Genomic DNA, 69,550 nt, shown 5'->3' with positions numbered 1-69,550 from the left:
GAGTTCTCATGAGGCATCGACAGTGACCTTGAGATGAACACTGACACATAAATGGTTTTAGTGCCTTAATGCTAGAACTTAACTGCTAACAGCCCAGCCAGCACTGTTTGCAGAGCTGTAGAACAGTGCTCAAGAAGCATCCTTTGCTCCCAAATGCCCAAATGTTGAGGACCACAGCTGGCAAAGTTGGAGCGTGCAGAAGCATTATTTTTCTCATCAGAGGTTTCTGTCTTGATTTGAACTCAGTGTATTTGGGTCTGCTGCCCTTCTGCCTGCAGAAAACAAGACTTAGGGATAGATCCCTGGACTCAACATGGATTTATGATTTTGCTAGTGCCAGTTCCTTAAGATGATACTGAATTTCCAGGTTCATTGGCTAACTACATCTTTAGCACTGGACTTTAAAATGGAGCATGAAGCTGTTTATTTTGAGAGACAACATTGCCAGTATCCTCTAAGCCCTGTCTCATCACACCCTGCTTCACAGGTAAATAAAGCCCTGTTTTTGATAGAACTAAGGCTTTCTAATTTTCCTCCCAAAAGGGGGGGGGGGGGGAGCTAGCAATATTTGTAAAGAACTCAGAATAACAACAGCAGAAAAGCAATCATCAAAGTAACAGTTTAGCATTTAAAAAGACACTGGGTATATTCAGACTTACCTGTTCACCTGGGTGAATAAGGCCAGAGAAGTGGATGGAAAAGTCTTGTCTTGTATAGGCTTTTATACCATGTTCCAGACTGCCAGCAGACCAGAAACATACATTATGCATGAAATTATTTCCTGATTTTGCATGCAAAATCCACCAAACTCATCAACCTTTTTTTTCCCTGACTCAAAATCTCTTTCACTATTGCTCTATTTTTTTCCCTTCCCCTTATTACATTCACATTCCAGTACAGACAAAGCTTTCATCTTCATCAATGGGCACCCACTGAATTGCTTGGAAGACTCTGGTGATTCGTTTGAATTACAGCAGTAATTATGTCACCTCCTAAGGCCAATGTAAATTTTATGCTTCATTTTAGTCATCAAGACACTGCTTAAGGGAGTATATGAAATGCATAGCCTTTACTCAAGACTTCACTCCTTTAGGTGAATAACCATTTAGGACTGAGGTGGGGACTTGGGCTGCAGCATTTCCATTTCAACGACTTAGCTTTACCACAAGACAAGACGTAGAATAGGTATTCCCAAATTTTGCACTTCTGCACTGTTTCAATCCCACACATAGAGTTGAGGTTAAAGAAAATTCAGGCCGGTGAGAACTGCTGATCAGAGACAACAAAACACATTCTAGAGTTGCTTGGACTAACCCACAGTTCTCCATACAGACCCATTGTATGCATACAGCTAATACACACACATAAGACTGCATTTCTCTATCCAATCATAAATTTAACTTCATTTTCCATGCTAAACTCAACCACACTTTCAATGAAAGAGCTTGATTATTTGATCTTATTACTTTGTGACATTTATTAACTGCCTCTAATTCTCAACATGATTTCTGTACAGTCTCTCATCTGAGGAATCACCATTATTCCTACCTGAAATCACACTAAGTCGCTGGGATATGCAGCATTTTTCACATCAAACTGAAGACAAATGTGGATGTTAAAGATTGCTTTCAAGTATTGGTTCTTAGAACCAGGGTTATGCCTGAGCCAAAGAATGGAATCAGGAGAAGTTATACCCAGCAGTTCTCCATTACATTAATCACTACATAATTCTTTTACCTCTGCAGCCTGCAGTGGCCTGCCCTGGCTGTGCTCCAACCTGCTGGAAACACTGGCAGAGATGGAAAGGACACAAAAAGCAGGGATAAAATCTCTCCTCTTAGCACCACTGTCCCTCAGCAGGAGATATGAATTAACTCTAAATGAGGAGTGTCTTTGTATATGGGTTGGTCTTGGTCTTCAGAAGAACAAAGGACTTAAAAGTTCAGAAGAGCTTTTCACTAATGGCTCAAACATGCAAAGTTTCATGTTACCTGATGTTCAAGGTACATGACAAGATCTTAGCACTCACATCACCTGGCTAATAACCCAATTTTGAAGTCAAGATCACTCAAAGAACTTCACAAAGTAATTCAAGGGAAACATCTTCAGAAACTTTAATGATTTTATTAAAAATTACCCTAATTGATTAAAAAAAAAAAAAAAAAAAAGCAGGCAAGTCTTCATCTTCTTTAAATATTATACAAGGATTAAAAAAAAAAAAAAATTGAAGAAGAAAGTCTACATATTTTAATGATTCTCCACAAGAAATTTCTCCTGTCATAGAGTCATAGAATAGAATCATAGAATACTTAGAGTTGGCAAGGACCTTAAAATCATCTAGTTCCAACCCCCCTGCCATGGGGAGGGACACCTCACAATAAACCATGTCCCCCAAGGCTCTGTCCAACCTGGCTTTGAGCACTGCCAGGGATGGAGCATTCACAACATCCTTGGGCAGCCCATTCCAGGGCCTCAGCACCCTTACAGTAAAAAACTTCCTCTTTTTATCCAATCTAAACTTTCCCTGTTTCAGTTTTAACTCATTACCCCTTGTCCTATCACTACAGTCCCTAATGAAGAGTCCCTCCCCAGCATTCTTATAGGCCCCCATCAGACACTGGAAGGCTGCTATGAACTTTTCTATTTAAGGAGAGTCTTTTTCTTCCCTTTCCTCAAAATCTCTACTATTCAATGCTACCTGGAGTCTTCTTAAAAAATTACTTCCTCGTAGCTCCTCATCCTATATAAAGGTGAAAAGTATCACTTACCTGGAGAATTCATTCCCCTTTTATCTGTAAAATGCCAACTTTTCCTCCTTCTCACCTCTAGGGACATAAGCAGTGTTTCTTGGGGGGCATATAATGTTTTAGAAACATTAACAGCCTGCGAGTGTTTTCACTGATATTCTGCTAGCTCGTTTAGATTTCACCCAAAAGATCCAGGGCCTTTGGATCTTGCTTTTTGGGATTAAGGCTGTTGAACAAGGATACTTCTCACTTACAGATCAGTGATGGAATTTCATATTCCACACACCCAATTACAACCCTTTGTGTAGCAACAGAGAGCCCCCTGTCAGTCTGGTGAGCTACCAAATTGCCAAAGAGCTGCCAAATTACTTACATGAACTGCGATTTGTAGAATCTTTATGTTGACTTCAGAGGCCTGAGTGTAATAGAACAAGGCATTCAAATGATCATCAGATCTCTGAGATGAAAGAAGCTTTGAGGAAGGCTTTTCATTAAAAGCCAGGATGAGGCTAGACTGGTACATAAACCATAAGCAATTTAACTCTTGGGGACAATTTAACTACTGGTGACAATGTACTAGCTGCAACAGATTTTATGACTGGACTTATTTCAGTGCCTACATGAGGATCTCTTCCATTTCCCCCCCTCAAACCTATTGGTTTAGTAACTTCAGTAGCTGTTGCAAGTTTCGTTTAAATCTGAGCTCTGTCCTTTAGCAAAAACAATTTACTTGTGAGGATTTCTAAAGGTTTTAATGCCTGCATGTGCTATGTTTATTTTGTGTTGGCATGCTTCATTCTTTGAGCTCATGTTGGAATTCTGTAGGGCTGCAGTCAGGACAGTAAAAACAACTTAGCTCTTATCAGAAGCCCTAAAAGACACAGTACTTATGCAGTAAATAGCAAGTAAATACATCAAATATTGTTGAAGATGCTAGGTGTTTTCATGTTTTAATTCACAAATCCAAGCATTCAAGCAGTGATTTGCTGGTAAAAGAATGTAAATCTTTCTTTGTACCCTGCAGCTCCACATCAGAGTAATTGAAAGTGTGAATCACAAGATTCCTTAAAACAAACATCATTAGATCCTGGCTTAGATACCCTGGCATTGTGCTAGATCATAAAACACTTCCAGGCTTGAGAATAATTTCTTGGCAGAGATGCAGAAAGCCAAGTAATATGATGAGTCAGTGTGGAATCAATATGCAATTCAGCTGCTACATTAAACATTTGCTTGATCTGGAGCTCTAAACATATGTTCTTCTCTTATTAGTGGCACCAGTATTATTCATATCATGTCTCTGGGCAGTGATGATCTAAGCAGTGAAGAATTTCACCCAGAAAAGTCTCAAAAGAAGGTAGGTGAGGAAGCAAAATAAAACAGAAGATCAGAGATGTGAAGAAAGCATAACTTTAATAATATTAAAGAGTAAATTGAAATACCACAAAGCAATAGATTTCAGCATGGGAAGAATGGCACATCTCATGATGATTTATTCCATGGACAGAGCTCTTAGCATAGCATTACACCTTGACAATTAAGTCCCATCTCCTGTCTAAATTGTAAGTTTTACACCAGGCAGTATCCATTACAGAGCTGTGCAGCAGAACTGCATACTTGACTAGAAATACAAAATAGTACAACAAGAGGAAGGCCCTCCTTTTAGGGAATTACTAGCTCCCACAGCTCCATAAACTTCAGGTTGTGGGAGTCTAATACTGCATCTGAAAACCATGGCCATGAGCTCAGTCCTGTGTCGTGCTTCAGTGTTCCTGCTCATTTCTTCCTGCTTGCTCCTCACACTTTAGCACGGCCCATAGAAGCCACCGCGGTAGGTGTTGTAGCGACGGTAGGGCCGGCTGTACCCACTGCCCAGGCCTGGATAGCCAAAGCTCCCTAATCCTGAGGAGCTGCCAGAGGAGATGGGCACTCCTTCAGCATTGAGAGCACTCCCGATGGCTGCAGATGCTGAGGATCCCACTGTGGTTTTCTGGGGGAAGGAGCTGAGGATGGGTCCAGGCAGGGTCACCACCACAGGAGAGGGCTGGATCACCACGGTTGAGTCCTGGCACTGCCTGACACAGGGCTCATTGCAGCTATTTGCCAGTGGGGTTGGGCCGCAGGAGGTGGGGGGGCACCGTTCATAGCAGGACATGTCTGTGGGATGGAAGCAAGTCTGAAATACAGGATCAGAAGTGAATGCAATGTAGGAATCATATTACATTTACATTTACTCAGCTTGGGACAATAGGAGCTTTCAAAGGATCATTTTTTGGGGAACTGAGTGGGGTGTGAGTTGAGAAAGAAAGAAAGATGATTCTTAAATATGCTACATGAAGATGGAGGTTGAAGTAATTCACTCTCACTTGGTGATCCAGTGGAATTGCTGAAAGCAGAACAAAAGGACACATACCTCTATCATTACTTTTAGTATTTTGATTGGCTGTATGTCTGGAAAGACACTACTAATATCCAGCTCCAGGTATTCAGAGGGTTGTAGTAGTAGTAATTATGAGTAATACCTAGCTACAAATGTACTTACGGATAGAGTTCAGCAGACAGCTGGAAAATGAAATTAATGATTTTCCAGGTTCCAACTTTGCCTACAAAGAGGTATGATTTTCAGTATTGTTAAGGATGCTTGAAGCTGATGTCTTAGGAAATCTCTCCCAGACAGTTTGTCCACAGTGAACAAGATCTCAATCCTATGAGAAAGCTAGGATTTAGAATCATAGAATGGTGATGGTTGGAAAGGACCTTAATATCATCTAATCCCAAACCCCTGCCATGGGCAGGGATGCCTCACACTGGACAGAGCCTTGGGTGACAACAACCTGGCCTTGAACAAAATATTCTCTGAACAAAATATTCTCTGAATACCCACTGTGTCTGGTTCCAGCATACCAATAAGAACAAAGTTTGCTGTTTCCTATGTTTATGCCAGTTTGTTGGGTGCTGAGGTCTCCTCCATTTTTGCTATTTTTTTCCTTTGTTCTCACAGTCCCTGAAACCAGTTCTCTAAACTTGCAGTAGATGTCATTGCTTCCTATAACAGAATTTCAAACCTTGAGTACTAAAAGACACCAAGCAGAGCTTTCTGATATGATTATCAGGTTGAAGTCCATGTTGATTACTATAGTAGAAGGTTGAGGGTATGTGATTAGAGTCAATATCCTTGCTGAACTCACTATGGCTATTCCTTCTAATATCAGTATGCAGCTCTGTTTTATCTTCACTTAGAAAGTGGAATTTAGGGTTCAAAAACCTGTGGTTTGATCTAATTGAATTTATAACCCACAGATGTCTGCTTTAAACCTTCCTAGTTTCTCTGCTCACTAGCTCTTTCTTTTAGTGTATGTATCATCTTACCCACTTGTTTCCCACTGTGCCCAGTAATAAGTTCATCACAATAAAAATGGGCAACAGTGAAAAGCTTCTATGGAATAAACAGCAAAGAAAAGAATTTTTTTGGATGACATTTCTGAAGATAAATGAACCCACATGCTTCACAAACGCTGTTGTTTACATATCAACCCAGCTGAAAATTCAGGCATTACAGATGATGGATAAGACCCTTAAAGATACAAAAAGCATATTGCTACTTGAAAGAAGATTGAGCACAGAGATCTCTGTAATCATATAATGGTTTGAGTTGGAAGGGACCTTTAAAGATCACCCTGTTTCAACCCCCCTTGCACTGGTATACTACCCATTCAGTTTGTTCATCTTTATTAATATTACTATTATTAGAATTCAGTAAACCACTTAGCACATCTGAAAGCCCATATTTGAATAAACTTATATCACCTTTTCAAGGATTTATATGGCCAAGTTGGGAGTCCAGAAATACCTGCATTTCCAACAGCAAAACCCAATGTTTTAAAAAGTCTTCCCCCCGACCAAACCAGCAGCTAGCAGAATACTGTGGTGAAAAAAGAACAGCAAACAAATTGTTATGAAGGTAAGAATACAGCAAATAGAAAGAAGTAGATTTGAACTAACCTTGTTCACAAAAGAGGGAAATGTAAGAGAAGTGGGAGGAAGGACCTTGAGTTGAGTTTGCTTTTATACTGCATATCGAATGGCCTCAGGAGCACAGACATGCTTTGTGCATGAAATTATTTACCAACGAGTGTGTCCTGAATGCAAAGTGCTTCCAACTGATTAAATGTCTTTTCCTTACTATTTATTACTTTGTTTTTATTTCCTTATCTTCTGACATAGATATTCCATCACGCAAGTATCTCTCATCTTCTGGTATTATGGAACAGATTTATTCCAGTGCCACCTTTCAGGCACAACAAACTCTAAGCTTCAGTATACGTTTCACCTTAGTCATAAGCAAAAATATTAATAAGAATTTATACCATGCATAATTCATCATTCAAAGCTGCTCTTTTATTAAGAATATGAGTGTGTATCCTTAAGAAATCCTTGTCGCCACCAGTGTTTACAAAGCTCCAACTCTAGCCAAGCATAAGAACAGTCCAGACTGAACTTTGGTGTTTTGTGAAGGCACAAAAAAGCACAGACATATGCACACCTGAAATCTCACTGAATGCAGTGAGAAAGAATCAAAGCCCTGTATGAAATACTATTCTACTATATCAAATTTAGATAGTATCACCCTGTTAGATTTCAATAACAGTCTGAGACACAGCTGATAATACATGGCGACATGTAGACCTGATTTATCTGTTCTTTTAAGAAAAGAACCTATATCTCCATTCTGTATCATCTCAGACCGCATATATGAATAGCACTGCACAAGTCACCTTGAGGACAAATACAAATTTTAATATACTTTGAGGTATCATCTCCCACATAGGGAAAAAAACCCCAACACAACACATAAGGACTTGTTTGCCACTGAACTTTTCCCCTTGCTACAGTCTGAAGTACAACAGTAATTACACTGCAAACTGCTGGAATTCTGTTACATAAGTGGAATATATATATACACTGAAAGTTTTTTAACTTTACTTTTCAATTTCTCTGGCCAAGCTGCAGGGTTTGAACCTCCTTGTTGAGCAACCTTCACGGTAATTCCATGACATCATGCTGTCTGAAGATGGCCAATTCCAGGACGTTGGTTTCTCTCTTCTTTTAAATCAGCAAACATAGACCAAGGGGCTTATGGCAGAGACTAGTTCTCCAAGCTTTTTCATTCATCAGCAGCACAAATGTACCTTTCAGGACATGCTGTTCTTGGGTAAAGGCCACTTAACAACTGGACACTTTATTCTTTTGAAATTAATTTCTGTACTTTCTATGCTACAGGTCCATTTGCATCATAGAAAGACGTCTTTCTGTCACCAAGAATGAAGCCATTCTTTGATGTACATCAGAGTGCAACCAGTGATTACTTGGAGATTTGTGTGAATAATTACTTCAGTCACACCAGTTCTGTCAACAGGGCACCAAATACTTGTGGATGCATTCCAGTCCCTTCAATTAATTGTATAGAAAACACAGTCATAGAAACCAATTTTTAAGCAGAGACTCCACTCAGTCTAAGACCTACTGATTTCCCATCTTCCATAGCTTGCTTTTGCTGCCTCAAGCCACAGCTTAAAAGTAAACACATCCCATATTATCTCTAAACCATTCTTTCCCCCTCCAGGCCCCTCTAATTTAGTAACTTTGCAAGTAAGTAATTCTTAAGCAAAGAAAGCTTATAAGCTTAAAACATTTGGAAAAACATAAACCTATCTTTTTTCCCCTGGGATGTGAACATTTGGGCTGGTTCTAGCAGTGAACCTGAATGCCAATTATCTTCCCTCTGGTTCCTTCACTATATCAGCGCTACAACATTTCAATTTTGAAATAGGTATTAGTGGGCTTTCAAGGAGAAATCCCTGAATGAAGTGGACAGTCATCAAAATTACACAACTCTCACTCATGTTGCTTTCCTGTTCTATGTTCTGTTAGACCCTGCACAGCACCAGCAGTAGAACAAAGGCATTGATACAATTAAAACTTGGATAAAATTCTCAGAAGCTTATGTGCCTACAGACAAGCTATTCTTCATTTGTCTTTGATGTCTCTTAGCTGCACACAATGTTGTGAGCTTTAACATCTTTGAGAAAAGCCCTAGATGGTAACAGGAGCAATTTGGTTTTAATCTTACAGGAAATACCTATGGCCACTTATCTAATTCTTCACTCATTTTTCCTCTAAATTATGAGAGGTTTTGTGTGGATTAGCTAAGCAACAAGATATAGTGGATTGTGCTTAATGTTTGAAAGAGAAGATATCAAAGCCCATCATCAACGTAATTTTATGATTCTGCTGAGATTTGAACACTCGTTTCCTCTTTGAAGCCCTGATTCAAAATCACTTGAAGAATGTCATGGTTAAAGCTTCAGAGGCTGGTAGTATTCAATCTAATCCAAATCAGAAACCCAAATACTGCTTCTGAATTATGGAGTCTCATATTCTGAGTGTTTTACAGATGCCAAATAAGTGATAAGATCAGAAGGTTCCCAAACTAAAAGAGGACAATTGTACTCTTAAGCGCAGAGGTGGAAAAAAAATTGGGGAAAAAAATAGAAAGAGAAATATATAGGTAAAAATGTTCCGTGTTTCACAGGAGTCTAAACAATGAAACTCTTTTTATCATATTGATTGTGGTGACTATTCAATTCACATTTTCCACTAAGAAGGTACTCTGCAGAGATTTGCCACAGGACATATTCCTCCCCAGGAAGATGAAAAAAGGAGAAGAAAACCATAATGAAACATATTCAGATGCAAAATGAGTTTAATCATGTAAAGTCAAGCAACATTCAGCAAACAAAAGATATATATATATTTATAAAAGAGAAAAAAACCAAATGTTTAACCCATTGCAAATGAAAGACAGCAAGAGAGATTCCACTTTGCCTCAAGTCCTGAACAAAAACCTTCCATTGATCATTTTAAAGTACAGAGTTATAACAAGACAACATGAAATTCAAAATCACAGAGAAATGGAAAGTCATCAAAAGCAGGAATTTCAAGAAGAAGACATATTGGCCAAGTGCCCAGAAAGCACCTTGCTTCTCTCTCTCTTTTTCAGGGAGGGAGAGGAGCACTGAACTCATCTGGCAACCCTGGCCAGCAGCTCCACGACAGTCTGACACCTGGCTTTGGGCTTCCTGGTTGATGAACTTCCAGCCTGGCTTTAGCAGGGCAGGCACCTTCTGCCGCAGTAGCGACCACCAAGACCAGAGAGGCTGAAGCCCCCAGAGTTGATGGGCACTCCCTCCTCACTCAGGATGCTGCCAACAGCAGCAGATGCTGAGGATCCCACGGCGGTGTTCTGGGGGAAGGAGCTGAGGATGGGTCCAGGCAGGGTCACCACCACGGGAGAGGGCTGGATCACCACACGGGAGTCCTGGCACTGCCTGACACAGGCCTCGTTGCAGCTGTTGGCCAGTGGGGTTGGCCCACAGGGACGGCACAGATCATAGCAGGACATGGCTGTGGGATGGAGGTGGACCTGGGAGAGAGGGCAAGGACAGCACAAGCAGTGTTAGAGTGATAGCCTGCTTGGCAAGAGCAAAGACACAGGCTGGGAAGCTGGGACACCTTCTGTAGGGTGGCAAAGATCCTCAGTAGGGAGGAAGATTTCTTCTGGAGCTGAAGTTCCCAAGGAGGCACAGAAAAAGTGTAAGACCTTCTTCCACCTCTCCCAAGTGGAGAACAAGAGGAAGAAACACAAATAACCGAATCAAAGAGAAAGGCTGCCAGGAAAAGCTACCAAAAAGCTATGGCAAAGTTGAGGCCAAAAGAGGAGAGCAAGATAGAAAGCAAAGACGCTTGCAGCTCACCTTGCTCACCAAGGAAGAGAAGGCAAGAGAAGTGGATGAAGGAACCTGCTCTTGGGCTGACTTTTATACTGGTCCAGACTGCCCCAGGCTCAGAGACACCCTTTGCTCATGTAAAGTGTTTACCAACAAGCTCATCTTGCATGCAAAGCACCACAATTAAAGAAATGAGGACAGTGCTTACATTCCCTGCAATGCTGCCTTTTCATTTCCCTGTTTGCGACGTAGCCATTCAGCAACAAACCTCCTTTCAAGTGACAATATCAGAGGACAAAATTATTACATGAAACATGACACAGAAGTATGATTCTATTGCACAGTACCTGAGCAAGGAAAATGCACAGACAGTAGACAGGTGCAGCCCAGAGTCCAGGTCAACCGCCAAGCTCCTGGTGGTGAAGCAGGACTGATATAAGGCAACACAGTCACTCCACGCATTAGAAGTAGATCCCTGGATGGTAACCCAGGCCACAAAGCTTATCAATTGCTGACAAGGGCCGTAAGAACCAGACAGGACCAAGCACAAACTGGGCATTCCATTCACAATTGAGGATCTGGATCAAGGGGGTCAAGCATACACAAATGTACTAAAGAACAAGAAGCTCACATTCCTACTGCTAAGCTGAAGAAAATGGCTCAGTACAGAGCTTAAATAGAGAAGTGGGTTAAAGGGAGGTGGGGGGACTGAGAGACCCCAGGTGAGGCTCATCACAGCCGTTGGCCTGGGAGTTCCTGCACTCAGGCCATTGATGTGCAAGAAGACGAAATCTCTTCTGCACCTGGAACACAGCACACCAGCTCCATCTATGACCACAGTGTGGGTGGAGGGACTTTTCCATCAAGAAAGCAAGTTTGCATTCATTGTATGTGTGCAAAATCTGTCCTTTCTTCTAAGCATCCTTTCAATCCTACCCCTGCCCCAGAAAATCCATGGGTAGGGTCTCCTGCCAGACCTTCATATTCCCACATATAATGCCCAGCAGCTTTCATTCAGAGAAGACAGAGCTTTAGTTATGGGGAAAGACACTGTAGGTGTTGCCACTACACAGGGCACAGCACAAAATGTGCCCATAACTGCCTGAAGCAATACTGGGGACCAAAGGGCAAAACATCAACTGTGCAAGACTAGAGGATGAGGCAGGAACGGACAGGCAGCTCATCATCCCCTAGATCACCTGTTGTAGTAGCAACTATTATATCTCAGAGGAGTAGGCCACACCACCTACGTGCCAAATCCATGCATGGGCAAGGAGATTTCCCTCCCTGATCTCAGTGGATTTGCAGTTCAGGGCAGAATAGGAAAAAGACATAATGGATGCACCCTGGAGGATTTCTTCATTTTGTCTTCTAGTGTACAAGAGACTGAGAAGGACTTCACTACAGCTTTGTGGACAACAATCCATGTACACTCCCAGTCAGTGACTCTGCAGGTCTAACATAGCAGTGTACTACAGAAAGGGGCCGGAGGGGCAAGTAGACACAGTCTAGGGGCAGAAGTGGTGGGTTACTGTTTTTTTTTACATCTGAACATGCCATACACACATCTACTGGCCATGGAAGGAATTGAAGGGGTTTGATGCAAAACACAAGTCTTTTGTTCAGGACAAAGGGATGTGTGTGACTTTGGAAGGACAGTGTTAGATGCAATTATGTCATCCAAGTGGCAACTTCAGTCAAACACCCCATCCCAATCTCCCAAGAAAAATGGAAACCACAGCATACCTTCACCCACACCTTTCCCCTGTATAGCATTCCCTTTTTGCCTGCCCAGCTTGGCTAGGCATCCCAGGAGGGAAGAAACACGAGGAGACTCAAGCTACAATGCAGCATGAACTTTAATGTCTTTAAAGAGAGAAACAAAGCAGTGCATCCTGGAAGGGATGCCGTCCAGGCTGCTACAAGGGCACCTGACAGGCAGGCATCCTTCACAGCATCAAGACAAACACCTTCCTCCCACACCCATGGGGAGAAGGAGATGAGCAGGAACCCTTTGTGCTTGCTTCAGGATGAACACATGGCACAGGACAACAGGAGGCAACAGGGACTCATGATGCAGAGAAGAAAGCATGAAAAGAAGATATCAACTGGCCAAGTTTCCAGACAGGACAGGCTGGCACCTTGCTTCCATACCTCCCTTGCAGGAGAGAACAAGGGTGCTCAACCCATCTGGGAATCCTGGGCAGCAGCAGTGTCCTCAGTCCGGCACCTGGCTTTGGGCATCCTGCTCCATGCATTCACTGGAGACATACAGCCTGGCTTTAGCAGGGCAGGCTCCTTCTGCCACAGTAGCGACCACCAAGACCAGAGAGGCTGAAGCCCCCAGAGTTGATGGGAACTCCCCCCTCACTCAGGATGCTGCCAACAGCAGCAGATGCTGAGGATCCTACGGCGGTGTTCTGGGGGAAGGAGCTGAGGATGGGTCCGGGCAGGGTCACCACCACGGGAGATGGTTCAATAATGACCCTGGAGTCCTGGCACTGCCTGATACAGGGCTCGTTGCAGCTGTTGGCCAGTGGGGTTGGCCCACAGGGACGGCACAGATCATAGCAGGACATGGCTGTGGGATGGAGGTGGACCTGGAAGAGATGGCAGGGGAAGCACATTCAGCAGGCAGGGAACATATTTACAGCCTATGCGGTCAGAGCAAAGCAGAGGCTGGAGAGCAGGGACAATCTCAGTAGGGAGGAAGCGAGATCCTGGACATGCAGTCCTGAAACATCCACTGAAAAAAGTTGTCCCCCACCTTCCATTGTGGTTGCACAGATCCAAGACTCAGGACACAAAGAGAAAGGAGCTCAGTGATACAGCAAGACAGAGGAGGAAAGGAGAAAGAGTGGGAAAAGGCAGTTGTATCTCACCTTGCTTACCAAGGAGGAGAAGGCAGGAGAAGTGGATGAGGGAGCTTGCAGTTGGATTGGCTTTTATACAGGTGCAGGACAGCCCAGGCACAAGAGGCAGTCTTTGAGCATAAAACGTGTTTACCAAGAAGCTCATCTTCCAAGCAAAGCATCGCAATTAAAGAAATGGGGACACTGCTTATATTCATTGCTATGCTGTCTTTTTGTTTCCCTGTTTGTGACATGCCCATTCAGCCACACAGGCTCCTTTCAACAGACGCTATTAGAGGCAAAAATGTTTCCAAGGGAAATGACAAGTCAGCATAGGCATATGATGCAGCCACTGATGAGGAGTGTCCTACCTCATCAGGTGAAGCCAGACTCTTGCCTTCAGGGGCTCACTTTAAAGTGTTCCTGAAGCTTGTGGCTCATCTCCTTCAACCCTGAGGCTTCCGCCTGGACACACACACACAAGGGTTGCCTTCATCAGCCAGTCGCTCTTGTGCTATGCACACACACTCTGTATTATGCGTTACCTTTCTAGGCAGGGCACCTCTACTATGGGGTTTAGACTCTCTGAGACTGAGCTTTGATCTCAGCAGTTGTTCTTCCTCTTTTATCATCTTCCTTCTCTCCTTCATCCCCACTTGCCTTTAACAGCAGACTAGCAGTGCCTATTCATCTCCCAGCACTCTTTGCTGGAGACCACTTACAAAGTCGGATACTCCCCAGTGACCAATGTACGTGCTGGTAATCAGTACATGCCCATGGCCACAAACTAAATCACAAGTTTTACCTGAAAATGAAGAATTTCTTTAACAGAGCACTGGAACAGGCTGCCCAAGAAGGTTGTGAAGTCTCCCTCTCTGGAGACACTTCAAATCAGCACAGTAGCATTCCTGTGTAACCCACTTTAGGTGGCCATAACTTGACAAAGGGGTTGGACTGGATGATCTCTAGTGGTTCCTTCCAACATTAATAATTTTGGAATTCTGTGGTTCTCTGAATCTGTGTTCTTACTGCTCGTGTCTTTGACACTTCCATTGTAGCCATGCAGACAGCTGGCAGACCAGGCATGGCTAAATACCTGTCAGGATTTCCACAGGACATCCAGCTCTGCTCACCAGCAAGCAGGGTCCATAAATCGTTGCAAGGCCAATCGGAGTGTCATGGCACAACAGATGCCTCCTACTCTACCTGAAGCACAACCTGAACAACAGCACAAAGTATTGCCTGTCTGTGATGGAGGGACTGAGAACTGAGATGGTGGGGTACCATTCCCTCAGTCTTCCCAGGTTGGGGGGTGATTAGAGGGACAGAGGAATCACTGCTTGACACCTCTGTGGGTACAGTCTGCACAGCAGCTGAGTGGGGTCTGGGGACGATTTGAAGCACATCCGCTTCAGAACAGCTGTTGTTCAGGACACATTGACACACACAGAAGAACTCCATATCAGCTAATGCTTCTGACCACAAAACTGCTTTGGTGGGGCAAAGATGATTTTCCTTTTCCCTTTCAGCCCTCCACAGAGTTTCCAGAACATGTCACTGATGCTGCCCATCTCTTTCACAGGATTTCCCGTGTGACCATTCTCCTACCTAAACGATTTTATACAACAGTGATGAACCCATCCCCATTGTGCCAATATCCAGAGAGAGGTTACATCTCCTCTTTGATGCCCTGGCTAACATTACTTTTAGTTCAGGGCTTGGAGGAAGTACTTGGAGGAGGGCAGAAGCTCACATGCAGAGCTTTGGACAGGTGACTGTTAGCTTGCATAGAAATGTCTTCCATTGGTTTATCAGAGGCAGTATCCAAGCTATCGTGGTCCTCACATGTCTATTCGGAGAGCTCATGGCAAGTTTTGCATGCTGAGACTATACCACACTCCCCTCCATTACCACATCTCTCTTCAAGTGACCATATCCCTTAAGAATACTCAGCTCCTCCAAGCACAAGCCAGATCAAACAGTGAACCTTACCCATTCACTCTCTTCCCCTCTAATATATTCAATTTTCCCCAGCCCAGCTTGGCTGGACATCCCAGGAAGAAAGGAACATGAGAAAAACTCAAACTACAATGCAGCATAAACTTTAATGAGTTTAAAGAAAGAAACAAAGCAGTGCATCCTGGAAGGGATACTGTCCAGGATGCTACTAGGCCACCTGACAGTCAGGCACCCTTCACAGCAATGGGACAAGCGTCTTCCTTCCACACACATGGGGAAAGGGTGATGAGCTCTCTGCTTGCTTGAGGATGAACCCATGGCACAGGACAGCAGGAGGCAACAGGTACTCATGATGTGGAGAAGAAAGCAGAAGAAGAAGATATCAGCTGGACATATTTCCAGACAGCACATGCTGACACCTTGCTTCCATCCCTCCCTTGCAGGAGGAAATGGCATTGCTCAACCCATCTGGGAACTCTGGCCAGCAGCAATGTCCTCAGTCCGGCACATGGCTATTTTTCCTGGTCGATGCACTCACTGGATGTCCAACCTGGCTTTAGCAGGGCAGGCACCTTCTGCCGCAGTAGCGGCCACCAAGACCAGAGAGGCTGAAGCCCCCAGAGTTGATGGGCACTCCCTCCTCACTCAGGATGCTGCCAACAGCAGCAGATGCTGAGGATCCCACGGCGGTGTTCTGGGGGAAGGAGCTGAGGATGGGTCCAGGCAGGGTCACCACCACGGGAGATGGTTCAATGATGACCCTGGAGTCCTGGCACTGCCTGATACAGGGCTCATTGCAGCTGTTGGCCAGTGGGGTTGGCCCACAGGGACGGCACAGATCATAGCAGGACATGGCTGTGGGATGGAGGTGGACCTGGAGACAGGGCAGAGGAAACACAGAGATCATGTCAGAGGCAGCCTGACAGCCTGCTCAGCCAGAGCAAAGGCACAGGCTGGGGAGCAGGAACAATCTCAGTAGGGAGGAAGAGATATAAGGGAACTGAACCCAAAACGGGAATGAAAGCCAAAGACCTTTCCCTGCCTCTCATATTGGTGGCTAAGAGTCTAAGGTCAGGAGCAGGACAAAGGACCAAGACTCTCAGCAAAAGATATGATAAGCTCAGAAAGGAAATAGTTTAAGCAAAACAGGAGAGAGGCAAATTTGGTTGCAGCTCACCTTGTTCACCAAGAAGAAGGCAATAGAAGTGGATGACAGAGACTGCAGTTGGCCTTGCTTTTATACAGGTGCAGGACACCGCAGGCACAGAGGCAGTCTTTGAGCATGAAATGTGTTTACCAAAGAGCTCATCTTACATGCAAAGCATCACAATTAAATAAATGGGGACACTGTTTATGTTTCCTGCAATGTTTCCTTTTCATTTCCCTGTTCATGATGTGCCCATTCAGCCACACAGGCTCCTTTCAACAGACACTATTAGAGGCTAAAATGTTTCCAGGCGAATTCACACGTCAGCATAGGAAGATGATGCAGCCAATTATGAGGATTTTCTTACCTCACCAGGTGAAGCAAGACTCTTGCCCTGCAGGACATCACTTTAAAGTGTTTCTTAATGTATGTGGCCCATCTACTCATAACCTTGAGGCTTCAGCCTCGACATACACACACAAGGTTCAGCTCCATCAGCCACTCACTCTTGTGCTATGCTCATGCCCTCTGTATTAGGCATTGCCTTTCTAGGCAGGGCACCTCTGCTATGGGGTTTAGACTCTCTGAGACTGAGCTTTAATCTCAGCAGAATTTGTTCTGCTTCATTTGCCATCTTCCTTTTCTTGCGCATCCCTCTTGCATTTAGCACCTCTCCTGGGTTCAGCTGTAGCAGTCGTTTTTCTCCTTTTTAGTAGCTGGTGCAGTGCTGTGTTTTTTACTTTAGTCTGGGAGCAGTGCTTAGTTCTTACAAAGTAATGTTTAATCTGATCAAGGACTTTCTGAGTCTCATGCTCTCCTAGGGAGGAGGGGACGTCAGAAGGAAGCAGAGACAGGACACCTGACCCAAACTAGTCAAAGGGGTATTCCATACCACAGCATGTCATGCCAGTATATAAACTGGGGAGAGTTACTAGGAAGGCCCAGATTGCTGCTGGGGTCAGATTGGGTATTGGTCCGCAGGTGCTGAGCAATTTTATTCTCTCCCTTTGTTATTTCCTTTATCATTATTATTATTGGTGGTAGCAGTAGAGTTTTTTTATTATACCTTACTGGGCTGCTCTTATCTCAACCCCTCAGAGCTACACTCCTCCCCATCCTTCCGGGAGCCAGGGGAGAAAGAATGGAGTGAGCAAGTGGCTGCGTGGGTCTGAGTTTCCAGCTGGGCTTAAATCATGACAGCAGTGGACTGCCAGTGTTTAAGAACTAAGGCTTTTTCCCTCCCAGCACTCCTTACTGGAGACCACGGGCAAAGCTGGATGCACCCTGGGAACTAAGGCAAGTCATGCCTAATCGATACACATCCTTCTTCCTGCCTATGCCTTTGCCATCGCTTCTTCTTTAGCCACACAGATGGCTAAACTGGATTTTTAAATCCCGCAGATGGCAGGATTCCCACAGGACACACAACCCTGCTTAGTAGCGAGCAGGGCTTATGAACTTTTGCAAGGAGAATTGGAGGATCATGGCACAGGAGGTGCCTCCTACTTTACCTGAAGCATAACCAGAAAAGCAGCACAAAGCATTGCCTGTATGTGAAGGAGGGAATGAGAATTGAGGTGGTGGTGTAACACTTCGTCAGTCTTCCCAGTTTGGGCATGGCTGGACAAGCAAAAAGATCACTGATTGGCACCTCTCTAGGCACAGCCTGCACAGCAGCTGAGAGGGGTTTCAGGAGGATTTGCAGCACATCTGTTTGAGAGCCACTGCCTTTCAGGACACAGTGACACACATAGAAGGTCTCGGCAACACCTTAAAATTTTGACTACAGAAATGATCCAGTGTGGACAACAGTGATTTTCCTGTTCTATTTCTTCACAGAGAGTCGAGTATATGTCACCAGCATTGTTCATCTCTTTCAGAGAGTTACCCCTGTGTGACCATTCCTCTCCTAAATGTTTTACACAACCATAATGATCACATTCCCACTGTGTCAATATATAGTAGAGAGGTCGTATCTCCCCTTGCACCATGGCCCTGGCTGACATCTGTTCCTTCAACTCCTTTTGGACTCCCTTCAGTTCCAGGCCTTGGAAAAAGTACTTGTAGGAAGGAAGGGCAAGGACAAATTAAGTGATACAACACACAGTCAGAGCCTTATACAGGTGCATATTGGCCTGCGGTCCTGGGTTCAGCAGTAACAGTCATTTTTCTCCTTCTTGGTAGCTGGTGCAGTGTTGTGTTTTGACTTTCGGCCTGGGAACAGAGCTGATAACAATGATGTTTTGGTTTGGCCAAGGACTTTGTGAGCCTCATGCTCTGCCAGGGAGGAGGGGAAGCCGGGAGGAAGCAGAGACAGGACACCTGACCCAAACTGACCAGAGAGGTATTCCGTACCACAGCACATCATGCCCAGGAGTTAACTGGGAGTTACCCGGAAGGGCTAGGACTGTCGGGTTGGAGGAGGTATGGGTTGGTGCTTGGTCGTGCTGGGGGGGGCAAGTTATTGGTAAGCTGGTGATGAGGTGTTGTATTCCCTTCCTTTGTTATTTCCTTTATCATTATTATTATTATTGGTGGTAGCAGTAGTGATTTATGTTATACCTTAGTTACCAAACTGTTCTTATCTCAACCCGTGGGAGCTGCATTCTTTTCGATTCTCCCCTCCATCCCTCTGGGAGTAGGGGGAGCGCAAGAAGGGGGGGAGTGAGTGAGAGAGCTGTCTGGCTGGGTTTAAAGCATGACACCTGCTTAGAAATATCTTCCAGTGGCTTAATGGTTAGACTCATAAACTAGTGGCATCTACAAGCTTGCTTGTTGATCGCATATTCCTTGGGGAAGTTCTGGAAAACCTTTGTGTGTTCAGATGATACCACACTACCATTCACCACACCATATCTTTTAGAATTACTAAAACCCCTGAAAGTACTCAGCTCCTCCATGCACAACAGAGGTCAAAAACTGGCTTTACCATGCATCTTCTTCCCATTTATGAAATCCCATTTCCACCTACTTAGATTAAATAGGCATTTCAGAAGAGAAGGAACACGAGGAGACTTAAGCTACAATGCAGCATAAATTTTAATTAGTTTAAAGAGAGAAACGAAGCAGTGTATCCTGGAAGGGACGCCGTCCAGGCTGCTACAAGGGCACTCAACAGTCAAGAACCTCTTCACAGCAACAGAACATGTATATGCCTGCCAACCCCATGAGAAGAGAGTAATGAATAGATACGTTCTCCGCTTGCTTGAAGATGAAATAATGGCACAGGACAGCAGGAGGCAACGGGGACTCGTGGTGTGGAGAAGAAAGCAGGAGAAGAAGAAGACATCAACTGGCTGTTAATCCAGACTCCACAGACTGGCAACTTGCTTGTCTCCCTCCCTTGCAGGAGGACACAAAGATGCTCAACCCATCTGGAAACTCTTGCCAGCAGCAATGTCCTCAGTCCGGCACCTGGCTTTGGGAATCCTGCTCCATGCACTCACTGGATGCCCAGCCTGGTTTTAACAGGGCAGGTACCTTCTGCCACAGTAGCGGCCACCAAGACCAGAGAGGCTGAAGCCCCCAGAGTTGATGGGCACTCCCTCCTCACTCAGGATGCTGCCAACAGCAGCAGAGGTGGAGGATCCCACGGCGGTGTTCTGGGGGAAGGAGCTGAGGATGGGTCCGGGCAGGGTCACCACCACGGGAGACGGCTGGATCACCACACGGGAGTCCTGGCACTGCCTGATACAGGGCTCGTTGCAGCTGTTGGCCAGTGGGGTTGGCCCACAGGGACGGCACAGATCATAGCAGGACATGGTTGTGGGATGGAGGTGGACCTGGGAGAGGGAACAAGGAAAGCACAGGCAGTGTGTTAGGGGCAGCCTGACAGCCTGCTCAGCCTGAGCAAAGGCACGGGCTTGGGACCAGGAACAGCCTTAGTAGGGAGGAAGAGGGATAAGAGCCCTGAACCCAAAACAAGAATGAAAACCAAAGACATTCCTCTACATCTCATATTGGTGGCTAAGAGTCTAAGGTCAGTAGCAAGACAAAGGGCCAAGACTCTCAGCAAAACGTTTAAGAAAGAAAAGCGGAGATTAAGCAAAAGAGAGGTGTGAGGCAAATTCAGTTGCAGCTCACCTTGTTCACCAAGGAGGAGAAGGCAAGAGAAGTGGATGACAAAAACAGCAGCAGGACTGGCTTTTATACTAGTGCAGGACAACGTAGGCCCAGAGGCATGCTTTGAGCATGAAATGTGTTTACCAAAAATCTCATCTTACATGCAAAGCATCACAATTAAAGAAGTGGGAACAGTACTTATGGCCCCTGCAACACTTTTTCTTCATTTCCTTGTTCATGACATGGCCATTCAGATCCACAGGCCCCTTTAAACTGACACTATTAGAGCCGAAAGACTTCTGGGGAAATGACAAGTCAGCATAGGCAGATGATGCAGCCAGTGATGAGGAATGCTCTACATCACCAGGTGAAGCAAGACGCTTGCCCTGCAGGACATCACTTTAAAGTGTTTCCTAATATGTGTGGCCCATCTGCTCGTAACCTTGAGGCTTCAGCCTGGACATCCACACACAAGGTTCAGCTCCATCAGCCACTTGCTCTTGTGTTATGCTCATGCGCATATGCATCGCCTTTCTAGGCAGGGCACCACTGTCATGGGGTTTAGACACTCTCATTGAGAATGAGCTTTGACCTTGGTAGAAGTCGTTCTTCCTCTTTTGTCATCTTCCTTCTCTCACTCACCCCTCCCGCGTTTAGCAGCAGACTCCCAGTGCTTAAGGACCAAGGCTCTTCCCTCCGAAACAGAGACCACAGGCAAAGCTGGAAACACACGGGGGACCAACGCATTTCATGGCCAATAAAGATGTCCTTCCTGCCCATGACTTTGCCACCACTTCTGCTACAGCTATGCAATTGGCTGTACACCAGGCAGGACTAAATGCTTGACAGGATGTCCACAGGGGACACAACCCTGCTCAGCTGTGAACAGGATCCATGACTCTTTGCAAGGACAGTCTCAGGAGTATGGCACAACAGATACCTCCTAATCTACCGAAAGCACAATCAGAAGAGCAACACAAAGATTTTCCTGCATGTGATGGGGGGAATGAGAATTGAGGTGGCGAGGTACCACTCCCTCAGCCTTTCCAGCTTGGGACATGCTTGAAAGGACAAAAGCATTGCTGTTTTGTATGTCTCTAGCCACATCCTGCAAAGGACCTGTGTGGGATTTCTGGAGGATTTCTTGGAAGTTATCCCAGCTTTTAGCAGGCGAATCAATCTAGATGACATTTAAGTTCCATTGAAAATCTAACACTTCAATGATTCACAGGATATCTCCTGCAGGGTGCATTCCCTTCAGACATAGTAACATACAGAAGGACTCAGCAGCGCTTTTGAGCACAAGACTGCTCCGAGTGGGGCAAAGATGCTTTTCCTGCTCCCTGCTCACCCTACTTTCCAGCAAGTAACAACACTGTAATCTCTTTAGAAGAGTCCCCTATGCTCAGAGCCCGTTCCTACAACTTTTACACATCCATGATAAAACCCTTCCCAAATGTGGAACAATCCAGCAGAGAGGTCACATCTCAGTTTACAGTTCCCCTGGCTGACTCCTTTTACACTGTCTCTACTACTATGATTTGCAAAAATGGCTTGGAGGAGGGAAGGGCAAGGGCATATTGTGAGTGGCAACATAGTTAAAGCCTTGGACAGGTGAGTCTTGGCTTGCATAGAAACGTCTTCCAGCAGGTTATTGTATTGCATACTCAAATGGAATCCACTATCCAACCTCACTTGTGGTTCCCATGTGCCCTGACAGAGCTCCTTGCCAGCCTTTGTATGTTCAGAAAATACAACACACTTAGCGTCTCTTTCAGTGACCATAGTCCTTGAATGCATTCAGCTCATCCCACTTGAGTGTACTCAGCACATCCAGGCACAAAGGTGGTCTACCACTGACCCTTACCCACCCACTGTCTCTCCCTTCAAGGCATTCTGATTTCCCTTGGACAGTTTGCCCAGGCATCACATTTTCCTCTGAATAGCTTGACTGGAAATCCCAGAAGGGAATGAACAGGAGGAGAAACAAAATACAATGCAGCATAAACTTTAATGAAAAAAAAAGAGGGGAAGAAAGCAGTGCATCCTGAAAGAGACAATGTCCAGGCTGCTACAAGGGCACCTGACACTCAGGCACATCTTCACAGCAGCAGGACAAGCATCTTTCTCCGATACACATGTGCAGAGGGTCGAAATCAGAAACCCTCTCAACTTGATTTAGGAGGAACCCATGGCACAGGACAGCAGAAGACAAAAGGGACTCATGTTTCAGATAGCAAAGCAGGAGAAGACTTCAGCTGGCTATGTTTCACACAGCACAGGCTGGCACCTTGCTTGTCTCCCTCCCTTGCAGAAGGACACAAGGACTTTCAGCCTGCCTGGGAACTCTGGCCAGCAGCAATGTCTTCAGTCCAGCACCTGGCTTTGGGCATCCTGCTCCATGCACTCACTAGACATCCAACCTGGCTTTAGCAGGGCAGGCTCCTTCTGCCGCAGTAGCGGCCACCAAGACCAGAGAGGCTGAAGCCCCCAGAGTTGATGGGCACTCCCTCCTCACTCAGGATGCTGCCAACAGCAGCAGAGGTGGAGGATCCCACGGCGGTGTTCTGGGGGAAGGAGCTGAGGATGGGTCCGGGCAGGGTCACCACCACAGGAGAGGGCTGGATCACCACACGGGAGTCCTGGCACTGCCTGACACAGGGCTCGTTGCAGCTGTTGGCCAGTGGGGTTGGCCCACAGGGACGGCACAGATCGTAGCAGGACATGGCTGTGGGATGGAGGTGGACCTGGGAGAGACGGCAGGGGAAGCACAATCAGCAGGCAAGAATCACCCTCGCGGCCTACAAAGCCAGAGCAAAGGTAAAGGCTTGGAAAAGGGGACAGCCCCTGTAGGGAGGAAGTGAGATCCGGGACACCCAATCCATAAGCATCCCCTGAAAAGAATTGTCCTCCACCTTCCATTGTGGTTGCAAGGATATCCAAAACTTAGGACACAAACAGAAAGGGGCTCAGTGATACAAGAAGACAGAGGAGAAGAGGAGAAAGAGTGGGAAAAGGCAGTTGTGTCTCACCTTGCTTACCAAGGAGGAGAAGGCAAGAGAAGTGGATAACAAAAACAGCAGCAGGACTGGCTTTTATACTCCTCCAGACTGCCCCAGGCCCAGAGGCACCCTTTGAGTATGGAAGGTGTTTACCAGCAAGCTCATCATACATGCAAAGCATCACAATTAAAGAAATGGGAATGGTTCTTCATGTTCCCTGGAACACTTCCTTTTCATTTCCCTGTTCATGACGTGCCCATTCAGCCACACAGGCTCCTTTCAACAGACACTATTAGAACCCGAATATTTTCAGGGGAAATGACTAGTCAGCACAAGCAGATGATGCAGCCAGTGATGAGGAGTGTCCTAAATTTCCAGGTGAAGCCAGATTCTTGCCCTGCAGGACATCACTTTAAAGTGTTTCCTAATATATGTGGCCTATCTCCTCGCAACCTTGAGGCTTCAGCCTGGATATCCACACACAATGTTCAGCTCCATCAGCCACTCGCTCTTGTGTTATGCTCATGCGCTCATGTATCGCCTTTCTAGGCAGGGCACCACTGTCATGGTTTAGACCCTCTCATTGAGAATGAGCTTTGACCTTGGTAGAAGTCGTTCTTCCTCTTTTGTCATCTTCCTTCTCTCACTCACCCCTCCCGCGTTTAGCAGCAGACTCCCAGTGCTTAAGGACCAAGGCTCTTCCCTCCAACAGAGACCACAGGCAAAGCTGGAAACACACGGGGGACCAACGCATTTCATGGCCAATAAAGTTGCCCTTCTTCCTGCCATGACTTTGCCACCACTTCTGCTTCAGCTATGCAATTGGCTGTACACCAGGCAGGACTAAATACTTGACAGGATTTCCACAGGGGACACAACCCTGCTCAGCTGTGAACAGGATCCATGACTCTTTGTAAGGACAGTCTCAGGAGTATGGCACAACAGATACCTCCTAATCTACCGAAAGCACAATCAGAAGAGCAACACAAAGATTTTCCTGCATGTGATGGGGGGAATGAGAATTGAGGTGGCGAGGTACCACTCCCTCAGCCTTTCCAGCTTGGGACATGCTTGAAAGGACAAAAGCATTGCTGTTTTGTATGTCTCTAGCCACATCCTGCAAAGGACCTGTATGGGATTTCTGGAGGATTTAGTGGAAGTTATCCCAGCTTCTAGCAGGAGAAACAATCTAGATGACATGTAAAGTTCATTGAAAATCTAACACTTCAATGATTCACAAGACAACTGCTGCAGGGTGCATTCCCTTCAGACATAGTAACATACAGAAGGACTCAGCAGCGCTTTTGTGCACAAGACTGCTCCGAGTGGGGCAAAGATGCTTTTCCTGCTCCCTGCTCACCCTCCTTTCCAGCACGTAACAACACTGTAATATCTTTACATGAATTCCATATGCTCAGAGCCCGTTCCTACAACTTTTACACATCCATGATAAAACCCTTCCCAAATGTGGAACAATCCAGCAGAGAGGTCACATCTCAGTTTACAGTTCCCCTGACTGACTCCTTTTGCACTCTCTCCACTACTATGATTTGCAAAAATGGCTTGGAGGAGGGAAGGGCAAGGGCATATTGTGAGTGGCAACATAGTTATAGTCTTGGACAAGTGGGTCTTGGCTTGCATAGAAACGTCTTCCAGCAGGTTATTGTATTGCATACTCAAATGGAATCCACTATCCAATCTCATTTGTGGTTCCCATGTGCCCTGGCAGAGCTCCTTGCCAGCCTTTGTATGTTCAGAAAATACAACACACTTAGCGTCTCTTTCAGTGACCATAGTCCTTGAATGCATTCAGCTCATCCCACTTGAGTGTACTCAGCACATCCAGGCAGAGAAGTGATCTAACACTGACCCTTACCCACCCAATGTCTCTCCCTTCAAGGCATCCTGATTTCCCTTGGACAGTTTGCCCAGGCATCACATTTTCCTCTGAATAGCTTGACTGGAAATCCCAGAAGGGAATGAACAGGAGGAGAAACAAAATACAATGCAGCATAAACTTTAATGAATAAAAAGAGGGGAAGAAAGCAGTGCATCCTGAAAGAGATAATGTCCAGGCTGCTACAAGGGCACCTGACACTCAGGCACCTCTTCACAGCAGCAGGACAAGCATCTTTCTCCGATACACATGTGCAGAGGGTCGAAATCAGAAACCCTCTCAACTTGATTCAGGAGGAACACATGGCACAGGACAGCAGGAGACAAAAGGGACTCATGTTTCAGATAGCAAAGCAGGAGAAGACTTCAGCTGGCTATGTTTCCAGACAGCGCAGGCTGGCACCTTGCTTGTCTCCCTCCCTTGCAGAAGGACACAAGGATTTTCAGCCTGCCTGGGAACTCTGGCCAGCAGCAATGTCTTCAGTCCGGCACCTGGCTTTGGGCATCCTGCTCCATGCACTCACTAGACATCCAACCTGGGTTTAGCACGGCAGGCTCCTTCTGCCACAGTAGCGGCCACCAAGACCAGAGAGGCTGAAGCCCCCAGAGTTGATGGGCACTCCCTCCTCACTCAGGATGCTGCCAACAGCAGCAGAGGTGGAGGATCCCACGGCGGTGTTCTGGGGGAAGGAGCTGAGGATGGGTCCGGGCAGGGTCACCACCACAGGAGAGGGCTGGATCACCACACGGGAGTCCTGGCACTGCCTGACACAGGGCTCGTTGCAGCTGTTGGCCAGTGGGGTTGGCCCACAGGGACGGCACAGATCGTAGCAGGACATGGCTGTGGGATGGAGGTGGACCTGGGAGAGACGGCAGGGGAAGCACAATCAGCAGGCAAGAATCACCCTCACGGCCTACAAAGCCAGAGCAAAGGTAAAGGCTTGGAAAAGGGGACAGCCCCTGTAGGTAGGAAGTGAGATCCGGGACACCCAATCCATAAGCATCCCCTGAAAAGAATTGTCCTCCACCTTCCATTGCTGTTGCAAGGATATCCAAAACTTAGAACACAAACAGAAAGGGGCTCAGTGATACAAGAAGACAGAGGAGAAGAGGAGAAAGAGTGGGAAAAGGCAGTTGTGTCTCACCTTGCTTACCAAGGAGGAGAAGGCAAGAGAAGTGGATGACAAAAACAGCAGCAGGACTGGCTTTTATACTCCTCCAGACTGCCCCAGGCCCAGAGGCACCCTTTGAGTATGGAAGGTGTTTACCAGCAAGCTCATCTTACATGCAAAACATCACAATTAAAGAAATGGGAATGGTTCTTCATGTTCCCTGGAACACTTCCTTTTCATTTCCCTGTTCATGACGTGCCCAGTCAGCCACACAGGCTCCTTTCAACAGACACTATTAGAACCCGAACATTTTCAGGGGAAATGACTAGTCAGCACAAGCAGATGATGCAGCCAGTGATGAGGAGTGTCCTAAATCTCCAGGTGAAGCCAGATTCTTGCCCTGCAGGACATCACTTTAAAGTGTTTCCTAATATATGTGGCCCATCTCCTCGTAACCTTGAGGCTTCAGCCTGGACATCCACACACAATGTTCAGCTCCATCAGCCACTCGCTCTTGTGTTATGCTCATGCGCTCATGTATCGCCTTTCTAGGCAGGGCACCACTGTCATGGTTTAGACACTCTCATTGAGAATGAGCTTTGACCTTGGTAGAAGTCGTTCTTCCTCTTTTGTCATCTTCCTTCTCTCACTCACCCCTCCCGCGTTTAGCAGCAGACTCCCAGTGCTTAAGGACCAAGGCTCTTCCCTCCGAAACAGAGACCACAGGCAAAGCTGGAAACACACGGGGGACCAACGCATTTCATGGCCAATAAAGTTGCCCTTCTTCCTGCCATGACTTTGCCACCACTTCTGCTACAGCTATGCAATTGGCTGTACACCAGGCAGGACTAAATACTTGACAGGATTTCCACAGGGGACACAACCCTGCTCAGCTGTGAACAGGATCCATGACTCTTTGTAAGGACAGTCTCAGGAGTATGGCACAACAGATACCTCCTAATCTACCGAAAGCACAATCAGAAGAGCAACACAAAGATTTTCCTGCATGTGATGGGGGGAATGAGAACTGAGGTGGTGAGGTACCACTCCCTCAGCCTTTCCAGCTTGAGACATGCTTGAAAGGACAAAAGCATTGCTGTTTTGTATGTCTCTAGCCACATCCTGCAAAGGACCTGTATGGGATTTCTGGAGGATTTAGTGGAAGTTATCCCAGCTTCTAGCGTGATAGTTAATCTAGATGTCATTTAAGGTTCATTGAAAATCTAACACTTCAATGATTCACAAGACAACTGCTGCAGGGTGCATTCCCTTCAGACATAGTAACATACAGAAGGACTCAGCAGCGATTTAGAGCACAAGACTGCTTCGAGTGGGGCAAAGATGCTTTTCCTGCTCCCTGCTCACTCTCCACATGCTTTCCAGCAAGTAACAAGACTGTAATCTCTTTAGAAGAGTCCCGTATGCTCAGAGCCCGTTCCTACAACTTTTACACATCCATGATAAAACCCTTCCCAAATGTGGAACAATCCAGCAGAGAGGTCACATCTCAGTTTACAGTTGCCCTGACTGACTCCTTTTACACTCTCTCCACTACTATGATTTGCAAAAATGGCTTGGAGGAGGGAAGGGCAAGGGCATATTGTGAGTGGCAACATAGTTAAAGCCTTGGACAGGTGAGTCTTGGCTTGCATAGAAACGTCTTCCAGCAGGTTATTGTATTGCATACTCAAATGGAATCCACTATCCAATCTCATTTGTGGTTCCCATGTGCCCTGACAGAGCTCCTTGCCAGCCTTTGTATGTTCAGAAAATACAACACACTTAGCGTCTCTTTCAGTGACCATAGTCCTTGAATGCATTCAGCTCATCCCACTTGAGTGTACTCAGCTCATCCAGGCAAAAGGTGACCTACCACTGACTCCTACCCACCCAATGTCTCTCCCTTCAAGGCATCCTGATTTCCCTTGGACAGTTTGCCCGGGCATCACATTTTCCTCTGAATAGCTTGACTGGAAATCCCAGAAGGGAATGAACAGGAGGAGAAACAAAATACAATGCAGCATAAACTTTAATGAATAAAAAGAGGGGAAGAAAGCAGTGCATCCTGAAAGAGACAATGTCCAGGCTGCTACAAGGGCACCTGACACTCAGGCACATCCTCACAGCAGCAGGACAAGCATCTTTCTCCGATACACATGTGCAGAGGGTCGAAATCAGAAACCCTCTCAACTTGATTTAGGAGGAACACACGGCACAGGACAGCAGGAGACAAAAGGGACTCATGTTTCAGATAGCAAAGCAGGAGAAGACTTCAGCTGGCTATGTTTCCAGACAGCGCAGGCTGGCACCTTGCTTGTCTCCCTCCCTTGCAGAAGGACACAAGGATTTTCAGCCTGCCTGGGAACTCTGGCCAGCAGCAATGTCTTCAGTCCGGCACCTGGCTTTGGGCATCCTGCTCCATGCACTCACTAGACATCCAACCTGGCTTTAGCAGGGCAGGCTCCTTCTGCCGCAGTAGCGGCCACCAAGACCAGAGAGGCTGAAGCCCCCAGAGTTGATGGGCACTCCCTCCTCACTCAGGATGCTGCCAACAGCAGCAGAGGTGGAGGATCCCACGGCGGTGTTCTGGGGGAAGGAGCTGAGGATGGGTCCGGGCAGGGTCACCACCACGGGAGACGGCTGGATCACCACACGGGAGTCCTGGCACTGCCTGACACAGGGCTCGTTGCAGCTGTTGGCCAGTGGGGTTGGCCCACAGGGACGGCACAGATCGTAGCAGGACATGGCTGTGGGATGGAGGTGGACCTGGGAGAGACGGCAGGGGAAGCACAATCAGCAGGCAAGAATCACCCTCGCGGCCTACAAAGCCAGAGCAAAGGTAAAGGCTTGGAAAAGGGGAGAGCCCCGTAGGGAGGAAGCGAGATCCTGGACACACAATCCCTAAGCACACCCTGAAAATAGTTGTCCTCCACCTTCCATTGCTGTTGCAAGGATATCCAAAACTTAGAACACAAAGAGAAAGGGGCTCAGTGATACAAGAAGACAGAGGAGAAGAGGAGAAAGAGTGGGAAAAGGCAGTTGTGTCTCACCTTGCTTACCAAGGAGGAGAAGGCAAGAGAAGTGGATGACAAAAACGGCAGCAGGACTGGCTTTTATACTCCTCCAGACTGCCCCAGGCCCAGAGGCACCCTTTGAGTATGGAAGGTGTTTACCAGCAAGCTCATCATACATGCAAAGCATCACAATTAAAGAAATAGGAACTGTTCTTCATGTTCCCTGGAACACTTCCTTTTCATTTCCCTGTTCATGATGTGCCCATTCAGCCACACAGGCTCCTTTAAACAGACACTATTAGAACCCGAACATTTTCAGGGGAAATGACTAGTCAGCACAAGCAGATGATGCAGCCAGTGATGAGGAGTGTCCTAAATCTCCAGGTGAAGCCAGATTCTTGCCCTGCAGGACATCACTTTAAAGTGTTTCCTAATATATGTGGCCCATCTCCTCGTAACCTTGAGGCTTCAGCCTCGACATCCACACACAATGTTCAGCTCCATCAGCCACTTGCTCTTGTGTTATGCTCATGCGCTCATGCATCGCCTTTCTAGGCAGGGCACCACTGTCATGGGGTTTAGACACTCTCATTGAGAATGAGCTTTGACCTTGGTAGAAGTCGTTCTTCCTCTTTTGTCATCTTCCTTCTCTCACTCACTCCTCCCGCGTTTAGCAGCAGACTCCCAGTGCTTAAGGACCAAGGCTCTTCCCTCCCAAACAGAGACCACAGGCAAAGCTGGAAACACACGGGGGACCAACGCATTTCATGGCCAATAAGGATGCCCTTCTTCCTGCCATGACTTTGCCACCACTTCTGCTTCAGCTATGCAATTGGCTGTACACCAGGCAGGACTAAATACTTGACAGGATTTCCACAGGGGACACAACCCTGCTCAGCTGTGAACAGGATCCATGACTCTTTGCAAGGACAGTCAGAGGAGTATGGCACAACAGATACCTCCTAATCTACCAAAAGCATAACCAGAAGAGCAACACAAAGATTTCCCTGCATGTGATGGGGGGAATGAGAATTGAGGTGGTGAGGTACCACTCCCTCAGCCTTTCCAGCTTGGGACATGCTTGAAAGGACAAAAGCATTGCTGTTTTGTATGTCTCTAGCCACATCCTGCAAAGGACCTGTATGGGATTTCTGGAGGATTTAGTGGAAGTTATCCCAGCTTTTAGCAGGAGAATCAATCTAGATGTCATGTAAGGTTCATTGAAAATCTAACACTTCAATGATTCACAAGACATCTGGTGCAGGGTGCATTCCCTTCAGACATAGTAACATACAGAAGGACTCAGCAGCACTTTTGAGCACAAGACTGCTCCGAGTGGGGCAAAGATGCTTTTCCTGCTCCCTGCTCACTCTCCACATGCTTTCCAGCAAGTAACAACATTGTAATATCTTTAGATGAGTCCCATATGCTCAGAGCCCGTTCCTACAACTTTTACACATCCATGATAAAACCCTTCCCAAATGTGGAACAATCCAGCAGAGAGGTCACATCTCAGTTTACAGTTGCCCTGGCCAAAAGCTTCCCTTCATCTCCTTTTGCACTCTCTCCACTACTATGATTTGCAAAAATGGCTTGGAGGAGGGAAGGGCAAGGGCATATTGTGAGAGGCAACATAGTTATAGTCTTGGACAGGTGGGTCTTGGCTTGCATAGAAACGTCTTCCAGCAGGTTATTGTATTGCATACTCAAATGGAATCCACTATCCAACCTCACTTGTGGTTCCCATGTGCCCCGACAGAGCTCCTTGCCAGCCTTTGTATGTTCAGAAAATACAACACACTTAATGTCTCTTTCACTGACCATAGCCCTTGAATGCATTCAGCTCATCCCACTTGAGTGTACTCAGCTCATCCAGGCAAAAGGTGATCTACCACTGACCCTTACCCACCCACTGTCTCTCCCTTCAAGGCATCCTGATTTCCCTTGGAGAGTTTGCCCAGGCATCACATTTTCCTCTGAATAGCTTGACTGGAAATCCCAGAAGGGAATGAACAGGAGGAGAAACAAAATACAATGCAGCATAAACTTTAATGAATAAAAAGAGGGGAAGAAAGCAGTGCATCCTGAAAGAGACAATGTCCAGGCTGCTACAAGGGCACCTGACACTCAGGCACCACTTCACAGCAGCAGGACAAGCATCTTTCTCCGATACACATGTGCAGAGGGTCGAAATCAGAAACCCTCTCAACTTGATTCAGGAGGAACACATGGCACAGGACAGCAGGAGACAAAAGGGACTCATGTTTCAGATAGCAAAGCAGGAGAAGACTTCAGCTGGCTATGTTTCCAGACAGCGCAGGCTGGCACCTTGCTTGTCTCCCTCCCTTGCAGAAGGACACAAGGATTTTCAGCCTGCCTGGGAACTCTGGCCAGCAGCAATGTCTTCAGTCCGGCACCTGGCTTTGGGCATCCTGCTCCATGCACTCACTAGACATCCAACCTGGCTTTAGCAGGGCAGGCTCCTTCTGCCACAGTAGCGGCCACCAAGACCAGAGAGGCTGAAGCCCCCAGAGTTGATGGGCACTCCCTCCTCACTCAGGATGCTGCCAACAGCAGCAGAGGTGGAGGATCCCACGGCGGTGTTCTGGGGGAAGGAGCTGAGGATGGGTCCGGGCAGGGTCACCACCACAGGAGAGGGCTGGATCACCACACGGGAGTCCTGGCACTGCCTGACACAGGGCTCGTTGCAGCTGTTGGCCAGTGGGGTTGGCCCACAGGGACGGCACAGATCGTAGCAGGACATGGCTGTGGGATGGAGTTGGACCTGGGAGAGAGGGCAGGGAAAACACAGGCAGCATGTGAAGGGTAGCCTGACAGCCTGCTCAGCCGGAGCAAAGGCACAGGCTTGGAAGCAGGGACATCCTCAGTAGGGAAAAAGGGAGTTTAAAGACACCCAATTCTGAACACAAACAAAGAGAAAGAAGCTCTGTAAATCTGGAAGACAGAGGAGAACAGGAGAATAAGAGTGGGAAAGGGCAGTTGTTTCTCACCTTGCTCACCAAGGAGGAGAAGTCAGGAGTAGTGGATGACAGAAACTGCAGCTGGACTGGCTTTTATACTGCTTCAGACTGCCCCAGGCCCAGAGGCACCTTTTGAGCATGTAATATGTTTACCAGCAAGCTCATCTTACATGCAAATCATCACAATTAAAGAAATGGGGACGCTGTTTATGTTCCCTGCAACTCTGCCTTTTCATTTCCTTGTTCATTATGAGCCCATTCAGCCACACAGGCTCCTTTCAACTTTAAGCATTATAGGCCATAATATTTTTGGGGAAGACACAGTAGTGAAGGGAGAAAGGCAACAAGGAGATAGCCTGAGTAGCTGATGCTAGCACCTCACCTTCCTGGAGCTTATTTTCAAGTTTTGTTCCAAGTTGTGGAGCCTCATGGTTTGATACTTATTAAAGGTTAGACTTCTAACAAATCTGCCATGGAAGGACCAACAAATTCCTCTGCTTTGCCTACTGACCAGCTCAGGCTGTTTCAGACACCATTTTTCCAAGCATATCCTTGTGATTTCTGTGCTTCTATGATATCAATCATTGCTCTTTGGAGTTACAAGCATGGCTGTTTTTGTTCTCACTGATAGCAAAATCATCTAGACGGCCCAGTCACAGAGGCAGCTTTTATCAGGGACATTGTTCTGCCACAGCCAAGTATTGGATCACCATTCCTGTTAAATTGGGATGTCCCCCCAAAACAAAATTCTGGGTACCAAATACATCCGATTTCCTCCTCCCCATGGTCCATCTCTCAGCTTCTACTCAACATATCAACATGAGACCACACATGGCTTCAAAGACTCAGCAAGATTTCTGTGCAACTTGTAACCTCCTCAGAAGTAAGTGACTTCTAGCAGTGATGGCAGAGCAGCTGATGTCAGGATTTCCACAGAGAGGTGTTCCAAGTGAAGGATTCAATGCTCTACACTGCATTTTCTGGGACAGAACAGGAGCTGAATGTTGCCAGCAGGAATGACAGTCCTGCCTGGGGCACCAGCCACATTCCTCTGACACCCCAACTGGGTCTTCATTTCAAAGAGTGGACAAAACTCCTTCCCCTATTAGGCTGGGACTTTTCAAGAGAAGCAACTCTCTAATCACAGAGGCCCACACTAAATTCCTCATGTGAGATGGTGAGCAGAGCTTAGAAGTTTGCATTGATTTACCTGACAAGGACAGCAAAAATCCATCTACCCAGAAATGCTGTCAGGGCTCAGTGAGTGCAAGCTATTCCCTCCAGAATGGGAGGCAGGAGATAAGCATCATTACAAAGGCAGGAGGAGAGAAACCTCACCAGCAATGGCCCCACTGCACAGTATCTGAGCAAGGAAAATGCCCAGACTCTAGACAGATGCATCCAGAGTCCAGGTCAACCATCAAGCTCGTGGTGATGTGACATAAGGCAACACAGTTACTCCATACATTAGGAGCAGATCCCTGGATGCTAACCTGGGCCACAAAGCTCATCAGCTGCCAATGAAGGCCATAATAACCAGACAGACCCAAGCACAGGCTGGGAATTCCATCCACAACTGAGGGTCTGGATGAAGGAGGTCCAGATCAAGGGGGTCAGGCATACACAAATGTGCTAAAAACCAGGAAGCTCACACTCCTACTGCTAAGCTGAAGAAAAGGATAAGGGCTCAGTACAGAGCTTAAATAGAGAAGTGGGTTAAAGGGGAGTGGGAGGACTGAGAGACCCCAGGTGAGGCTCATCATGGCCATTGGCCTAGGAGTTCCTGCACTTGGCCATTGATGTTCAAGAAGAGGAAATCTCTTCTGCACCTGGGACACAGCACACCAGCTCCATCTATGACCACAGTGTGGGGGGAGGGACCTTTTCTTCAAGAGAGCAAGTTTACATTCATTGTGTATGTGCAAAATCGGTCCTTTCTTCTAAGCATCCTTTCAATCCCACCGCTGCCTCAGAAAATCTGTTGGTAGAGTCTCCTGCCAGACCTGTATATTCCCATGTCCAATGCCGATGGTGAGGGTCTGCTCAAAGTCTCCAGTGCCCTGCTGCACCCTCCTCTCTCTTATCACATGCAACTAATGCTGCTTTCCCTTCCTAGTATGATCTTTTCAGCACACCTTGCTTCTGCTGTCATCTCAGCATGGCTCGTCAGTGTTGGTGGACAGTGCACTCATTATGTGTCTTCCTGCACAGAAGGACACAGAGAGTTTTGATTACAGTGGCTTTAATTAATGAAAGGCAGGCTTTTACCTCTGAGAAGGGCATGTAGGGATCCTCACAGTGTATGGGACAGCAAAAGAGATGTCCTTCATTCAACATGAAGCAAGACTGAGAACCACAGAGCAAAATATCACTTGTGAAAGAGTAGAAGATAAGGGAGGAAAGAATAGGCAGCTTGTCCTCTTTGTCTTGGAGTTATGGAAATCATCGCAGGAGTATGCTCCCAGAAACAGCAAGCCTAGTGTTCAGGGCAAAGGGGTATGGATGACCTTAGGTAGGCATGCAAAGAACAGTGATATCTAGGTGACCGTTTCAGTGGGACTTCCCTTCTCCAAATCCCCCACGAAAGATATGAATCTTCTACGTGCTTTTAGGGAAACCTTTCCCTGGTATAGCATCGCCTTTTTCCCTACCCCATTTAGATTGCAATCGCAGAAGGGAAGGAACACGAGGAGACTCAAACTACAATGCAGCATAAACTTTAATGATTCTAAAAAGAGAAAAAAAGCAGTGCATCCTGGAAGGCATGCCATCCAGGCTGCTACAAGGGCACCTGACAGTCAGGCACCTCTTCACAGCAACAGGACACACGCCTTCATCTCACACACAGGGAGAGAGTGGTGATCAGAGACACTCTCAGCTTGCTGCAGGATGAACACATGGCACAGGACAACAGGAGGCAACAAGGATTCATGAAGTGAGAAGAAAGCAGGAGAAGAAGACATCAGCTGGCTGTGAATCCCGATGGCACAGGCTGACACTTTGCTTGTCTCCCTCCCTTGAAGGAGGAAACAAGGATGCTCAACCCATCTGGAAACTGGCCAGCAGCAATGTCCTCAGTCCGGCACGTGGCTTTGTGAGTCCTGGTCCATGCACTCTCTGGAGACGTCCAGCCTGGCTTTAGCAGGGCAGGCTCCTTCTGCCACAGTAGCGGCCACCAAGACCAGAGAGGCTGAAGCCCCCAGAGTTGATGGGCACTCCCTCCTCACTCAGGATGCTGCCAACAGCAGCAGAGGTGGAGGATCCCACGGCGGTGTTCTGGGGGAAGGAGCTGAGGATGGGTCCGGGCAGGGTCACCACCACGGGAGAGGGCTGGATCACCACACGGGAGTCCTGGCACTGCCTGATACAGGGCTCGTTGCAACTATTGGCCAGTGGGGTTGGCCCACAGGGACGACACAGATCATAGCAGGACATGGCTGTGGGATGGAGGTGGACCTGGGAGAGAGAGCAGGGAGAGCACAGGCAGTGTGTGAGGGGCAGCCTGCTCAGCCAGAGCAAAAGCACAGGCTTGGGAGCAGGGACAGCCTCAGTAGGAAGGAAGAGAGGTTAAAGAGCCCTGAACCCAAACCACATGCTGGAAAGAAAGCTGATGGCGTCCCACCTCCCTACATTGAAAAACAAATTGAACAGAAAAGATGGGAACAAAATTCAGGAACAAGGCTCTCATCAAAAGCTACTGTGATGCAATGATTCAGTTAAAGTCAAAAGACAAAGAGCAGAACAAGACAAGAAGAGTGCGGAAAATTCATTTGCAGCTCACCTTGTTCACCAAGGAGGAGAAGGCAAGAGAAGTGGATTAGGGTGCCTTCTGTTAGCATGGCTTTTATACTGGTCCATACTGCTCCAGGCCCAGAGGCATCCTTTGAGCATGATAATGTGTTTACCAACAAGATCATATTTTATGTTAATCATCCCACTTAAGTAAATGTGGTGGTTGTTTTTGTTCCCTGCAACACTGCCTTTTCATTTCCCTGTTTGTGACGTGCCCATTAAGCCATATATGCTCCTTTCAACTGGCACTATTAGAGGCCAAAATGTTTCCTGGCAAATTTACAAGAAATTCAGCAGATAGTTCAATCAGCTGGGTGGAGTGGTGCCATATATTCAGGTGATGTCAGCATCTCACCCTCCTGAGGCTCCCTTCTTGCTTTTATTGTAATGAATGCAGGATTTTTTTTCCATATAGACATAGGATTAAAAGGCAGGATTCTGTTATGCTGGGCCTGGCCCAATCCAGGTTTGTGCCTCCAGGATCTTTTTAGCTTTCTTAGGCATCTTTTTGCCTTTTGAATTTTCTTTGGTATTTTCTTTGGTATTTTCCACTGCCCTTAGAAGGAATAGGCTTGTCTTGTTTGCCCCTCGCATCTTTCAGCATAGCCTGGAGTTGCCCAATCAGCAGAACAAGAATGTTTCAGAATGAATAATGATGTTGCTTTCCCACAGCTAGCCACTGCTCTTACCTTTCCAAAACCACTCCCTCACAAAAATGTCTTCTGGCTTAAAAACTCTTCCTTCTTCCATTCCCCCTATACATTCCTCAACCTCTTTTTTGTCCTTTCATAGAGTTCCAAATACCCAGCAAGGTTTAAGTTCAATAAAAAACTCTCTGCATTACCAAGAGAGGGCTGGCAGTGCCAGCAAAGACAGGCTGGAGAGCAGCAGATGTCAGGATCTCTGCAGAGAGGCATTCCAAGGGAAGGATTCAATGCTCTACCCTGTACTTCTGGAGCGAGACAAGGGCCAAATGTTGCCAAGAGGAATGACAGTCCTGCCTGGGGCACCAGCCACATTCCTCTGACACCTCAAGTGGGTTCTCACTGCAAAGGGTGGACAAAACCGCTTCTCCAATTAGGTTGGGACTTCATTTGAGACAGACAACTCTCTAATCATAGAAGTCCCAGCCAAATTCCTCATGGTAGAAGATGAAGACAGCTTTTAGGTTGACAGGAGATACTTAGCAAATTAAACATGCATGCAGAAGAAATGCCCAGTGTGACTGCAAAACAGCAACCCTACATGTTTCTTCATGCAGGTCTTCAAACATGAAAGCATTTTTATTATGCTGAGATCATACTGCACACCAGTTTTCTATCCATGGTACTTCCACTTAAAAACATTCCACAAGCAAAACGTTCAAAGCAAAGAATCTATTTCCTACTTTTGTCCATTCTCCCCAGCTCAGTCCCCCATACTGAAGGTCTACATAAAGGCTCAAGCATGCTGAAACACCCTGCTCCTATGAGCATGCACTGAGGATGTTGCCTTCTTCCCTTTTATGACTTTTTGACCATACCTCTTCTAATGGATCAGCATGGCTTACAACTATGGATGGGAGTGCATTTCTGCAGGGTTTCCTAGCAGATAAAAACAAAAGGATATTTTGAGCTATAGTTTTCTTTCAGGGAAGACCAGAAGACACCCACCTGGTGCAAACATGTACACTTAACACCAAGGAAGTTCATATGAGTAGTTTCTGACTGTGACTGTAGGGCAGTTACAAATGGTACCCTGTTAAAAATAGACCATGGAAGAGACGGAAAAAGAAAAAAATTGAAAATCAGTGTTTAATTCCTTTTAGGAAGTTGCTCTGACTGACACCAGTCCCTTCAATTTATTTGGAACTCCCTTTGTACCCGGGGTTTTCAAGAAGGCCTTTGAGCAGGGAAGGGCAAGGACCAATTAGAAGCAGTAACACACAATCAGAGGCTTGGGCAGGTGGGTGTTAGCAAGCAACAGAAGGTCAGTGGCTTGCCTCATCAATTGGAGGCAGTATCCAAGCTTGATTGTTGTTGCTCACATGTTCCCTTGGGGAGCTTCTGGCAAGACTTTGTGTGTTCAGACCACACCAAACTACCCTCCACCACCCAATCTCTTTTCCAATGAGCATAGACCTGTGGTACTCAGCTCCTCCAGGCACAAGACATGCAAACCATTGCCCCTAACCCACTCATTTTCTTCCTCTCTTGGGTATTCCATTTCCCACTGCACATCTTGGCTGGGTATCCCAGGAGTGAAGGAACACAAGGAGAAACAAACGACAATGCAGCATAAGCTTTAATCAGCAAAAAGAGAGAAACAAAGCAGGACATCCTGGAAGAGATGCCATCCAGGCTGCTACAAAGGCACCTGAAACTCAGGCACCTCTTCACAGTAGTGGGACAAGTGTTTTCCTTCCCCTTGCATGGAGAGAAGGCAGTAAGCAGGGACCTTCTCCAGTTGCTTCAGGATGAACCCATGGCACAGGACAGCAGGAGGTAAGAGGGACTCATAATGTGGAGGAGAAAGCAGGAGAAGAAGACATCAACTGGCTGGGTTTCCAGACAGCGCAGGCTGGCACCTTGCTTGTCTCCCTCCCTTGAAGGAGAGAACGAGGATGCTCAACCCATCTGGGAACTCTTGCCAGCAGCAATGTCCTCAGTCCAGCACCTGGTTTTGGGCTTCCTGGTCCATGCACTCACTGGAGACATCCAGCCTGACTTTAACAGGGCAGGCACCTTCTGCCGCAGTAGCGGCCACCAAGACCAGAGAGGCTGAAGCCCCCAGAGTTGATGGGAACTCCTGCCTCACTCAGGATGCTGCCAACAGCAGCAGAGGTGGAGGATCCCACGGCGGTGTTCTGGGGGAAGGAGCTGAGGATGGGTCCGGGCAGGGTCACCACCACAGGAGAGGGCTGGATCACCACACGGGAGTCCTGACACTGCCTGATACAGGGCTCGTTGCAGCTGTTGGCCAGTGGGGTTGGCCCACAGGGACGGCACAGATCATAGCAGGACATGGCTGTGGGATGGAGGTGGACCTGGGAGAGACAGCAAGGGAAGCACAGGCAGCGTGTAAAAGGCAGCCTGACAGCCTGCTCAGCCAGAGCAAAGGCACAGGCTTGGGAGCAAGAATAAGCTTCTTAGGGAAAAAGAGAGGATTAGAATCCATAGCCCCACAGTTTTCCTGTAAACAGACCCCAAGTTTTTCATGCACCTCCCTGCAGTTCACCAAGGTGAACACAGATGCTGGCAGCACAACCAAGTTGCAAGGCTTACAGCAAAAGCTGCATGGAAACAAAGACGCAGTTGGAGCTGGAAGACAAAGAGAAAAAAGAGAAAGACACGAAAAAGGCAAAGTTTGTTGCAGCTCACCTTGTTCAGCAAGGAGGAGAAAGCAAGAGAAGTGGATGAGGGAGCCTGCAGTTGGACTGGCTTTTATACTGGTGCAGACCTCTCCAGGCACACCCTTTGTGCATGCAACGTGTTTACCAACATGCTCATCTTGCATGCAAAGCATCATAATTAAAGAAATTGGGACATTGCTTATGTTTTCTGCAATGCTTCTTTTCCATTTCCCTGTTCATGACGTGCCCATTCTGCCACATAGACTCCCTTCAACTGATACTTTTAGATGCCAAAATATTTCCAGGGGAAATGACACGTCAGCACAGACAGATGATGCAGCCAGTGATGACGAGTGCCCCACTTTGCCAGATGAAGTCAGCCCCTTGCCCTCCAGGGCCTCACTTTAAGGATTCTCATGTTGAGTTGGGCATGTTTTCTGGCTACCCTAAATACAAGGCCAGAATTAGAGATAATTTTCTGTGACAGGAGTCACCATACCTATTGAACAACATAATACCTAACTCCATCCAAGTGAGGATAGCCTCCAGCAGCTTCTGATCAACAGAAGGATGTTTGAAAAACAGAAATACTTTTCTCCAACACATACTATTTCCACTCACACCCGAACCCCACCAGCACCAAAGATATGTACTGGGGCTTCCCAAGTGTTCCTTCTTCATACCTAAGGCTACCAAACATTTCTTCTTTGAGCCCACACCCTAACTCAATGACAGGCATTGCAAGCAGCTTGGAAAGCTTTCCATGAGACATTGGAGCTCATAACAAATACTAGCCTAGGAACATATGCCAGAACATGCTGGACACAAGTAGACATCAGGATCTGTTTTCTCTTCCCAGGCATCTAAGTGCACTCAGACATGCAGTTTCCCACTGGCCTGTAGTAGTAACACTGTCAGTGCCCACAGTGAGGATCTGATGAAAGACTCCAATGCCCTGCTGCACCCTGCTCTCTCTGATTACATGCAGTTGATGCTGCCTTCCCTCCCTGGTATGATCTTTTCAGCCTACCTTGCTTCTGCTGTCAGATCAGCATGGCTCATGAGTGTTGGTGGACAGCGCATTCCCTGAGGGAATGCACAGAAGGGCACAGGGTTTTTGCTGACAGCAGCTGTCGTTCAGAAAAGGCAGGGCTTTAGCTCCAGGGAAAGGTAGTGTAGGGGTTCCCACAGCGTACGTGACAGTACAGGAGGTGCTCCTCACTCTATCTGAAGCAGGAGTTCTGGGGCATGTGGCAAATATCACCAGTGGAGGATTAGAGGATAAGGCAGGAAGGGAAAGGCAAATTGTCCTCTCCTACATCAACAGCTACGTGCCAAATCCATGCATGAGCAAGGTTACTTCCCACCCTGATGTCTGTGGACTTGCTATTGAGAGCAGAAAGGCAGGAAGACATGATGGCTGCATCCTGGAGGGTTTGTTTTTTTCCATCCTCCAGTGTTCAAGGGCAAGGGATAGAGAAAGACTTGCTAAATGCCCTCAATTGAGTGTCATGGGGCATGGGTCATGTAGCCTTCAAAGCTGTGACTGTGATGCTATGCCAGCATTCCTAAAGTACTTCTGAAATGGGCTGGGTGGGACACACAGAGACTGGGGGCAGAAAGGAAGGATTACATCCCCTTTGGCATCTGTCACGTATCTTGGAGCCATGGAAGGCTTTGCATGGGTTTGTTGATAGACACAAGTCAGATGATCAGGACAGAGGGATGTGGTGTCTTTAGATATCTTTGTCACATGTAAGGGACAGTGTCCTCTATCTGACTATTTCAGTGAGACACCCACTCTCAGACCCTCAGATGAATGGAAGTGCACCACATCCTTTCAGCCTGTTTGGGATCACATTTGCTAATGCAGACTACTATTGTACACTGGGCTGCTTTAGAGCAGGTTGAGATAGTTGATCCTTCCCCTTCCCTCAGCATTCGTGAGGCCACTCCAGGAGCTCCATGTACAGTTCTGGGCTCCTCAGTGTAAGAGAGACATGGACACACCAAAAGGGAGTAAAATGAAAGTCCATGATGAGTGAAAATTAAATTTAAAAGATGATTAAGGGACTAGAGCATCATATATATGAGGAAAAACTGAGAGCTGAGAAGTGCAGCCTCTCAGGGATGGTGCTTGTTCATCTGTTGAAATACCTGAAGGTATTTCAAGGAGGAAGGAATTGGGCTCTTTTCAGTGAGGCCATTGAAAAAAACAAAAGGCAATGGGGCAAGAATGAAACACAAAAAGCTCTCAAATACTTTTTCATTGTGTTACTGAGCACTGGAACAGGCTGCCCAGGAAGATAAAGAGTTTAGATCCTTGAAGACAACAAAAAGCAATCTGGGTCAAAAACAATTGGCTCCAGATTGAACTCATTGAACAACAGGTTGGACTAGGCAACCTCCAAAAGCAGCTTCCAACCTATATCGTTCTGTGAGTCTGTGATTTCCCATTGAACAGGGCATCCAAGAAGGGAAGGAACACAAGGAGACACAAGTTACAATGCAGCATAAACTTTAATGAGTAAAAAGAGAGAAACAAAGCAGTGCATCCTGGAAGAGACAATGTCCAGGCTGCTACAAGGGCACCTGACACTCAGGCACCTCTTCACAGCAGCAGGACACACACCTTCATCTGACACACATGGGGAGACAGCGATGAGCAGGGACCCTCTGTGCTTACTACAGGATGAACACATGGCACAGGACAACAGGAGGCAACAAGGATTCATGATGTGGAGAAGAAAGCAGGAGAAGAAGACATCAGCTGGTTGTGATTCCAGACACCGCAGGTTGGCACCTTGTTTGTCTCCCTCCCTTGAAGGACACAAGGATGCTCAACCCATCTGGGAACTCTGGCCAGCAGCAATGTCCTCAGTCCAGCACCTGGTTTTGGGCTTCCTGGTCCACGCACTCACTGGATGCCCAGCCTGGTTTTAACAGGGCAGGCACCTTCTGCCGCAGTAGCGGCCACCAAGACCAGAGAGGCTGAAGCCCCCAGAGTTGATGGGAACTCCTGCCTCACTCAGGATGCTGCCAACAGCAGCAGAGGTGGAGGATCCCACGGCGGTGTTCTGGGGGAAGGAGCTGAGGATGGGTCCGGGCAGGGTCACCACCACAGGAGAGGGCTGGATCACCACACGGGAGTCCTGGCACTGCCTGACACAGGGCTCGTTGCAGCTGTTGGCCAGTGGGGTTGGCCCACAGGGACGGCACAGATCATAGCAGGACATGGCTGTGGGATGGAGGTGGACCTGGGAGAGAGAGCAGGGAAAGCACAGGCAGTGTGTGAGGGGCAGCCTGTTCAGCCAGAGCAAAGGCACAGGCTTGGGAGCAGGAACAAGCTTTGTAGGGAAGAAGAGAATCTTATGAGTTGCAGTCCTCAATCAGGCCCTGCAAAGACAGAGAAAACCTTCTCCCACCTCCCCACAGTTTGGCAAAGAGAATGGAGATGAGTGGCAAAACACAACTGAGGTAAAGACTCAGTCAAGAACAGAAGACAACGAGAAAAATTGCAAAGACAAACAGAAGAAGACACTTGCTACTTACCTTGTTCACCAAGGAGAAGGCAAGAGAAGTGAATGAGGGAGAGCCCTTACTGGACTATCTTATATACTGCTCAGGACTGCCCCAGGCCCAGAGGAAGACTTTGTGCATGGAATGTGTTTCCCAGCAAGCTCTTCCTACCTCCAGAGCATCACAATTTAAAAAATTACTGGGTTTATTTCTGCCCTGCAACCTTCTCTTTTCATTTCCCTGTTCATGACGTGCCCATTCAGCCACACAGGCTCCTTTCAACTGACACTATTAGAGGCCAAAAGGTTTCCAGGGGAAATGACATGTAAGCACAGGTAGATGTTGCAGCCAGTGATGAGGAGTATCCTACCTCACGAAGTGAACAAGCCCCTTGCCCTGCGGGGCCTCACTTTAAAGCATTTCCTGATGCATGGGTCCTGTCTGCTCATAACCCTGAGGCTTCAGCCTGGACATCCACACATAAGAGTCAGCCTGCATCAGCTGCCCACCCTAGTTCTGTGCTCATTCACACTTGATTAGCCATCACCTTTCTAGGCAGGGCACCTCTGTTATGGAGTTTAGACATGCTCTCTGAGACTGACCTTTGACCTCACCAGAAGTTGTTCTGCCTCTTTTGCCATCTTCCTTCTCTCCCTCATCCCCACCAACCTTTAACGGCAGAGTACCAGTGCTTAAGATCCAGGCTATTCCCCATCCAACACCCTTTGCTAGAGACCACGGGCAAAGCTGGATGCACCCAAGTAACCAAGGCATATCTTGGCCAATCGATACACATCCTTCTTCTTTCATGTGTCTTTGACACCACTTCTGCTTTAACCACAGAGACAGCTGCAGACCAGGCATGACCAAATACATGGCAGGATTTTCACAAGACACACAACCCTGTTCAGCTGCTAGCAAGGTCTCTATGTTTCTTTGCAAGTACAATCAGAGGAGCACAGAACAGCAGGTGCCTCCTACTGTACCTGAAGCACAACCAGAGCAGGAGCACAAAGTATTGCCTGCATGTGATGGAGGGACTTTGAACTGAGGTAATGCAGTGCCATGTCTTCAGTCTCCCCAGCTTGTGGTATGGTTGGAGAAACAAAATGATCACCACTTGGGACCTCCCTAAGCCCAGCTTGCTCAGCAGCTGAGTGGGTTTTCTAGAAACTTTGCATCATAACTGTGTCATTATTACTTCCCTACACAGTACAGTGACAGATAAAGAATAACTCTGGAACATTTTTTTTTTTTTTTTCAGCACAAGACTGCTTTAGCAGGGACAAACGTGCTTTTACTGCTGCATTCTAGCCCTGCGCAATTTCCAGCACATATCACCAGCACTGCCCATCTCTTTCAGGTGAGGAAAGATGAGCCCTGTGTGTGCATATCTATCAACTACACATCAATGCTCAACCTATTACAGCTTTGCCAAAATCTAGCAGAGGGCTCACGTCTCCCTTTGTATAGTTGCTCTGGCTGACACCTCTCATTTCAGTCCCTTTGGCACTCCCTCCACATCCAGGGCTTCCAAGAAGGGTTTCGAGGAAGGAAGGGCAAAGATCAATTGCAGGTGGTAACATGGAACCAGAGCCTTGTACAGGTGGGTGTTGAACTCCACAGAAATGTCTTGCAGCAGATCAGTGCCTTGCCTCATCAACCAGACAGTATCCAAGCTTGCTTGTTGTTCACATGTCCGTTAGGGGAGCTTCTGGCCACCCTTTTTGTGTTCAGACCATGTCATGAAACCCCCCACCACCCAACCTCTTTTCCAATGACCACAGACCTGTGGTACTCAGCTCCTCCAGGCACAAGACATGTAAGCCATTGTCCCTAACCCACTCATTTTCTTCCTCTCTTGGGTACCCCATTTCCTACCACACATCCTGGGCATCCCAGAAGTGAAGGAACACAAGGAAAACTCAAGTTACAATGCAGCATAAACTTTAATGATTCTAAAAAGAGAAAAAAAGCAGTGCATCCTGGAAGAGACAACGTCCAGGCAGCTACAAGGGCACCTGACACTCAGGCACCTCTTCACAGCAGCAGGACACACATCTTCATCTGACACACATGCACAGAAGGTAGTGAGCAGGGACCTTCTCCAGTTGCTTCAGGATGAACCCATGACACAGGACAGCAGGAGGCAAAAGGGACTTATGATGTGGAGAAGAAAGCAGGACAAGAAGAAGACATCAGCTGGCTGTGATTCCAGACAGCGCAGGCTGGCACCTTGCTTGTCTCCCTCCCTTGAAGGAGGAAACAAGTGTGCTCAACCCATCTGGGAACTCTGGCCAGCAACAATATCCTCAGTCCAGCATCTGGGTTTAGGTTTCCTGGTCAATGCACTCACTGGAGACATCCAGCCTGGCTTTAGCAGGGCAGGCACCTTCTGCCGCAGTAGCGGCCACCAAGACCAGAGAGGCTGAAGCCCCCAGAGTTGATGGGAACTCCTGCCTCACTCAGGATGCTGCCAACAGCAGCAGAAGTGGAGGATCCCACGGTGGTGTTCTGGGGGAAGGAGCTGAGGATGGGTCCAGGCAGGGTCACCACCACGGGAGATGGTTCAATGATGACCCTGGAGTCCTGGCACTGCCTGATACAGGGCTCGTTGCAGCTGTTGGCCAGTGGGGTTGGCCCACAGGGACGGCACAGATCGTAGCAGGACATGGCTGTGGGATGGAGGTGGACCTGGGAGACAGGGCAGGGAAAACACAGGCAGCATTACAGTGACAGTCTTATTAGGTGAGAGCAAAGGCACAGGCTTGGGACCTGAGGCAGCCTGTGTAGGGAGAGAGAAATTAAAGTCTCCTGATCTTTAAGAAGCTGTAGCAAGAAAAGCTGTAGACCTTCCCCATCTTCCATGATGTTGTCAAGGAGCAAGGCTCTCGGAAAAGCTACACGAAAGAGAGAAAAAAGACAAAGAAGATAAATTGACAGAGGCACTTGCTACTCACCTTGTTCAGCAAGGAGGAGAAGGCAAGAGAAGTGGATGAGGGAGCCTGCAGTTGGACTGGCTTTTTATACTGGTCTAGACTGCCTCAGGCCCAGAGGCACCCTTTGTGCATAGTAATGTATTACCAACAAGCTCATCATGTATGGAAAGCATTCCCTGCTACTGAAGTACACTTTGATTTCGTAGTTGCAATGCTACCTCCTCAATTCCTTGCTAATGGCATGCCCATTCCACCACAGAGCCTTATTTTATGTGACACAATTAGAGATCAAATGAATTTCTTGCACAGCACTGTTGATTCAGGTAATTTAGACATTTATGATGATCTGCTTGGAAAGCAATATATTTTTCCTCCTCTTTCTGTCATTTTAGCTACTGGCTTGGCTTTCACAGGGCCATTTTCAAAGTAGAATGATGTGAGACTCACCTTTATTGGAAAATTTGCATACTTTGCACAAATATATTTCCAGGTATTTTTCTCTGTTCCTTTGGAGTGCACCACATCCTAAATCTGTTAATAGAAGTGAAATATTTCTTTAGGTAAAAGCCTAAATAGGTCAGATACCCTGCACAGTACCAAAACTTGAATTCAACTCTCAAATCTTTGATTTTTGCACACACATCGTGGTTATATTTAGGTATTGATACGGTTATATTATGATATATTAGAACTTATTTTTCAGTACTTCCTCATTTTGTAGAATCTCCCAAAAACTGGGAGTATTTAACTCCCAATACACAACATGGCACTATCAGAATGTTTAAAAATCATAGAGTCATAGAAAATCATGTTCTTATAAGCCAGCTAAACACTTCAAGCCATTTTTAGAAATAATTTTCCCCTTGAGCCACAGAGCAATTTCTTTAAAGACTCAGTGAGTGCTTTTTCCTTCTCTTCTTGCAGAAGCTGTGCTCCTTTTACAGGATATCTCATGTTTTTAATTGGAGTCAGAAAATGAAGCAACTACCTCTTAGAAGAATCCTTTCCTGACATCAGACAGACTGAGAAGTCTCTCACCAACCTAAGACTAAAAACTTTCAGACTTTATGCACTCATGTTTAAACTCATTGCAAGGATAATGAGTTAAATAGGTCAGCTCTTTCTACTGGCCAGGTACTGAATTGCACATTCAAGATATCAATTAAAATCCGTTGTGCAATATCAATCATTTCAGACACCTATGAAGTACAGAAAACACTCTTCTCACAACAGGTCTTTGAATCATTCATGTACTGAGACATACAAGGTACTAAAACATTCCATTAAGTTTCTGAGATGAAACTCGATGGGAAAAAAAACGTCCTGCAGATGTTGAGAGATGCTGACTCTGGAATTTAGCACAGCAAATCTGGCTGGGTTTTTTTCTTGGTTTTTTTTTTAAGCAAACCAAAATTGTTCTACAAAGCATTTCAGCATCTGGTATTGGATATGGGCTATTTGTTACTTCCCTGGTCTAATTAGGGATGTAATATGTTCAAGTTTTATGTGCTGGCATAACAATGTGGTATCCAGGACGTCCACTTATAGTATTCAGTCAACTCTGCTGTAGGAAAGAAATTAATGCAATTGTGAACACGTGAGAAGATGACATCATGCAATCGCTTGGACACATACTTTTCGGTTGATTTATTACCATAAACAAACACAGAAAACCAAATGCTTCATTCAGGTGGTGTGGCAAGCAATCATTTCTACTACATTCAAATAATTTGAGGTGGCAATTTTGGCTAGACAAATGAAGAAAATGAAGGAAGTCTGAAGCTCAAATATTTCCACTACTGCATAAAACATTTCTAAGAGAGAAATGCCCCTTTTTTTCTGCTCTCGTGAGACCTCACTTGGAGTATTGTGTACAGTTCTGGTGTCCTCAACATAAAAAGGACATGGATCTGTTGGAACAAGTCCAGAGGAGGCCACGAGAATGACCAGGGGACTGGAGCACCTCCCATATGAAGATCGTCTGAGAAAGCTGGGGCTGTTCAGCCTGGAGAAGAGAAGGCTGCGTGGAGACCTCATAGCAGCCTTCCAGTATCTGAAGGGGGCATATAGGGATGCTGGGGAGGGACTCTTCATTAGGGACTGTAGTGGTAGGACAAGGGGTAATGGGTTAAAACTTAAACAGGGAAAGTTTAGATTGGATATAAGGAGGAAATTCTTTCCTGTTAGGGTAGTGAGGCACTGGAACAGGTGGTCCAGGGAGGTTGTGAATGCTTCATCCCTGGCAGTGTTCAAGGCTAGGTTGGACGAGGCCTTGGGTGATATGGTTTAGAGCGAGGTGTCCCTGCCCATGGCAGGGAGGTTGGAACTTGATGACCTTAAGGTCCTTTCCAACCCTGACTATTCTATGATTTCTATGATTCTATGAAGTGTATTTTTAAGTATTACAAAGAATGGTTTGAAGTCCTAACAGGAGATAATGTCCCTGAGGTCAGTGTAGAAAGGACTCTGATGAGCTGATGACCTAAATTCAAATGTTTGATCTCATTCATTATAACAGAGCCTAATACACCTATTGACTAAAGCAAAAGAAGGAGTCAACTAATGGTAAAGGATAAAATTATCCACCCAGCACAGTTCCCACAAAACATCACACCCAGATTTGTGATTTTATTGGTATTATTCTAAGAATTCAGTTCAGAGAAAAACCATACTCATTGGGAATGCATCCTACAGTAATCACTGAGGTGGAATAAGTGATCAATACCAAGATTAATAGAAATGTTTTTATAAAATATTCTTTCATTCAAAAAAGTATATTTCCCTTAGTTTGCTTCTGAGCAGTATCAGAATCTCGATCTTCCATTTACCACCATTACATATTTAGAAGCCACTGAGATGTGTCTGTCTGCAGATCCCTAAGGCTGTGAAACAGTACTGGAGTTTCTCCACTGGCTTCTTTAAAGGAAAGAGCTTCAAAGCTGGTCCCAAAATATTCATGACAAAATTTGAATAGTTGTGTCACTTGGCTAATACCATCACTTTAAATTGGAGAGCCATGGTTACTCCCTAAGCAGACAGTATGTAATAGCTTCAGAAACCAAGGTTATGAATTTTTTCATTAAAAAGTAGTTTTGTATGTGTCATAATCATAACATTGTATAAGACTTCTGGAGCAGATCCAGAGCTACTCTAAATTCTTATGACTATGTAATACAGCATCACTGACTGACAAAATTATTGCTTCACTCCCTTTGTCTCTCATAACATGTCCTTCTCAGTGAAACATAAAGTCCTCAGTTCAACTACGAGAAGACCAAGTTACTTACTTGCAGAGCTAAAGCTACACAGTGAAAATTCACATCCAGTGATCCCATTGTAAGTGCGCTCCTTCAGGCTAGACCAGGAAGAATCTGAGACTTGCCATGACACTTTATTGCACTGAAAAGCTTGGTGTCATGTAATAGTTTCCTTTTCAATGTGCTGTCTAGACAGAAATTGGTATTTTGCTTCTTATTCTTTAGGAAAGGACATTTCTGGCCATCCTAACCCTTCCTGGTAGATGGTCATTCTGCATTCAAGAAGGCCTGGTGTTTGGGATGGTTATTTCGGTGTCATCCCTGATTAAAGGGTCTGCCAGTAGGAATCAAGACAAAAAGCTGCAGGTACCAAGGGTGACAAAGACTTTTTCTCCCTCCAGTCCCCATGTAGCTTGTCTTTGGGCTGTTATGTCAAAATCTGTAGCTGTTACAGAACGAGTTAGTCAGGGAAAGTGCCTCACGTACCCTGAGACCTGCCCTTCCCTAAAGACAGATTTCCTGTCTGGAGTTGTTTACCTGCTCCTTGTTTGCTTCTCTAATAGAGCAGTAAAAATTCTTCTCTGTAAATCCCTCCTAAATTATTAGGTGTGTTGGAGGGATCCCTAGGGCAATAACTCTTATCAGGAAGTTCTGCGTCCTGCTTGGATCAAATGTCATATCGCAAGTATTCATTAATGATTTATACATTCAGAGCACTATATTATTATACTTGAAGTGTAGTATTGCCTTCTGACACCCATGAATTGAGTAATAATATCTCTTTAAGATAAACAGATCAAAGTCTCATATGTCATTCCACTAATCAGTTCATAATCAGGTCAGGATTCCTGGCCTTATGCTGCTTTATTTTGTTTATTTTCCATTTTTTTTCCTACACTACATTCATTTTAGATTCCACTCACCCCTTACAGTCTCATGTGACAATAACATGACCCCAGTGATGCAAATAAAGTCCATTCCATGGGTTTGTATGTTATTGCAATGATTTCAACACCATGAAGGTGTTGAAGCTTTATAATTTGGATCCATTTTTTTCTCAGAATAATAGTCATCTCAGTGGCAGATTATATTCCCTTTCTGTGAGTGTATTTTAAGAGCCAGCACGTCTTCAATGGCATAACTGCAAGCAGTTTTAGTAAGCTGCCTGTCATTGGTCTGATGATCTTGTTCCCCCGTCATCTTTCCCATCAAATCATATTTAGCTGTGGTACTTAAAAGGACAGAAGACAGATGGGCTGGGAGCTGCAATGCACTGCTTGGAAAGCATAAGTAGACTCTCAAAACTACTAGTTACTTCTGGCTTCAAATTTGGAACCTTGTTTTCAAGGCAAATAATTTCTAAAAATCTATGTGCTTTGAGGCATTGTGGCTTTGGCAACCAAAATCTCATCATCTTCTAGTGGGAGCAAACCTTAGCTTGCACTATAAAGCAGGAATGATTTGGGTGACTTTTAACGCTGTCTCCCTGAATGTCTCTCACAGTTCACCCAGCTCCAAGGCCAGACTCATGGGGACCTCTGAGGTGGGATTACAGGGAATCACTAAACTCTCTATGAAGAAATACCAAAGATCATGGCTGTAATTTTATCGTCATCATCAGCCATATCCAAGGAAACTGTAATGCTTAGGGAGAGTGAGTTCTCATTACCCTTAAAGGAGAAGGAGTTTGAGAGGTTTTGCTCCTTAGTTTTAGCACTTCTATACTCCAAATCTGGATCCTACCCTCAGACAGGTGGTATAATTTTGCAGCAAACAGTCTCAGCTGTTTGGACAAGGTTGAATGGCAAAGAGGACTCTCTCTCTTAATACTGGCATTACATTGGAGCTGGGTATAAGAAAACTCTTTGCAGGTAAAATGTACAATCTGCTGTAACTATGCAAGCAAATTTCTTTGGGCAAGATGCTGCCACTGCTGGAATACCATTTTATCTTGTGGAAGATTGGGAGATTTCAGTATAAAAAGCATTCATGCTCCACCACCCTTCTCTCAAAACTATTTAATTTCTTTTTTATATATATATATAATTCATCCAATCTGTGGTCCTCATCTTCTAAATCATTCCTGTAAAGTAGATGTCTTTGTAAAGATCCCAAAGCAGTGCCAGTCATTAGGAACACCCTGCAGAAGTTTCAGATTAAAGGTTTTCAAAGCACTTTGCAAACTCTCATTAATGATTTATACATGCAAAACACTTATTACCATATTTTAAGCATCCAGCATGATTGCAGTGTTTTAAAATAGACTTACAAAGTCACCCTGAAATACATGTCAAAGTTATTAATGTTCATATGCTCTAGCTATGTATTAAAGTTCTTGCATCATACTACTTTTTTGTTTGATTTTCATTTGAAAAGAAGCTTTGTTGCTGCCAGAATTCTTAGAAGAGACAACTGATGAAACTTGTTGCAGAGAAAACCTGAACTTTCACGGAACTTACACAAACATGTACTTGCTCGCTTACTATGTACACAAAACCAGAGAATAATTGTATAAACATCCATGACCTCCTCAGTTTAATTCTGTTTGTGTTTAGAGCAAATATCTCAGAAAGAGCTGAACTAATCATATTGCAAAGGAATAACAAAATCAAGACCCTTAGTAAAGATTTAGAGGCCTTTTCAGAGGAGTCAGGAGAATGTTTTGAGCAAAATATTAGGCTCTAGTCCATCTCTCATGAATGAATGTGAAGGTCAGAAGATGCGCAAGTCAGGCTAGTCTGACGCATGTAGAACTTACTCTTGAGGAATAAAATAATCTGAGTAGCTAATGAGGACCTCATGCACAAAACGCTTCTTTAATCTTTCAATTAAGTTAAGAAAGTTTCCCACTAAATAGGCCTCCTACTTCTCTTTGTTTTCCCTCTCTTTTACTGTTCTCTTCAGAAAAGCAGATAAATCCACGTCAATACAATCATTGCTTGGTAACCAACCATTACCTAGGGGATGAATTTTGATGTAAGATTTTTATTGAAATGCTATTATTTTTTTAACAAAGGTTATTACTCCACAGATCGTAATTTGAAAGCATTGGTAATTGAAGACTTCTTAAGTGGGAGCTTAGGTTTCAAAATATGTAAATGAAGCCATGGATTTTAACCAGGGATGGTGTCTAAAATACTTTAAGCAGCTTTGAAAAACTTGGCACTTTTTCATCTCTTTCATGGAAAGAGGAAAAAAAAACCCTAAAAAAAATAATCAATGTTCTCTATTTATTCTGAGCAGGGGAAGTACAGTCTGAGAATTTCCAGCCCTAATGAATTGCTGTGCTTTGTTCAGGCTAAGTGGATCTCCACTACACTAGATTTACTAACCTTTTTGGACACTTATGTCTTCAGATGCAACTTCAAGTCCCTTATCTTTCCAGTAAACATGGCTATCCCAGAAAGAATGATGTCCTGGTACCCAAACCACTGGCTTAGTTGGGGTTGTACACACTTCACTTACCCTATAGACTGAGTTGTTACACCAAAACCTCAGTTTATTGTGGAAATAGCACTGGAAGAATGTGAATATAGTGGGTACTCTTAAAGTTGAATAATTTATTAACATTTAGGAGCGTGTTTACTTCCCAACTGACACAGATTTCCTGAGTAAAACTAGAAAAGTCATTTCAGGACATATCAAAAAGTACTTCCCTATATTGAGAGCCCCTCCCTTAATCCCTGTGCATTAGCATTGCTTTCGTAAAAGTAATCCGTTCTCTTTTGTTTCTCAGGTCTAATCAGTTTGACTGCTTGTTGTTTGGTGTGGGGACTTGCCCTTTGTTTGCCCAATGCAATCTCAGTTAAGACTTCAAAGACTTGCACGAATTCAAATTATAAATAATATGATAAATGCCAATGAGGAAAGCCTGTTTTACTCCAGGCTGCTCCATTTGCTCACCAAGTGACCTTTGACAATTCATTTAGCTCCTGTGCTTCACTATTAAACCTAGATAATAATTAGAATTAAGATTTGCCAAAGGCAATGAAAACTTAAGATGCAAAGGAAGTGTGAAGTAGTATTTTATATAGTGCCCAAAATTGCAAAGAGAGTGAGTCTTAAGGAGTTCCACATACTATAGCACAAAGTGCACAAAGGGCTGTAAAGAGAGGGTGCAATGAACATGAAGCACTGAGCAGTCTCTGAGACAGTATTTAGAAAAGGCCCATAAGAGGAGCATGATCTGTGCTAAACCTGGACTAATGGCACAAAATGTCCCAGATACAGAGGATAAGCATAGTTGGCAGCAAAGGCTTTTCTTGCAGGGCATTTCCGTTTCTCTAAGAACATGTCTGTGGTGGTTTACAGACAGTAAAAAAGTATATATATTTTTTTTTTAATTTTTTTTTTTTTTTACCTACAAGCTTTTAAGGTTTATCTTCACTTAGCTTATGAACAGCACATAGTGCGTATTTTAGGTTGGTACAACCAATCGCTTCTTTATCCATGGTTAAATTTCAAGACCCAAATCTTACTAAATGAATTCTGAATGAAACATATCTATTAATCTCCCTGTATATGTATGTATGTCTCTTCAGCCTAATAAATCCTGCTGCACAGCCTAATGTTACACAGCTCCTCGATGGCAGAGCAGTGCTTAGACAAATTAATCAGAAGTAAATCCTGGGGCATTCCCACCTGCTTTTAGTTCCCTTTTGCCTGCCTGAAGCCCTCAAAACCCCTATGTCCTGGTTTCTTTAATCAGAAAACTATACTCATTTTTTTCCATTTCTTATTATGGCCCTAAAAAAAAAAAAATCAATCTGACTAAAATGTAGTAACTTTTCACTCAAAAAAAAACCCACCAGCCCTAAAACCAAGAAAAGCCCAAACACTACAAACAGTTAAACATAAATCCACCTTCTTACTCCAGGCTTTTGGTTTTGGCCACCTGGCAAAAAGTGCCTGCTTCACTCCATGGTGTTTCTCCATAGATTCACGTGCTCAAAATCAATATGAGAGACAAGAGACAGAGTTCTTAAGTGTACATAAAAAAACTCTTTGCCTCCCTGAAGAACGGCTGCATTCAGCAAATAGGAAAGGCTCTAACTTACGTATTCTGTGCAGAGGGAATAGGCATTCTTTTCCCCTCATAGAATGAAGCAGATAGATGTGATTCTGAAATATTTTAGACAAATCAATATAAATGCTCTAGTAATCCCCATAAGAACTGAAGGCATGGCAATGCACAGGCAAGAGCACAATGTATGTAGTATGTAGCCAGCCTAAGCATGAAGCTTTCTAACCAGGATCAAGCAAAGAGAGAGGAAAAGGGGCAAAAGCATGGGAAAACCAGCCACAGGTAAATATACTACTTCATGCAAATTTGCATCCACCTTCACTCTCTCTGCAGGGCTGTGAAATATTAATAAAATACTGTGTTTCAGCCTTAGAGCTTTGCCCTTTTCAGAGCAGCTAGTTCACCTCTGTCCCTTAAAGAAGTAGCCTTTAGGGATCCCCATGTGTCAGGATAAAGTGGGAATACCACCCTCTGCCCTGAACAGAGGAGTCCTCGCTGGTGTCCTCTCAGCTGGCTCACTTTTCTTAGTTACTCCAGTCCCAAAAAGTGGTTAACCCCACTTCACTGTCTTAAATCAACCATCAGGCCCTGGAACCTCATAGCAAAGATTATCAAAACTATTATTTCTCTTTCACAGGATTTATATTTAAAGTTGAGGGCAACTGAGTGGTGCTACAAAGGTGACATGCCCCCTTCCTTGCCTTGCAAACTGGGAGGAAAGATTCCTTCGTTCATAATTATTATTCACTTACATTATTCGTTCATATCATAAATTGTCTATAGCTTGATATTTTAGCTGGGGTCCTAAGGCAAAAGCACTTACAGGAAACTGTGAACAGAACAAAAGATTTCAGACTGATTCCCAGTCATTTATGCAGATAAAGCATTGTGTATCAGGTATGCAACACAGCAAGTTGTATTGTACTTAAGTGTGTCCTGAAATATGTAAGTGATCCCTGTTCCTGGTATTACAATAAGATTCTAATTAAGAATACCTTTTATGTATTAAAAAACCTCTTTCTGATTTACAACCTGGCATGTCAAGTGACAGTTATGCCAGAAAGCTCCTAGATGATGGCTTTTTCAGAAGTTGCGTCCATGTGAATCTTAATTTCCCTCTCCTCCTTTAACATATTTCTGTCATATTAATTTCTTCTTTCTAGAGTTTATAAACCCATTTTTAAATCCACATGTCTGGCTCTTTCATCAAAATCTTGACAAACTGACAGCCCCCATTTCCTACAATTCTTTGCTAGTCTTATGTTAAAGTTAGGCCTCTCCTTTGTGTTAGGTTCTCAACTGGACAGAGCTATTTCTCATGTGCTTCCCCCCACCCCCACTGGCAGTCTTCACTTTAGTACTACCACATTAAAACAGCCTGGATGGAAGCACCAGTTTCGGAGTACAGCCCACTGCAACCTTCCTTGTAAAACTGCCCTTTTGAACCTGGTCAAAAAGTTGGGGGCAAAATAAAAGAAAAAAAGAAAAGCAGGAAGCTCTGTGATGCTCCCCGGTTTCACTTTGAGTCAGTGGCAAGAAGGCATAGGTGGCATCTGCCTGGCTTTAATTGCAACATGGACAAACCCTGCAAAGAGACCTGAAACAAATCCAAATGCTCTGCTGAAATACGATGCAAGCGTTATCTGCAAAAACTAAAGTGAATATTAGATAACACAGAGCTCACTGCCTAGGAATCAACCCTATTCAGAGATGATCAGCCACATTCTTGGCTTTGAATTTATTGAGTTGTTCTCATCCATAAATATTCCTTGAGAACAATGGCTGTATACTGCCAAGTTTAATGCCCTGTAAAGCATTTTAGAGGAATACTCTCGTCTCTTCTACACCACACAAGCTGTCAAGTTTGGGAAATGAAAATAAAATCCTTCTTCCTGCCAGCAAATAGTGCTACTCGTGCTCCCTTGAACTCCTTGAAGGGAAAAAAACCCTAGAAAATGTAAATAAAAGAATGCTTGATCAACTCATGTTCTAACTGAAATGTGGTTAATGAGGTATATCAAGTTCTTTTTGACGCATGAAGTGTTTAAGTGAATCCTGCCTGCAGGGTGTAGTACGTATTTAGCACACAATGTGAAGGTCCAATAGGTAACAAACACAAACAGCATGCAAAACAGTTTCATTACTTGCAGGAGCTATGCATGCAGCAAAGTTTGTTTTGCAACTAATTAAGACTTCATGCAAAAAGGGTGTCACATCCTCCAGGCAATTTGACTATGTGTATAAAAGCATTTGCTACCTAGAACTCTTCTAATCACTTTTCTTAAACTCTTCTCCTTGGTGATCCAGGTAAGTCAATTTTTAATCAATTACTTATTGTTATCTAAATATTATCCAATGATAGGTGAAACTTAGGAAATGGCAAAGGAGTATTCAGCCAGAAATAGCCTTTTTATTGTCCTTTAGTGTTTTACACTTCAGAGGTGAAAGATGGCATTTGCAAACTATGTTAACATTCAGGACAGCAGTTCATTTAAACCATGTATAGCATATGGAACACCCTCAGAACTCTAAAGAGTCTCAACTGTGAAGACTTGCATGCATCCTTTTCATATTATAAAGACTATATTTAATTAAAGAAGTTATTGATGAAAAAATATATCATTGAAGTAATATAATTATTATATTTTTTTATATACAATTTTTGTATCTGCTCACTCTCAGCTGTCTTCAAGGAAGCTTCTTTTAACAGCTGGAGAACTTGTCGTAAATGATTTCAAAATCCTACAAAGCCTGTAACTTTTTTTTTTTCTGACTAAAAGGCCACTTTTCTTCTGGTTTTCATTGAAACATATTGATAAAGTTGAGTTTTAAATCTAGAAGGAGCATACAAGTGTTCCTTTTCACCCCTTCTGAGGGATAGTAGGATGAGCTGAAGGATCCCTACACTTAGACTGACCTGTAGCAGGAATTCTTTTTCCAAAGGCAAAACTAGTCATTTCAGATCCAGCTCTTTAGCTGGTAAAGTATTGTTGTTGCCTTTTTCTTACCTTCAAGACAAAGGCATAAGGTCAATTGGAAAAAGCTGAAGATGCAGCCCTCAGGATTGGAGAAGGCAGCTATAGTGTGTAATGAAACAAGATATTTAGACACATAAAACCACCTCTGAATTTTGTCTCCTGGGGTAATTGTGGGGACTCATTTGGGAAATCAGTTCAGGACCATTTTTTATGCCAGCCCTTAGTCTCTTCTACATCAGTTTCACAAAGATAAATTGAAGAAAATTATCCCTTCTCCCTCACTCTGTTTGTTACTGAATTGTGCCTCATTAGTGTAGGCACAATTCAGGGCAAGGACATATTGTTAATCTGTAATTATACAATGCCTAGGAAAATCTGGCCTTCATACCAGGTGTAGTTTTAAAGAGCTGTGTGATTTCAAATATAAGATACTGTAATTTAGATGGTATATAATGTGTCTAATAAAAGATGGGTGGATCTCCATCCCAGATCATACTGCTCCATTTCTAATCAGGTGAGATGAGGCAAGTGGCTTCACTTCCTATGTTTTGGTTTGCCAGTGCAGTGAGGATTAATACTGAAGTTTAAAAATTGGAGTTGAGTTTGGGTTGTGGCTTTCAGTACAGTTTGAATTGGTAATAGAAGTAAGAGAAGAAGAACAGACAAGCAATAGCAGAAGAGTGTTTTAGGATGAAAACAGTAGCGATCTGGAAAATATCATCATATATTGAAATAATGACGATCAAAGGGTTATTTTGGAAGGAGATTTAGTGGGTGGAAAAAGGAAAGTGGACAAACATGTAACTATCACATGAATTTAGCAATTTCCCCTTTTGCCATCAACCATGACATCCAGTATGCAACCCTGTCTTCCCAAAATCTTGATGTCTCATACATAAACTTTTTGCTAGACTAACAACTGCCTTTTCTCCTCTCCTCTTCTTGTGTTACAGGTGTGGATCTGTCCCATGTCTCCCTACGAGTGCTGCCTGCCACCTGGGCTGATGTGCCCTGAGCCATTTGCCCTCACCTCCAATGAGACCTATGTCATAAAATACCCTGATACAGTAATGGACATAGTGGAGCCTGACCTGCCAGTGTATTCTGTGATATATCCCGGCCCAACTCTCACCACTTTTCCTCAGCAAACCATAGTGGGATCTACTGCCTTGTTCGATGTCAGAAACTTGCTTGGTTCCAGGGGATTTAATGGGTTTAGGGGTATGTGTGGTTCTGGGAGAGCATGTAACTCATTTTATGATATAGGGAACTTTAATCCTTCTTTTCCTCACTTGTCCATACCCTTTTGTTATAGAACTTGCAGACCAACCTAAATCCTGCATGGATATCTGTGGATAAAGTGAAAAGCAGTACTGAACAATAAGAAAGATCACGACTAAGTTTATGGATAATGGATTATAGAAGTGCTAAGTTCCTACAGTTCCCAGTAGAGTCAATAAAGCATGGGCTTCCTGGCACTAGACCTGCATGAGGACTTGAATTTCCAAACTTCAAGAAACTGATTTTTCACTATTGATCTTATTCAAAATTAGAATAAAATAAAAAATAAAGGAAAAAACAAAAGAATGCTCCAAGAAACAAGATTTAAAAAGAAAACAACAGAAACATTTTTGGTTTGAGGAAAATGTATCTCAATAAATTCAAGTTTTTATGCCAATATTGACTTTCTATTATCAATTTGTCCTGAAATGAAAACCACCAAATATTTCAAAATTAGATGACTAAAAATCCTGGGTTCCAAAATCAGTTTTATCAAAATACACATTCATTTGTATATTTTGCGGAACCAGCATTTACAATTTAAAAAAAAACAAACAAACAAACAAACAAAAAAAAAACAAAACCAAAAAGTCAGCGCTACTTGGCATTTCTTAAGACTAGGCATTTTGCAAGCCTTTCTTGTGCTTTATTTCTGCTTAGAGCCATGATGCAATGGTTTTCCAACTTATTTTTCTGCCTATACCTCATTGGATGCAAGCCAGGGCAAAACCAAATTCCAACTTCAAGCAATTGTAATAACAGGTATCTTCATAAAATAACTCAGCAAAGAAGAACATTCTATGTAAAATCATGGAACTGGAGATTCATTGTAGACCCTCATGAAGTCCTGGAACTCTTCTGATTATATCCTATCCATCACATTTTGCACATGTATATTCAGCTTCTCATTCCCATTAAATATTGCCATGCAGCATACACTTCTGGGGTTTCCTTTTGGTCTGCATTTCATTTTTGAACACTTTGTGAGTGCCACTGTAAGAGGTGTTGTTACCTTCCTGAGGCTCAGCACTTATATCAGCATTAACTAAGTCACCACTCAATATTTATAAGCTTTTGCATGTTTTGAGACCTCAGCCAAACTGCAGAGAAGAAAGATGCTGCTGGCTCTGGAGGATGCTTCACCCTGCTCAGTGGCCGGCCAGTCCACCTCTGAAGCAGGTCACAGAAAGCTGGCAGGCTCTGCAGCAGGGAGCACCGCAAAACCTCCTCCCGACTCCTTCTCAGGCTCTTAAAGATGAAGAGATTTTAATTAATTGAAGTATTATGAGGAATTTCCCAGCCTATTTCAAACAAGCGTGTAGATGAGGCCATTAGTGACATGGTTCAGTGGTGGACTTGGCAGTAATGGTTGGACTCAATGAACTTAAATGTCTTTTTCAAACCAGTTATTTCTATGATTTTGTTCAAAATAGAACAAGTATCATTGGCTAAGTATGAACAGGCAGCAGCAGGGCACTATAACCCTTTCTCTGGGTCATTTCTTTGGGAGAATTTGTGCAAAAAAGGATCTATAATGTAGATACATGCAACTTCATAGCACAAAGAATATATATCGGCCAACATACAGTAATAGTTAGGACTAATGAGTTATTAGGCTGAGCATTAGACCTTTTCCTCATTGTAATTCCCAGGGGACAGTTTCCAACAGCCTTCTCCATCGCCTAGGGTATTTTCTCCATATTAGTCTACTCAAGTTATTGGAGTCTGCAAATTAAACCTGCCACTTCTTTTCCCATAAATCAAATTCAATTCAGGTGGCTCCTATATGATTCTTTCAGTAATAACAAATACAGCTTTCAAAATACTTCATAAGCATTAATTATATTTGTACACATGCAGAGCATTGCGAAACTAAGCCTCTGCCTTCAGATTTAGACAACCCAGGTGTTACTTGAGCAACACCTTCAATTTAGAAATACATGCATGAGCTTATTTACTTTTTTTAGGGGTTTTTTTCTTTAGTTTTAAACAAATCACCTCAGTGTTTTGTTTTAAATGTCATGGGACAAATCCCAAGGGAGTGGAAGCCAGACATCTTGCCTTCCTTCAGCAATGCAGTATGCACTATGCTCAGTTTGCTCAGCTCAGAATCATAGAACCAATCAGGTTGGAAAAAACCTTTAAGCTCATCAAGTGCCGCCATTCTTCCAGCACTGCTAAGGCCACCACTAAACCATGTCACTGAAGGCCTCATCTGCACAGTGTGTGAACACTTCAAGGGATGGTGACTCCACCACTGCCCTGGGCAGCCTGTTCCAATGCCTTTCAGTGAAGAAATTGTTCCTAATATCCAACCTAAACCTCCCCTGGTGCAGCCTGAGGTTGTTACTCATGTCTTTTGAATATCAGTGCCCTGTAACAGTCTAGCCCTATGAATGGGTCTCCAGTGGTGAATTTAATAGCAGATCAACAAGCCAAACACTAATAGCTACCATCCACCACTAAAGTTACACCACTGTTTACTGTCACTACACTTGTCCTAAAAATTTAGGTGCTTGTTTGTAGTGTTGTGATGGAGGACCCCTGCTCATTTGGATGTAGATTGTGTCTGTCCTTTCCTTCTGCTTCCCTAAGGTTCTGTGCAAAACCTGTGTTGTTCAACGTAACCATGAATTACCTGACATATATGTGCCACATGTACTTTTGCTGTGAATACACTCCACTGCTATGTGGCCCAGGCCTTTGGGCAACAGCCGTGCTATAAAGGAGGGCGGGCACGTGCCGCAGTGATAGAAAGCTCCACATGGCTGTAGTTTGCAGGAAGGGGAAGGATTGCAGGGGCTCAGATTGTGTACTAGAAGTCTGGTTTCCCTACAACCTGGGTTTTGATTTAATCAGATTTATATTCCCAGCTACCTCTAACATGTGGAATGCCTCTCTGAGGGTCAGCCAGGGCAAAGTCATTTACTGGGAAATCTCCAAGTGTCCTCAAGGAAAGAGTTTCGAAATACTTTGTGCTTTGTATTGATTTACATTGACAAAGTGCTTATTATAAAGTTAATATCGTGTAATTCCATTTAGATGTCCTGGAATCAGATCTTTACTAAAGTAGCTCTTCATTTAGATCTGATAAGCCTTGAATGTGCAAAGGGATTGTTCATCATCTCAAAAACTTTCTCATGTGCAGACTCCCCATTCCCTATTGTCCACATCATCCTTCTCTTTCCCTCTCTAGTTTCAGAGAGTTTCTCCTATGTGCAGGATCAGGATAGAGTGTTCTTAAATTCTCATCATTTCTTGCTCATTTTCTAAATTCACATCTTTTACATTGTTGGGCTGTTCATCCTGGAGAAGACTGCATGGAGATCTCACAGCAGCCTTCCAATACCTGAAGGGGGCCTAAAAGGATGCCAGACAGAGACTGTTCATCAGGGATTGTAGTAATAGGACAAGGGGTAATGGGTTTAAACTTAAACAGGGGAAGTACAGGTTAGATATAAGGAAGAAGTTCTTTACTGTGAGGGCGGTGAGGCACTGGAACAGGTTGCCCAGGGAAGTGGTAAGCACTCCACCCCTGACAGCATTCAAGGCCAGGGTGGACAGAGGTTTGGGAGACATGGTCTAGTGTGAGGCATCCTTGCCCATAGCAGGGTGTTGGAATTAGATGATCTGAAGGTCCTTTCCAACCCAAACCATTCCATGATTTTATGATTCTGTGTTTGTTCATACCAAGTTTTTGGTCCGCACTCTCAAGGAACCTTCCAGCAATAACACCTACCTACAGTTATATATAGAAGAAAAGTTCAAAATCCTCATCTCAAACATGTTTTTGCCTTTCCCACACAAAAGATTGGAACAAATAAAGAGGATGAATCAAAACTTTTCTTATCAGACTCCTTACATTCAAATATCAAGTAATAGCATCACTTTAAATTACACATAAAATCTTCATTCTTGATACATTGTTAATACAGTCATCATTAGTTCTAAACCTTGACCTGTGAGTACTTCAATTCCCATTAAAAGTCAACCCCCCAGGGCAGATATGTGAGAGCAGATGTCTGTGCTGGACAGCATTTCTCACCCTCTAACCAACAGAAGCCTGAGGTCTGCCAAGGAGGACACAGGGTGAATCACATCAGATTTAGCTGCTACACCCACAGATTGCTAAAAACACTTCATTCATTCTCCTGCATGATTTGTTTACATTCCTGTGGTTTTTTCCTGATTAAATAATTTCAAATTTCCATGCCATAAATTGTCTTTAAAATTTGAGATGAATGAATGTGTGGGATTCCCCTGCAGGGTTAAAATTCACTTGTTAAATATATCCTGTTGAAGGCTGAGCACAAATACTTTCAAAGAACTTTGTGAAGGCTGTACAACATCTTCTACAAGCACCACACTATGGTATTAGACATCACCAGTGTTTCGGCAAGCTCTGATACCACACAACTCAAAACTACCCTTTTTTTTTCTTTTTTAATACATCAAGACTGATTCTGTATGTTGGCTACTCATTAGGAAACAATTGTGCTTTAAGGCAACATCTCAAATCTGCACACTGTATTTCAGATAACATGACTGAAAATGACAGATTTTAAAGATTAATAAAGCAAATATGCACCAGCTGAGGATCTAATTCTGCATTTCTAACATTTTCATATGTCTGCCATCCAACCTCTCATTTAAAGCAGGATAACTCTGAATTCAGACCATAATGCTGAGGGTTCCCTTCATGGGCAATTTTTTTCCTCCTGCTTATACAGAATCAGTGGAATGATTTAGGTTGGAAAGGACCTTAAGATCATCTAGTTCCAACACCCCACGATGGGAAGAGACTCCTCACACTAGACTATGTCACCCAAGGCTCTGTCCAACCTGGCCTTGAAAACTGCCAGGGATGGGGCAGCCACAGCTTCTCTGGGCAACCTGTTCCAGTGCCTCACCACCCTCACAGTAAATAGCTTCTTCCTTTTAACTAACCTGGACTTGCCCAGATTTATCAATTTGAACCCCTCTTGTTTCAGTTTATTATTTATTATTATCTTCATTCATTCCCCTGCCATATATCTTCTCAAATGGCCCAGCTTATCTTCTCTTTAACTTGTGCTCACCTGGAATGGCAGTTCAGCCTTTAACTTTTGTGCCATCCATTCCTGATCTATAAATGGTGACAATAGCTCCTTCCCCATTTCTTGTCAGACTGATGTTCTGAGATCTGATCCAATTCAGGGAACATCCCTTATGTTGCTATGTCATAGCCAGCACAATGTAGCCTTCATTTTAATTGTGACATTACAGGTAACATAAAGCTGATTTATACAGTTATGACCCAGCCTGGTTTGCTCCTTATCTCTAGGAAACCAGCCACTATCTTCAGCATCCATAATTATATGTATATTGACAAAAGATAACAATTCTCTGAAGGCAAGGGCTTACGCATGACAGAAGGAAAACAGTTTGCTACCTGCTGCCTAATGCCATACAATGAAGAGCTGAGGTGGTTGCTTGGGAAGTGGGTAATAAAAAAAAAAAAAAACAAAACAAAAAAACAAAACAAAACAAGCTCATGACTTAAAAGGAAAGTGAGGCAGGTTGTGTAATGTCATCTGGGGCAACCAGAGGGAGCTGTGGAGAGCAAATCTTGCAGAGCTAACTCAGCATCTTGTGACTTACCTGCATGACTCGGGTTTCCACCTATAAACCAAGAAACAGGATTAACAATAGATAGAAATCATGCCGTGATCAGGGAGAGCATACAACATAAGTATACTCCAAATATATTTTACAACATCTAAATAATTTCAGAACAAGCTAGCATCCTGATTTTCTTGTATTACAATACATTTCACTACTGTTCTCGTAAGCACGTAGTGAGGGTGGTGTCTGCCTTCTGCCCTACATCATGCCCTTCCCTTCTGTGCTCCTTCAAGATTTCTTTCTTCTAAGTTTATCATGCCAAATGATAAGGTTTTTGACAGTATTGCCATTTTTTCAGTATACATGATCTAGTTTTATCCCAGCTAGAAGTGAGAAAAAAAAGTTAAAGTCCTGGGTCTCCAACTGTATTTTGTTTTTTTTTGCTGGTCTGCTAAGCCCCAGATACCTGTGGTAAAGCCAAAGCTGGGGTGCATCCCAGCCCTCCACACTTGTGAAGGAGTGAGAAGGCTGGAAAGCCTTCCAGAAGCCAGCCAGCAATTGCACACATCATGAGGCCATCATACAAGAAAGTTTTACCCACAAAAGGTTATCAAAAGACCTTCAGAAAAGCCTCTGTTCTCTTAAGATGGCAAATATGCTGGAGAAGACCATCCTTCTCCCTCTCATGTACCCATTCCATGAATTACTTTTTTCTAGTAGCTGTAGTTCTGTTAAATCATGCTCTTTCTGCCATAAATTAGGATTTATGAGGTGTTTCTGGAAACACCCTGCATAATTAAACACCATGGGAATGTTTCGAGGACCGAAAGTGTTTCACAAACATTTATTAATGCATTGCCTATGCAAATAGTTGTATTATCATAATAGCTGTAGGTGACGCCTAGTGTTGGGCAATAGTATCACCTTAAAGGAGATTTATCAAGGTCATTTCTGGCATTGTCCTAATTAGGCTGTGATTCATTGCCTCAAATTTTGGCTTATTCAACTTTCACTTGTTTGTATAAAATCAGAAAGCCAAAGCTTCTGATGGTGTAAGAACTAGTAGATCTATACACTACTACATAACTATTGCTACCAATCTGTACCTATATTTCAGTTCACACTTGTCTAATGGGCAGAATTCTTGCTGATATAGTATGTGTTCAGATGATGTAAGCAAGTAGAGCCTCTTTGAAGTGAAGAGAATGAATGTTGCAGACCTGCATCAGCAGAGCATCCATCCCCAAGCGTTTTCCTTTGATTACTTCTTCATTAGCAAATGCTCCTGACTCAGCTTTACAAACAAAACTTCTGTGCTCTGAAGTTGAACTGGTTTGACCACATAAACCATATCTTAGCTAGGCAACAGCCATTATTTTTGCTGTCCCTGTCTTACACAAGGATATAATTTTCTAAAACAATTTAAAATTAATAGGCACCAACAATATTAACATTCTATATTGTGGTGTATGCAGTCTGCATTATTGTCTGCACTTTATTGACTTTATTACATTTCTTGGTCACTCTATAGCAGTTAGTACTCAACAGAGCACTAAACACAAACTGCAGGGGGAGTAGAAGAAGGGGAAGAAGAGAAAATTTTGCGTAGGATTATTACATTATGGGAGAATTCTGAAGACTGAATTAGTTTGTAGTCAAGGGATTTCATCTTAATATGACAGCAAGGATTCAGCTCCAAGTTCTGTCATGGATCTCCCAAATGCCACAGAGTTCAAGTGAGAGAAGAATCCAGGGTGCTTTGCTAGAATTCTTTTGTGGGGGTGACTTTCATACTTGCTATATGTGTATTAATACCAATGTTTTGAACTAAGAGTTTCGATGTGAACCTTGGAAGGGAGATGTCAGGCCTTGAGCAACCTGGTCTAGTGGGAGGTGTCCCTGTCCATGGCAGGGGTTTTGAATGGATGATCTTCAGTCCTTCCTGACCCAAACCATTCTATGATTCTAAGATTCTGTATCTTCCAGCTAGGAACTACCAAAGAGTTAGAACCAAGAAGCACTGACAACTTAGGCAGGGGAAGAAAAATAATCTAGACTGTATTTTTAGCTACACTGTGAGCTCCTGTGACATATGACATTCATCCTACCTTGTTAGGATCAAACCATGAAAATCTGAGGCCAACTCTGCCACAGCACACACCAACAGGCTGAACATTACCCCATCTGCTACCGATTGACTCACCTCTGCCCCTATGCACAAGGTGATGGGAGGCTCCCATGCACACAGTGGCTCCCTCCAGTGGCAGAGGCTACTGGGAGGAACTGTCAAAGTGCTCATGCAGTACACCCATATTCCCAGAAATCCCTTCACCACACTCACTCTTCCCACCGGAGGGAAGTTTCATGCACCAAAATGTCAAACATATTTAAATTAATTAAATCCATCAGCAGCATGGTGTTTATGACACAATGCATTTATGACATTAATTATTCTTATTTTATATGGAGCCCATAAAGATCCCCTGGGCTGTGGAGCTTATCAAGAATATTCTGAAGACATCAGGAAATGAGATTCCAAATGAAGTTCACAAACATCTGTTACTAAGGCATACATGAAAATTATTTTAATAGCAATAATATCCCAGTGGATTTAGACTGCTCTGACCTATGCATCTGAAATATGAAAAACATTCAATCTACTCATTTTAAGCTTCATAATTGGAGATGGCTTCATCTTTATTTAAAAGATAAATCTGTGAGTTTTGCTCTTTAAAGTTTTAGCACCAGCTACTTCCCTGGCTAAAGAGCACATCCATAAACCTTATTAACATTATATCAGATGAAAACCAAACTCTGTCTTTCTAGAGATTTAGCTAACCATGGAGACACTTACTAGATGTTACCTTATATTTCCAATAAGGAAATCTTGTGTGTGTTGCCACACTGTGCGTTGCCCCATGCAGTGGTGTTTTTAGCAAAGATAAGTCCCCAGAAGCCTATTAATCCTTACTGCATTTTTAATTCTTAATGAAATCAGTAGAGTAAAACCAGGAAATTTCAAGATTAAAAGAACTTGCAAGTTACCATCTGCATTTTGCGTTATTACCCAACTCAGCTTCAGATAATCATAAACAGTGAACAAAACAATTACTGCAACTACAGCAGTAATACATGCAACAGGGTTTGGTTCATAAGTAATTAAGGCCTTTATACAAAGGGTGTCTCAGCTCCTCCAGGCAATCTAATAAAGGGTATAAATACTCTCTCCATGCAAGTTTTTTCTAACTGCTTCTCTTGACTTGTTCTCTCCGGTGCGCTGAGTAAGTCTGATTTGACAACTATAAAAACCTTGAGTTTCATTTTGCTTTATCATGAATTTTTTGTTAAAATTGGGACTAAATCCTGCATAAATATTCTGGCTGTGAGGGACATTAATAAGCATCTTTCAGCAGAGGCTTTCTATACTAGATAAAAGATGCAAAAATAAAAGTAAGGGCTTCTCAAGACTGATTTGGGCTGTTAATTTCATGGGGGAATTAGGAATTTCAGTCTTAGTCCTGAAATATTTTTAGCAGAGCTCTGAGAACAAATTTTGCTTTTGGTTTGGCTTATCTGGTTTACAAGGGGGATTGAGCAGCTGTTAGGTGGGGGATTTCACAGATAACTATTGAAGTAAAAATCCTTGTTCAAAGTTAGTTTTGTGTAGTTCTAGACATGCAGCGCTGCTGCTGTTCATAACCTAGCCATCCTTAGCTAAATGGAGTCACAAGCTACACCAAGTGATGATTAGATATTATCATTAATGTAACAGTGGGAATAAGCATTCATTTCTATTAAAACTCCACTAGTATTTCAATGTGGCTTAACCGAGATTAAATTAAGCATTTTTTAAGTTAAATTTGTGTACTAACCTAGAAGTATTTGGGGTAAAATGCTATGCCTGGGTTTTTTTGTTTTTTTTTTTTTTTTCCTTGTATTTTGTTTTTTCTCCCCAGAATGATACATTTCAGGATAGATTTGCTTTGCTCTGAGCTAAGTAAACAGATCAAGGAGCTCGGTGGCAACTCCCCTGTGCCAGCACTTTGTTAGTACCTGGTGAAAAATGGCACTGAGCTTCTGAAGTAAAGTTGTTTTCAGGATATTTTTACTGTATGTTTGGCAATGAAATATCTTATTTACCAGAAAGTATTGCTGGCTACGTATTTTAGATCCTGTATTTTACCTCTCCATAGATAAGACTGGCTGATTTCGGAGATTAGCTCCAAATTGCACACCATCAGCTTTAGAAACTTCCTGCATTTTCTGTTTAGGAGAGCTGCAAAGCTGCCTGAAGCCTTACTTTTGTCTTCCAAATGTTCTCAAGGACAGCAGCACACAGGACTTAACTGGAAGTAAAACAATACTTTCTCCTTATTCATCATAATAAGGCATCTTTGATTTACAAGCTTAAAATACAATGCAATGCTATACAATGGAGAACCAGTAAAATAAATAAACAGTATGAAATGTGTTTAACCTTAACAGAAGCTGAAGTTTTCTTATTTGGGCTGACAACATTTTAAGTTATGTGTCCAACTAAACCAGTATTTTTAAACCCCCATTTATTCTTACCTTACATTTTTCTGTGTTTTACTGGAACACTTTAGCATCGAAAATAACAGGAATCTGCAAGGAAAATCATGTAGGAACTTAATCGGGCTGCTAAAGAGATGATCTAACACTCAAAGTTATTAAAAAACCCGGATCATTTTCCCCTTGCTCCCTTATGGTCCGTCTGCAAAACACAGGCTGAGAAGCTGTGTGGGAGGAAAAGAAATGCTGTGGGAACAAGTTCAAACTTGTCTCCAGGAAACACCACAAAGGACGGGGAGGTTTTAGAGCAGATGTCAGTTTTGGAGTCGGCACACAAAGAAAAGGGAGGGGTTTTGCTCTCCCAGAGCAAAAGAAAGAAAGAGGGCAAGCTTGAAGTAGCAAATTAGAAAGGCCAAACAGATGCAAGCTAAGTGAAAGGTGGTAGATAGCGTGAAAGGAGTTTAACTACTGTCTTTAGCCAAATTATCTCTGTCTAGAGATCTCGCAGAACTGCTCTTTGAAGTGTCAATAACCAACTGCGTAGATTTTTATTGTTTTTACTAATTGTGCAAATAAATTGCAGGCATTCCCTTACCACGGCCAGGCAATGGCTTCTGAGCAGCTGGCATGCACCAACCCCTGCGATGCCAAGTGTCCCCAACCCCTGGCCACCAGCAGCAACGAGCCCTGCGTCGTGGCCTGTGGTGACTCCCGGGTGATCATATACCCACCCC

The 69,550-nt window shown here is 44.4% G+C and overlaps 9 protein-coding genes and 5 pseudogenes across 10 annotated transcripts in view; 1 reads left to right on the top strand and 13 right to left on the bottom strand.

Annotated features, from left to right (window-relative positions):
• Positions 1-4,551: 4,551 nt before the first annotated feature.
• LOC133215558 (feather keratin 4-like) lies at positions 4,552-4,902 on the bottom strand. The gene has a single exon (XM_061359629.1). It carries the CDS (start codon positions 4,900-4,902, stop codon positions 4,552-4,554), a length of 351 nt encoding a protein of 116 aa, XP_061215613.1.
• A 4,699-nt stretch (positions 4,903-9,601) lies between these two features.
• LOC133215444 (feather beta keratin-like) lies at positions 9,602-11,066 on the bottom strand. Of its 2 annotated transcripts, none has more exons than XM_061359473.1 (2): positions 10,882-11,066; positions 9,602-10,230 (listed from the first exon to the last, which is right to left on the bottom strand). In XM_061359473.1, the coding sequence occupies exon 2, from the start codon at positions 10,207-10,209 to the stop codon at positions 9,913-9,915; it is 297 nt and encodes a 98-aa protein (XP_061215457.1). In that variant the 5' UTR covers positions 10,210-10,230; positions 10,882-11,066; the 3' UTR covers positions 9,602-9,912. The 2 variants fall into 2 exon arrangements, with proteins under 2 accessions (XP_061215457.1, XP_061215458.1); XM_061359474.1 differs by lacking the exon at positions 10,882-11,066 and adding an exon at positions 10,562-10,622.
• Positions 11,067-12,744: 1,678 nt separating this feature from the next.
• On the bottom strand, positions 12,745-13,113 carry LOC133215557 (feather beta keratin-like). The gene has a single exon (XM_061359627.1). It carries the CDS (start codon positions 13,111-13,113, stop codon positions 12,817-12,819), a length of 297 nt encoding a protein of 98 aa, XP_061215611.1. The 3' UTR covers positions 12,745-12,816.
• A 2,788-nt stretch (positions 13,114-15,901) lies between these two features.
• On the bottom strand, positions 15,902-16,629 carry LOC133215556 (feather beta keratin-like; annotated as a pseudogene).
• A 3,327-nt stretch (positions 16,630-19,956) lies between these two features.
• On the bottom strand, positions 19,957-20,685 carry LOC133215555 (feather beta keratin-like; annotated as a pseudogene).
• A 2,298-nt stretch (positions 20,686-22,983) lies between these two features.
• On the bottom strand, positions 22,984-23,298 carry LOC133215554 (feather beta keratin). The gene has a single exon (XM_061359626.1). It carries the CDS (start codon positions 23,278-23,280, stop codon positions 22,984-22,986), a length of 297 nt encoding a protein of 98 aa, XP_061215610.1. The 5' UTR covers positions 23,281-23,298.
• A 2,696-nt stretch (positions 23,299-25,994) lies between these two features.
• On the bottom strand, positions 25,995-26,309 carry LOC133215553 (feather beta keratin). Its single transcript, XM_061359625.1, has one exon. It carries the CDS (start codon positions 26,289-26,291, stop codon positions 25,995-25,997), a length of 297 nt encoding a protein of 98 aa, XP_061215609.1. The 5' UTR covers positions 26,292-26,309.
• A 2,688-nt stretch (positions 26,310-28,997) lies between these two features.
• On the bottom strand, positions 28,998-33,892 carry LOC133215442 (feather beta keratin-like). Its single transcript, XM_061359470.1, has 2 exons — positions 33,770-33,892; positions 28,998-29,330 (listed from the first exon to the last, which is right to left on the bottom strand). Exons 1-2 carry the CDS (start codon positions 33,791-33,793, stop codon positions 29,013-29,015), a joined length of 342 nt encoding a protein of 113 aa, XP_061215454.1. The 5' UTR covers positions 33,794-33,892; the 3' UTR covers positions 28,998-29,012.
• On the bottom strand, positions 31,791-33,837 carry LOC133215443 (feather beta keratin-like). Its single transcript, XM_061359472.1, has 2 exons — positions 33,770-33,837; positions 31,791-32,363 (listed from the first exon to the last, which is right to left on the bottom strand). Exons 1-2 carry the CDS (start codon positions 33,791-33,793, stop codon positions 32,046-32,048), a joined length of 342 nt encoding a protein of 113 aa, XP_061215456.1. The 5' UTR covers positions 33,794-33,837; the 3' UTR covers positions 31,791-32,045.
• A 1,745-nt stretch (positions 33,893-35,637) lies between the features above and the next one.
• Positions 35,638-37,101, bottom strand: LOC133215505 (feather beta keratin-like). Its single transcript, XM_061359572.1, has 2 exons — positions 37,063-37,101; positions 35,638-36,105 (listed from the first exon to the last, which is right to left on the bottom strand). Exons 1-2 carry the CDS (start codon positions 37,099-37,101, stop codon positions 35,698-35,700), a joined length of 447 nt encoding a protein of 148 aa, XP_061215556.1. The 3' UTR covers positions 35,638-35,697.
• A 1,701-nt stretch (positions 37,102-38,802) lies between these two features.
• On the bottom strand, positions 38,803-39,814 carry LOC133215552 (feather beta keratin-like; annotated as a pseudogene).
• Positions 39,815-42,621: 2,807 nt separating this feature from the next.
• Positions 42,622-43,342, bottom strand: LOC133215551 (feather beta keratin-like; annotated as a pseudogene).
• A 1,959-nt stretch (positions 43,343-45,301) lies between these two features.
• LOC133215550 (feather beta keratin-like) lies at positions 45,302-46,272 on the bottom strand (annotated as a pseudogene).
• Positions 46,273-67,449: 21,177 nt separating this feature from the next.
• LOC133215549 (feather keratin 4-like) overlaps positions 67,450-69,550 on the top strand; it is a 2,760-nt gene continuing 659 nt past the window's right edge. Inside the window, exons 1-2 of the mRNA XM_061359623.1 lie at positions 67,450-67,564; positions 69,400-69,550. The exon at positions 69,400-69,550 is cut by the window's right edge and continues 659 nt beyond it. Of these exons, the coding sequence (XP_061215607.1) occupies positions 69,424-69,550 (127 nt within the window). The 5' untranslated portion in view covers positions 67,450-67,564; positions 69,400-69,423. The remainder of the gene's footprint in view (positions 67,565-69,399) is intronic.

The sequence above is a fragment of the Neopsephotus bourkii genome, unplaced genomic scaffold, assembly GCF_033783945.1.
Source record: "Neopsephotus bourkii isolate Nb327-2 ecotype Australia unplaced genomic scaffold, CSIRO-AGI_Nbou_v1 NB_989, whole genome shotgun sequence".
NCBI lineage: Eukaryota > Metazoa > Chordata > Aves > Psittaciformes > Psittacidae > Neopsephotus > Neopsephotus bourkii.
This window is presented reverse-complemented; position numbering and strand designations above follow the sequence as displayed.

Excerpts from the sequence above, each read along its gene's own strand:
- LOC133215558 (XM_061359629.1), bottom strand. The coding sequence starts at position 4,902 with ATGTCCTGCTATGAACGGTGCCCCCCCACCTCCTGCGGCCCAACCCCA.
- LOC133215444 (XM_061359473.1), bottom strand. The coding sequence starts at position 10,209 with ATGTCCTGCTATGATCTGTGCCGTCCCTGTGGGCCAACCCCACTGGCC.
- LOC133215557 (XM_061359627.1), bottom strand. The coding sequence starts at position 13,113 with ATGTCCTGCTATGATCTGTGCCGTCCCTGTGGGCCAACCCCACTGGCC.
- LOC133215554 (XM_061359626.1), bottom strand. The coding sequence starts at position 23,280 with ATGTCCTGCTACGATCTGTGCCGTCCCTGTGGGCCAACCCCACTGGCC.
- LOC133215553 (XM_061359625.1), bottom strand. The coding sequence starts at position 26,291 with ATGTCCTGCTACGATCTGTGCCGTCCCTGTGGGCCAACCCCACTGGCC.
- LOC133215442 (XM_061359470.1), bottom strand. The coding sequence starts at position 33,793 with ATGGATTTTTGCTGTCCTTGTCAG. Across the intron at positions 29,331-33,769 it reads ATTTTTGCTGTCCTTGTCAG|GTCCACCTCCATCCCACAGC; the intron begins GTAAATCAATGC and ends CGTCTCTCCCAG.
- LOC133215443 (XM_061359472.1), bottom strand. The coding sequence starts at position 33,793 with ATGGATTTTTGCTGTCCTTGTCAG. Across the intron at positions 32,364-33,769 it reads ATTTTTGCTGTCCTTGTCAG|GTCCAACTCCATCCCACAGC; the intron begins GTAAATCAATGC and ends CCTCTCTCCCAG.
- LOC133215505 (XM_061359572.1), bottom strand. The coding sequence starts at position 37,101 with ATGGAAGAAGGAAGAGTTTTTAAGCCAGAAGACATTTTT. Across the intron at positions 36,106-37,062 it reads TTAAGCCAGAAGACATTTTT|GCTGTCCCTGCTCCCAAGCC; the intron begins GTGAGGGAGTGG and ends CTTCCTACTGAG.